At 43.0% G+C, this 72,089-nt stretch overlaps 1 pseudogene; it reads left to right on the top strand.

Annotated features, from left to right (window-relative positions):
* Positions 1-55,350: 55,350 nt before the first annotated feature.
* LOC130135646 (uncharacterized) lies at positions 55,351-56,546 on the top strand (annotated as a pseudogene).
* Positions 56,547-72,089: the final 15,543 nt, after the last annotated feature.

Raw genomic sequence — 72,089 nt, 5'->3', positions numbered from 1 at the left:
CTATAGTCACCCCGTTGAGCCTTAATTATTATCCAATCTTTTATTGGCACCCACGTACTTTTTAGCTTACCTTTTGCCAAATTATATCATTGTCCCACGCCCCATGAAAATGTTGATTTTTTTTTAAGATAAAAGTTTATTTGAGCATAATAGCAATTTCGGAGGAAGGGTGGAGCATGGAAATAATTTGATTGCTATGGCTGTTTGGGGTGTATCTTCTTCTTCAAAAAAAAAAATTGCTTTTATGGTTCCCTATCCAACTTTCAATTGAGTGAGCCTTTTGGATACTCAATGGGTTGGGAATGTTCAAGTTATATTAGGAGGGACTTAGGGAGGAACTCCACCATAAAGCAATGAAAAAAAAAAGAGAAAAAAAAAGAAAAGAAAGAGGAAGAATGATGATCCGTAGTGGCAGAAAGATTATTTTGAAGATGTGAAATTGGGGATAGTGGCATGTGCTCTAATTAGATCCTAGAAATCAATGTGTTCATGGGTGATTTGAGCTTAAATTTACCATTATCTCACCGTTAGCTCAGCCTTACATTACAACCTGAGGAAAGTCCTATTGATTTTTGATTGGATGATTAGCTTACATTAGTGGAGAGAGGAATGAAAAGCAAACCTATGAGATTTGATTATAATTATAAAGAGTTTTTGAGAGGTTGCATACCAATGTGAACTTATTTGGATTGCATATAATTCGAAAAGATGAGGACTCACACACACACTTGGATTACATAGTTATAATCGGTTTTAATTTATGAATCTATTTCAATTTTGGATGAAATTTGTGTTTTTCTTTGAATTGTGATTTCGAGCAATTATGGAAGGAAGTCATGGAGGGGGTTGTTAGCTTGAGTATGTCTTATATCTTGCTTTTGCTCGAGGACTAGCAAAATGTTAAGTTTGGGGGTATTTGATAATTCTATTTTATATAGAGTTTATTTATTATTTTAACTTAATATTTGCTTAGTTTTAATTGAATTTGATGCCTACTTTATTTATTTTAATTAATTTTTGTAGGTAATTAAAGTTAAAGGAAGCTCAGGGACTAATTTTGTAATTTGCCGGCTTTCCACGCGTTTTGTCCTCCTAAGCTGCGTGAATGTATCCATAACAATCCAATTGTTCCTAAATCGTGTAGAAGCTTCCCAAATTGGAGATCAAAGCTATGCAAATCTGAAATCAAGAAGAATCAAGCCTATTTTGGGAAGAAAATCAAAGTCCAAGCTAAAAAAGGAGTTTTATTATTGAGAGGAGTCCTAATTTGGAAGAACCTTCAATTGCAATCCTATTGTGATTAAGGTTTCTTGGAAAACAAGAGGAGGTATAAAAACGTGATTTCAGAAGAGAGAAGAAGAGGAAGAAGAAGGAAGAGGCGACAAAAAAATCAAGCATTTTGATTATTCTTGGTGAATCTGTTCTAGTTCTTCATCATGTTTAGTTTAGTTATTGTTTTTAGTTTAATGTTCATTATGTTCTAGACTACTTGTTGTTAGAGCTACGATGTAGCTTAACTATGATTGATTAATTTTCAAGAGTTGTTGATGCAATTCTAGATCTCGTATGTGTGAGTTATATATCATGTTCTTAATGCTTTGAAGTGCTTGATCACCACTTGAATGATTTTTATTGCATGATGAAACCGAAAGGAGATTCTATGCGAGTGCTTTATGATATATAGCCATGAATTTAACTTAGATAGAGATATACTAGGTTGTTTGTGTGGTTTCGGTAGTAAGTAAATCGAGGGTGGTTTATTGAATCCGGGAACATTCATAGATTTTAATGCACTTAGGTTTACTTAAATTCACATGGACCAAGTGTGGGTTGCTCAATCTAAGCAGGGTTGCTATACTGGACCAATGATAGTAATTTAAATTAGGAAGTTCTATCATCACACTATGATTTCAATTTGATTGCATGACGAGCTTGGTTAATTAATCTTGATTGGTTAAGTGAAATCGGATGCTCTAACGTTTTTAATTCTTGATCAAAGTCCTTTGCTTCTTGCTTCTTTATGTTCGAAATTTCTAGGTTTAGTTTGTGAATTTCTATTTTCGATTTTGGTTTGCTGCCTTGGTTAATTTAGTTTTCGGAAATTTCAATCGTAATAGGTTAATTTAGTTTTCTTTAGAATTTTGATTGTTTTATTAAATCTTTAATTGGTTAGATAAAGTTGAGAATTTTTCACCTTTAGTAAGTAATTTGATTGATTTGTCTACAATCTCTATGGGAACGATACTTTAATTCATCACTTTATTACTTGTTCAATACGTACACTTGCGTTGCTAATTTAGAGAACAAAGACAGAGAATGAGCCCTATTTGTTTCAAATTAGAGCTAATTGAAGAAACAAAGAGAGAAAGAGTTATGGACCATGTGTGATATTCTCAATCCGACCCCTGTTAGAGGCTCTTCCAAGTGAATGTGACCATAGAACTCGGTCCAGTTACGAGTATTGGTTTATGGATAATTAAGAGACAACCTTTTTGGACGATGCTTAATTACGCATCATTGGACCATTAATCTTCGAACAAGTGGACACAAGTTAAGCATAGGAAGCCCAACGAAGGCGTGCACCCAAGACAAGTACAATGGACTTGTTTGGCCTTGTTTAGTTACCAATCAAGAGGGTAAAGCCCATCTTGCCCACATTTGACCTTTGTTGATTTTTAGAAGATTGCACATTAATGTGCCATGTGCATGATTGGTGTCCTATGTATATTAACCTATAGTTTAGCATTTAATGCACCTTCTAGAAGTTTGATTTGGGAAGAGACCAAGAGCGGTCTTGTTTTGTGGAGGTTGGGTGCCACTTTTGAAGGAGAGGGGAAGAGACCGACTTGGTTAGTTTCTTGTTTGGTTCCTTTAGTTTGTCCCCAACTAAATGCATGTGCCTATTCTAGTAGCCATGCAAGCCTAAGTGTGAGACTTGTTGGGGAAGTTTTCAAGATGGTTTCTTGGCCATGAATTTGTTTGGATGGGAGCAAATTAAGGAGACTTAGGCTAGGGTAGATGGTAGGGTCATTAATGCATTTGTATTATTGGCCTTTTTGCAAGAACCCTTAGGGAAGAACCCTTCTCATTTCTCTCTTTCTCTCCCTCACCCTCTCTCTCTCTCACGCCCTCCCTTTCTTGCCGCTGTGCCGCCGTCCGCCCATCGTCGCCGCCGCATCGTCCTCATTGCCATCGCCGTACTGTCGTCCGCTGCCGAGCCGCCTCACCGCCGTCACGCCACTGTGATGCTATCGCCATTCGTCAGCCGTCACCGTTCGTCCGCCGTCGCCGTTCGTTCATCGTTATCCGTAGTTCAACCGGTTTAGTAAGTAGTTCTTATAATCCGTGGATAGGATGTTATTCTACACATTTCGAACCTAGGTTGAGTCTTAATCAAGCTTGTTCTACTGTGATATTGCTTGTGTCGTAGATAAATTATCTATACCTCGGATAGGGCTTGATTCTGCGTTGTTGGATTAAGTTTCAAGTTTAAGGTTCCGTAATTGTTAGGGTTGATTATTGCTTGTTCTAGGAAGAGGAAGCCCGTATAGCAAATTTTGTATGGTTTGCTCATGAAATACTTTCGCTATGCTTATTCTTGTTATTAATTGCTGCGTGAATTTGTATGTTTCCTTGGTGCACGTATATGTTATGGAAACCAAGGTGAGGTGCATGTACTCATGTGATGGTCTAGTGCAATAGAAGTCTCATGTTGTCATAATTATGGGTTTATGAGAAACCGACGTTATATGTCATCTTGCGTGTGTCCATCTTTAAAAGGAAGGTTTGTAAGTGAAGTATGTGAAATTTCGCATGACCAAGGATTGCGGTTGTTCACGTTTGATTATTTTCATGCATTTTTATGTGTGTGGGATTTTATATATTCTAACTGTGTAAGCATTAAACACTCTTGCATTGGCTTAAGTGAAAGACAATAATTGGCTTGAGTACTTGATATACTTGCGTGATCACATCAATGGTTCTGTACCGGTATGATTGTGAGGGACGATACCTAATGAATCTCGAATGCCGTTTGCGGATAGATTTCGGAACGATACTCTTAAGTGAATGCCGTCTTCGAGAGAGGTCGAGACGTTACCATACCCGATGGGGCGGAACGATGCCCGGTTACGCCAGAAGACCATCGACGCGAGTGTCAGTTGTGGCCGTGAGCGGTCGTAATAATCGGAATAAGTGTGGATGCATTGTGCATGAATATATGATATGAAGTGTTCTTGATTACTGTGTGTAATTGCCGCATGCCAATTAGAAGCGAGGCTTCACGTATGATTATTCATGTGAATTTCACATGTCGACGGGAGATAAGAATTCACGTGTGATTATTTGATTGTGTTTTTGGCATGCCAAGAGGATGAGGTTACCTTTCGTGTTTATAGTTAAGGCAAACCAAAGGCTTTGCTATTGATCTATCATCGACTTGTTAAGCCTATGTTGGCGTGTTTCCAAGGCGAGATATCCTCCTATACGAGGTTTAGAGGTCCTACTTATTGAGTTTTACTCGTGTGTTGTTGCTTAACCCTTTTCAAACCCCTAGAATGGACACTCGGATCGTACGTTTTGGTGTCCCAGTAGACCAAGATGTAGAGGTGGTCGAGTACATGGCACCGGGGACGGATATGGTGTATGAGGAGTACACAACGACCATTTAGGTCGACAAGGAGCTTAAAAACTTGATTCCTCATCGTTTTAAGGCATGGTATGTATAGTTCGGAGGGGAGCAATTCGGACCTCTCTAGGGCTTTGACGGACCACCAGGTGCGCCGGGCGCGATCCGTGGGACCCTATGGTATTAAACGTCCTCAACGGTGCCATTAGTGACCCGGAGTCGGAGTCGGATCCGTACTACGACCCTAAACCCGAGCCATAGCATGCCCGAACGTGGAGAAAGCCATGTTCTTTTTGAGGTAGCCCTCGTAGGTAGAGGAGCTAAGTTAACCCCGACCCCCTCTCCTTTTTGTGATGTAATCGGAAATGGCACGTGTAGCGGGCGTGTAATTATTCTTACTTCCAATGTGGGTCGTTAATGCATATATATATATATATATATATATATATATATATATATATATATATGAAGCATGCTTTTGTGTATGTGTTTTTCTATGCCATCCCTTTTGTGTTGTCGGTTAGGTGATTTAGAATTTGCTTCCGCTTGTGTAAATCAAAAGATAAAAACAATGGGTCGGCAACGCCTCCTAGGACGTCGCAATTCGTGATTGATGAAGGGAAGTCGTGTGCCTGAACCTTGGGGAATCAGGATCGGGATGTGACACCATGTCAACTAAGTTATTGCCATGTGTCATCTAACTTAACAATTTCACTAGTAAAATTTGACAGAAACTAATATAGGGTAATTATGTCATGCATATACCAGTTTGAGATTTTTTGTGATTCAAAAATTAGTTTTATACCAGTTTGAGATTTTTTGTGATTCAAAAATTAGTTTGGAATAAATTTATCACAAATGTACTAGCTTGGGGTTTTTCATGATATTAACTGTAATAGCCTGAATTTCGATGTAATTCCGGGATCAATAAATTGACCATATTTCGCATTTCATTTTAGTAAGTCTCGCCCAGAGCTAATCACTCTCGGGATACTAACCAATGGGGTATGGCTAACTAGGAAAATGGTACGTGGACCAGGGACCCGATCGTGAATTGGGCACCGATCTCGAGAAATGACGAGAGAATATTATGAATCAGTATGAACCGATCTTAGGAAAGGTAACAGATCTGGTTTGGCTAAGGCCAACGATGTACCATCGGATCGTAGGTGATTCTGCAAGACCGAAAGTACACGTGGCCAACCAGTCTTGAACTTGAACCGAGCGATCGTGACCTCTGGAACTAATGATAATTTCTCATTCTCTCAATGATCGAGACCATTACGATATGGATAGCCCTAGGTTGATACGCGTAACTCCTAAACAGCCGCCATTTAGTGAGAGACCCTGAAATTGAAAGTTTAGCGAGTTTTGTTCACGGAATTGAGCCCGGATTTCGAGGTCAATTTTTGAAGGCTTAAGAGACTATTTTTGGGAATCTGACGTCATATTACGCTGGCCACACACGTTTGGGGTTAGTACGAGTGAAAATTGAAATTTCGGTCCGGGGGTGAGAAATTACGGTTTTACCCCTGTGGGCACCGAGGCCGGATTCGGAGGCCGTTTGAGGTTATTTTTCGCTGCCAATGTCATTTTGGGGTGGCCACGCACATTTAGAGTGGTTTTGGCCAAAAAGTGGAATATCGACAAAAATTAGAAAAATAATATTATTTTATTCCCGAAACTTTGCAGTCAGTTTTCGAGGACGTAAAAAGTGAATTTCGCGATTCTGACGCCATATTATGTTGGCCACGCACATATGGAACGCGTGTGTGCGAAAATTGAAATTTTGACCCGGGACCGAAAAATTACCAAAATGCCCTTGGACCCATTTTTGGTAATTCCGAATTTTGGATTTAATTAGGGGACTAACCAAGGTGAGTTAGGGCTAAACCAGGTCTGGTTAGCTTGGATTAAGGATCAATGACCATTTTACCCCTAAATTATTGGATGAGAAGGAAGGATAGCCCTTGGATCAAGGGCAAAATTGTCCAATTGGCCTAGATCTTGACACTTGGACTCCACTAAGACCAAATTTGACCCATATTTGACCAGAAATCTCTCTCTCTCTCTTCCCTTCGCTGATCTGCGAGAGCTCCCTCCCATTTCCTCTCTTCATCGCCATTTCGTTACTTGCCGTGCACGATTCGCATGTCCCGAGTGCGTTCACGCAAGATACAGTGCCGGGCCGGGCTGGTCGCCACCACCCACCATCCCGCACCACCAACAACCATTTTCGCCTTAGCGGCCACCACGGTCCATTTCCAGCTCCGAACGGAAGAAATCAGCAGCAAATCGCCGTTCCCGTCGTCGCCGTGACCGCCGGCTTGCACCCGGAACGCCGCCGTCGATCCTTACCGCGCGTCGGTGATCGACCGCCCATTCCCATCGTCCCGAGTCGCTAATAGGCGAGTATAAACCCCTAAACCCTTAATTAGTCTAATTGTGTCCTTAGGGGGTAATTAGGGGTTAATTAAGCTCATTTAGGACCTAATGATGTTTATTTGGGTGTAGGATGATTATGATAGGTCATTAGGGCTTAATGAGGTTATTTAAGTGTGGATTAGTGTTCAAAACAGCCCCTGTTCTGGTACTGTTCACAAAGTACCGAAAATGTGCATATTTGTCTAAGTTTTGCACTAATTGAATTCAATGATTCAAGGCTTGAAATTAGACAATTCAAGTGTTAATTAAGCTCATTTGAGGCTTAATTATATGTATTTGGTGGTTGGGAAAATTTCGGCAAATCATTGAGGATTTATTGGGGAGAGAAATTGGATTAATTGATCAATTTAGGAGCCCATTAGAAAATTACCGGGTATGTCCGGGTTAATTGGTTGTACGTAATTTGTGTTTGATTGTGATTGAATTTTATTGGCGCTCATGGTGCATTGCATTGCATAACATGGACACGCATCGTGTATGCCGAGAGTGAGGCATGTGATGAACTTGTGCGAGAATGCGTGTCTGCCATAAGTTGTGTGATCACCTAAAATACCTCGAAGCGTCATACGCTGGGTCTAGATAATAATGAGTTGCGTGATCACCTAAGGACCTTCGGGTCGTGACCTTCGGGTCGATACCGTCCTCATGCACTTTGAAGTAGGACGATGCCCGGTACGTCCGGAAGGCGACCATCCTCATGCACTTTGAAGCAGGCTCTGGTTCGCAAGGAGAACAGTGTTGCGCCTCATGCACTTTGAAGCGAGGCTAGAGACACCTGGGCCGGATCGGTTCTTTGCGCCTCATGCACTTTGAAGCGAGGCTAGACGCACCGGGCCGTGAAAAATTGATGACTCGAGTCGTAATAACAATGAATTGGGCAAGTGTGCCAGTGTGGGTCAGTGGGCCAAAGAAATGCGCATGACATGTCAATAACATTTGCATGCATAAACATACATTGATTAGCATGCGAGTGGGTGAGACTCTGTACATGAGCATGTGTTTGGCGTATGTGTGACTGTGTATGCTACGTATGTGCCATGATTTTTGTACATCGAACTGTCTAACTTGCAGGGTCTAATAATGATTTGGTTATTGTTGATTTGTGATTTAAATATTTATTTTTCCGGTCAGGAGATTGCATGTTAGCCCAGCCTAGGTTTAGGGGGTCATACTCGCTGAGATTCGTCTCACGGTTGTGTAAACCGAAACATTTTTAGACCCCGAGCCGTAGGATGTCGAGGACACCACCACTTTTTGGGATGCTGCATTTCATCCAGCGGTCGTTGAGCGTGCATCCCTGTGAAGACGGAGCAGATCGGAGAAGTGGCTGTTTGGTTATTCCTAGGAGTTGGTGTTTTATTTGAGTTGTTGGGAGCACTGTAAAAAGAGTTTTAAAATAGTGATATAAGTATGTACATATTTTCTGCGTTGATCGTTGTTTATTGCTTGGCTATCCTTAGTCTCATGCGATTTATTGTATGGGTGTATATATTTATTTATATACGTTGCTTCCGTATGTGTTTGATTTCTGATTGGGCGTTGGGTCGGCAATGCTTCCTGGGAGCGTTGCACCATAATCGACCGTCGATGGGATGTTGCGTTCCGGTAGAGTACGGGGCGTGACATTAACCCTATTCTATATATAATATGCATGTGTCAAACATAAATACATCTCTTTTTGCTTAAGGATAATATGTCAACTATATGCAATTTCAACAGATATTTCTGTTTTAGAAATAATAATAAAATAATTTACTTAAGGTTAGGGCTAAATCTGTTCAAAACCAATTAGGATCCACGATTTACCCTGGAGCCAGCCTTATAGGTTCCCGAGTAGAGCCAATCAATTTAGGATATAAAATCAGGAACTGAACCGGTCAAGGCTAGTTTTAGTCTTTGGAACCAGAAACTGGAGCTATCCCCTTATGAGCCGGCCTTAGACCAACTAGGTAAGGTCGATTCTGTGTTGTTACCATGTGATATCCTGAAATTTGACCCTTTTCGAGATATATGAGATGATTATTTCATCGATGCACTATTAGTTAAATCTCGCTCTGAATTGATCACTCATGAGAGGACTAACCAATAGGGAAAGACTATTAAGGAATTAAGTACGCACGACCCGAGAACTCGGCCATGGATTGATAATTCAACCATAAGGATTGACGAGGGATAATTTTGAGCCATTATAGACTGATCAAGGAACGGTTATAGAATGGTTTGCCAAGAGTATATAATCGGATTGCGGGTGATTCCGCCTGATCATTGTATGGATTGTGAATGACCATAAATCAATTTCTAATGATCGTGTACTTTGGAACTAGTGATTGACCCCTCGCAATTACATGACAATCGAGATCACTCATGACTCGAGAAAGCTTAAACATGGTTTGATATCAAATCAACCACGGATTAAATACGCGTAACTCCTAAAAGCCGCCCGTTAGTTTGAGATATACTAAAGTTGTAATTGATTGATTTTGACCATGAATTAGAATCCAAATTTGGGTATCAAACTTTCAAGGATTTCAAGACTAACGTATTGGACGTCGCCTCATTAATCCTTTGGTTTATCGGTTTGCTCGAAATTCTCGAAAAAGGAAATTTTGGGCCGAGAATTGGAGCCCACAAGGAAGTGGGCCGAGCGAAGTCCCATTAGGCCTCACGCCCAAGGTGCTTTGGCCACTTGGGCCCAAACAAGTTCAAGTGGGCCCAATGAGGCCCACTAAGCCCACTTTCCCATTTTCTAGCCCAATAGCAAATTCAAGCCCAATTTAAGCCCATGAACTTTTCAAGCCCATTTCTATTCAATTAGGCCCATTCCAAGGCCCATCTCTTGACTTGGCCCAAGGGCAAAATGGGAAATTGGTGCCAAAAATGTGAAATGACCAAAATACCCTCCTTGCATTATTGAACAAAGAAACAAAGAGAGGAAAGGCTTTGATAAGTGAAGACTTTGGGGGAGTTGCCATGATGAGTGAAGACTTTGGGGAAGTTGAGAAATATCTCCCAATTCTGTCTCTTGTCTCTCATTTCCTTTTCTCTATATATATATCTCTCTCTCTCTCCCTCCTCTTTCCTCCTTCGTTCACCCAGCAACACCGTCCCCCCTGGTTGCTGTTGTCATGCCCCGGACCCCAACGGGCTCGCAACACCCCTTCAACGGTCGTATTGAACGCGACGTCCTAAGACGCGTCGCCGACCCAAACGAAACACCCAACGATAAAGGCAAGCGGAAGCGAATTTAAAATAACCCAGACAATAAAATATGACAAAGGGATAGCACAAAACAATAATTCCAAATACACAACATCAAAAGGGAATAGTGGTGGGGTATCCTACTTCGCTATACAAAAGAGGGGCACACAAAATATGGGGTAACTTGACCCGTCCTCCATCCCCGAGATACCCTTGTGGCGTCTCCAATCAATCACGGTCGCAGATCTGAAAATGGTTATATAATAACCGTGAGAACGAGTCTCAATAAGCAACCCCCTATACCCCACATAGGCTAATGCGTACCCGGACAAGTTGTAACATGCAATCTAACCGATAACTTATATATAATTCACATCAATGGACTTACCTCGCCATCCAATCACATGCCCACACTGTACATTAGTCAAATCACATTAGTGCATCCAGCAGAGCTCATATTCAGATCACACAAGGAAATTTCCCATGCATCATACAATAACACTCGCATGTGTCTCGATTATAAGGTAAAACCACTTGGGCACGTCCCATACCATGCCTAGCAGTATTCACCTCATAATCAAATACTATGCAACATGCGTGGTCCAGGCCAACTTTCTCCACGACCTCCCGAGTCCTTTCACACCTTGCCGCGCCCGCTGCGCCTCGGGCCCATTCTCACGACCCGCGGCTACACTGCGCCTCGGGTCGGCCACCGGATCAAGCGGGCTCTGTCCTCTCCTTGGACATTTCACACTTTCTCACGACCCGCTCTTTGCGCCTCGGGTCGACCCTCGAGATCAAGCCGGGCTCCGTCCCTCGTTTGGACATTTCACACTTTCCCACGACCCGCGCTACTGCGCCTCAGGTCAGCCCTCAGATCAAGCCGGGCTCTGTCCCTCATTTGGACATTTCACACTTTCTCACGACCCGCGCTCTTGCGCCTCGGTCAGCCCTCGAGATCAAGCCGGGCTCCGTCCCTCATTGGACATTTCACACTTTCCCACGACCCGCGCTACTCTGCGCTCGGGTCGGCCACCGAGATCAAGCCGGGCTCCGTCCACCATTTGGACATTTCACACTTTCCCACGACCCGCGCTCTTGCGCCTCGGGTCAGCCCTTAGATCAAGCCGGGCTCCGTCCCGCGTAACCACGCCTCAGGACATTTTTCCCTTTCCAATGACCCGCGTAACCTACGCCTCAGGTCTAACTCACCTTTCATAGCCCGCGTAAACACGCCTCAGGCTCAGCCCTCCGATCGATCCGGGCTTTTCTCATGCACATGCACCACAACACAAAATTCACCATGCTCTTAGTCATATAAATCAATTTCAATCACCACCCATTCACCAATGTCAATCTAGCACGCCACATCAGTCAACTCAATTCATGCTCCCGACATCGGCCCACCGACCCGACATTCAAGTCGGCACATTCAATTAATCCAATTCACCCACAGCGCCACGACAATTCGATCGAGGCATATTTATCTCGATCAATCACTAAATCAGCCGCACAATTATCGCCACAATAATTCACCAATTAAGCACAATCAGTCTAATTAGCCCACGCCTAATTAAAGTCCTAAGCCAGTACTAAATTTCACCCTAAACAAGTCTAAAAATACCCAAAATACTAGGTAGGGTTTAGGAAGTCACTTACTAGGTTTTGGCCAGGGAAAAGTCGGCTCGGGCCCAAAATGGCCTGGGTGAACAGTGCGGACTAGGCGCGGGCGCGGGCCACACGGGCGCGGTGGCCGACCAATGCGGCACAATGGCCGATCGGGCGTGCTGGCAGCGCTATGCGCGCGGTGGCGAATGGCGTGCCCGGCGCGCGGCCGGGCGGAATGGGCAACACGCCCAGGCGACAGGCCGGGCTGGACGAGCGACAAGCACAGGCGGCCCAGCACGGCGATAGGCCACGATTGGGCGAGCGGGCGCGCGGGCGGGTGCGCGTGGGCAACGGCTCGGCCACGGCCGGGGACGCTCGGCCGCGAGCTCGAGCACGGGCCCAGGCACGCTCGGCCGCCTGAGGCCCAGGCTGGCCGGAGTGGCTGGCCGGCAAGCTGGGCCCAGCGGGGCCGACGGTCGTACGGCGACGGAGGCGAGCTACGGCGCGGGCGGCGGTAGTGTCGGCGGCTCGGGCGAGCTCGGGCTTCTGGCCGGCAGCCGCTAGCTGGCTTGCAGTGACCGGCCAAGGCTGGCTGGGCTAGTGGCCGGCGAGGCGACCTCTGACGGCGGCAACGGGAGGCCGTAGGGGGAGAGGAAGAAAGCGAGGCGGTGGTGGCGAGGGGGCGGCCCGGGGCGAGGGCGGTCGAACCGCGGCGGTCGGGGCGGCGATGGGCGGCGGGGTGGACGATGCGCAGCGGCGGGCGCAAGCGGCCAGGCGTAGGCGGCGTCCCGCCCAGTTCGAGCGAAGGCGACGCCGCGTGCGGTTCGGGTGGCCGGAAATGGAGGTCGAGCGGCGACAGTGGTGGCGCGGCTCGACTAGGGCGGAGCCGGGGTGGCACGACAGCGGACGGACGGCCTTTGCGCGGCGGCGGATTAGGCTGGACAGTTGGAGTGAGGACCGAAGTCGAGCAAGAGCGGAACCGGTCGGGCGGAAAGAGAAGAAAGGAAGAAGAAGAGGAAGAGAAGGAAGAAAAGAAAAAAAAGAAAGGAAAGAGGAGAGAGAGTCTGACAGAAGGAGGGGAAGAAACGTGCATGAAGGGACGTCTGCATGGAGGGAAACGTGCGCGGCCAGGAGGGGAAAGAGAGAGAGAGAGAGAGAGAGAGAAAGGAGGGGCAGACGCAATGAGGAGAGAGAAGGAGAGGACGGACGCATTGGGGGAAAACGAAACGTGCGCGGCAGAGGAGAGAGAAGAGAGCTAAAAAGTCAATGCGCACTCGAGCGCGATCCAACGGACACGGTTCAAAATCGAAAAACGATCTAACGATCTGCAAAAATCCAAATTAATATTATAGAACAAATGGCCAAAATAAAATAACTCAAAACACACTACGAGGGAGGTCTACTAGTCCAAATTCGCACTCGGTCAAAAATCCACTTTCTCACTATTCCTGATAATCTCGACGTTGGCCACAACAATATCGACACCGTCCAATTTATTTCTTCCCGAAACTCCCGAAAATCGACTGCCAAGTTCGGGGTCTGAATAACGGCCAAATTCGATCGAGTGCGATTCTAGCAAAATCTCTATTTTAAAAACAAGAACCCGAGAGTGATCAGTTCCCGGGCGAGATTCTATTATAAGCGCACTGACGAATTACACGTTTTATAAATCCCAAAAATGGGCCGAAATTCGGGATGTCACAACTCTTCCCCCCTTACAAAAATTTTGTCCTCGAAATTTACAATCCAAACCCGACTACTCAAGCAGATGGGGGTGATGACGTCACATTACTTTCTCGCTTTCCCAGGTGGCGCCTTCCGTTCCATGATGTTCCCAGACAACTTTGACCAACGGAATCGTCTTGTTTCTCAAAACCTGCTCCTTTCTATCCTCGATTCGCACTGGCTTTTCCACGTACGACACCCTGTCGTCCACGTCTACCACCTTATGATTTAGCACGTGGGTCGGATCCGGTTCGTACTTCCTCAACATCGACACGTAGAAGCCGTTATGAACATGAGATAAATTTGGCGGTAGCGTGAGACGATAAGCCAAGGTGCCTATTCCCTCTAAGACCTCGAATGGGCCCACGTACCTCGGGCTCAATTTTCCTTTCTTATCAAACCGTGACATTCCTCTCATCGGCGACACCTTGAGGAATACGTGGTCCCCTACTCGAAACTCCAAAGGCTTACGTCTCCGGTCCGCATAATTCTTTTGACGGCTCTGAGCTGTCTTAAGCCTGTCCCGAATCACCTTAACTGTTTCGATTGACTGCTGAACCAACTCGGGACCCGTGATGCTCCTCTCACCCACTTCATCCCAACAAACCGGTGTTCAGCAAGCCTTACCATATAGTACTTCGAATGGCGACATTCTGATACTCTGCCGGTAGCTATTATTGTAGGCAAATTCCACCAAATGCAACTGTTCTTCCCACTTGCCCTGAAAGTCTAACACACACGCCCTCAGCATATCCTCTAATGTCTGAATAGTCCTCTCACACTGGCCATCCGTCTGCGGATGATAGGCCGTGCTGAATTGCAACTTAGTCCCCATGGCCGATTGCAGACTTTTCCAAAAAATTCGCAGTAAACCGGGGATCACGATCCGAAGGGATTGATACCGGTACTCCATGAAGACGAATACCCTGTCGCACATATAACTATGCCAGCCTTTCTAGCTCGAAGTTCTTTCGCACCGCCAGGAAGTGCACTGACTTGATCAATCTATCTACTATCACCCAAATAGAATCATGTCCCCTCTGGCTTCTCGGCAGTCCCGTTACAAAATCCATTGTGATATGTTCCCATTTCCATTCTGGGATTTCCAACGGTTGCAACATTCCACCAGGCTTACAATGTTGTGCCTTCACTTGTTGGCACGTCAAACACTTGGCCACATCTTTGGCTACGTTTACTTTCATTCCATTCCACCAATAGTGTTGACGAAGGTTCTGGTACATCTTAGTGCTGCCCGGGTGGATACTGTAATTGCTCCTATGAGCCTCCGACAAAATCTCTTCCTTAAGTCCCCAATCATCGGGCACGCATAACGTCCTTGAAACTTAAGAATTCCGTCCTCGGACACTTGGAAGTCCGGTTTCCTCTTAGTGCATCCATCTCCAAAATCTTCTGAATCTCAGGGTCCATAGACTGCAACGCCTTAATCTCGGCTTGCACTTCCGGTTCAATCCTTAATGTCGCCATCAGACTAGAGAGGTGTCCTACCTCGAACTTAAATTCTGAGTTCCGCGCTCCCTCCAATAAAATTCACTCTTTGACCAACAAATGCGCGATGCTCGATTTCCGACTCAAGGCATCCGCTACCCGGTTGGCTTTACCGGGATGATACAATATATCACAATCATAGTCCTTTAGCAATTCCATCCAACGCCTTTGGCTCATATTCAATTCCTGAAAACTCTCTTTGCGCTTTTCCGTCCATTCAAACTTAGTCTCCTTCTTAAGCAATCTTGTCAATGGAGTGGCTATTGCCGAGAATCTTTTCACAAATCGTCTATAGTAACCTGCCAGTCCTAAGAAGCTTCGAACCTCAGTAACTGTCGTCGGTCTCGGCCAATCCATCACTGCCTCAATCTTTGCCGGATCCACGGAGATTCCTTCCACGGAAATTATGTGCCCAAGAAACGCTACACGGTTCAGCCAAAACTCGCACTTGCTAAACTTAGCATACAGTGCATGCTCCCTTAACGTCCGTAGAACTCTTTCCAAATGTACCTCATGTTCCTCGGAACTCTTTGAATACACCAGAATATCATCTATGAACACGATCACAAACTGATCTAAAAATTCCTTGAATACCCGATTCATTAAATCCATGAAAGCAGCGGGGCCATTAGTTAGTCCAAATGGCATTACTGTAAACTCATAGTGCCCATATCTCGTCCTAAATGCCGTTTTCGGTATATCCTCCTTCTTAATCCTCAATTGGTGGTAATCCGTCCTCAAGTCGATCTTTGAAAATATCGATGCACCTTGCAACTGATCAAACAGGTCATCTATCAATATCCGTTGAGTTATCAACGAATTGGTGGTTTACCGTCACTTTAGCAATATCCCGTTGTCCACAAGAGCATATCTCGCTGGATTACTTCGAAAGAAAGTCCACCATCATCAGATTTTGGGAAGCTCTCAAAGGAATCCACTTGGGGACACTTGGAGATCAATGCAAACCGCACTTGACTAATTTCTTGCAGAAGACCTCCACTAATTCAGTTATTAGTTTTAGTTTAAGCTTTTATATTTGCAGGTTTACTTTGGCCAAATCCAGTAACCATCCCTGCCAGCCCAGCGGGTAACTCCAACAGAGCCGACAACCCTTGCTACATAGGACTTTTTTTTTTTTTTGGGTCTGTTGCTACACTGGACTTAGACGACGACATTTTTTCGTCTCCTCACTGATTCGTTGCTGGTTACCATGAGTCCTCCATCACCGAGAAACCAACTTATCCAAGTCGAGAGCTGAAGGCCGTGAGTCCTAGAGGTGGGTTTTGTCGTTTTATTCATCACATATTGCTAACCAAAGTCAATAACATTCAGTCAAAGGAAGCCATAGCCGTGACTCCAAGAGAGAATATTCCAAAAAGAAAAGACAACCAAAAGGAAAGTTGCGATTGAAGCCTTCGGCTGGAGCAAGCAATGTCAATATCCACAAATCCGTGAAGCCATACCAACGACACAGCAGGTTCCCTCGGCGATTGTTTCTTCGTTCTTTTTGCAGGTTCTTTTGGCCAAGCACTCCCCCATCGAGCCATAACCACCATGAGCCACCACTGCGGCTAGCCGTGCCGATCACCGTGAGCCACCACCGCGACTGTCGTTGAGCCAAGTATCCCCGCCGCCAAGCACCACCGCCAGTCCGCCACCCGATCGAATCCCGTGATCCGGTCCGATTCCAATAAGATTACACGTGTCCAAATTAGGTAACAATCTTATCTGATTTGATATAAATTATTTAATTGTTTAATCTGGATAGAGTTTGTTATCTAATTGATTTGATTGAGATATTCTGCATTATCTAATTAGGGCTATTGATTGAGTAAATATTGTTGAGAAAAATCCCTAATTAGTTTTGAAGAATAACAACAATTTTTTACTAATCAGAATTACACTTAAGTTATTTGGTGCAGGTAAATGCTGAGTCATTAGACTTAGTCGATGAAAGGACTTTGTCATCAGACTCAAAATTACTCGTCAGATTCAATAAGTGTTATTTTTAGTAAGTTTATGCAGGATAATCAAATTGATATCACAAGATATCCTGATTGGCAATCACAAGATCGTTCCTTAAACACGAATAACTACACTTATGAAAACCTTGATTTGATTGTATGGGCGATCAAATCACCTGGAGATAATGGTTTTTCTTCCAACGGCTATGCATTTTCTTTTGGGAAGTTTCTCTAAAGGGTTGATTTGGAGATAAAATCCTCTGAAGAATGTCCAACGGATAGTTTGGATTTAGAGGAGTATAAAAGGAGTGGAAACGTCGCACAAGAAAAAAAACCAGAATCAAGAATTCCAGAGTTTGAATAGAGCTTCGATCTTACGCACTTGTGATTACTGTATTCCACGTTGTGATTTTAGAAAGAAAATCATTTGAGTGAAGAATGTACGTGATAGTGCATTCTATCATCTGAGAAGCACTACTCTTGTAATCTTCTGGTATTCAATAGTGAAAAATTGTCACGCCTCGAACCCCGACGGGCTCGCGACACCCCTTCCATGGTCGTATTGATCGCGACGTCCCAGGACGCATTGCCGACCCCCAACGAAACACTCAAAGTCCTACGCAGGCGGAAGCGAAATTTAAATATCCCAGACAATAAATAATGACAACGGGGTAGAACAAGCACAAATCAATAAACACGTAACATTAGCTTAAGATCACTAATATTCGTACATTAGGCCTTTAGGGTTAATATCCACCTTCGTCATAAAAAAGGAACAGGTGGCCGGGTAGACTACTAACTGCACAAAAAAGGAACTCTACCAAAAAGGCTTCCAGGCCTAACACCTAAACATCCCTACGGCGCCCAATCTGAATCGGACCTTGAAGGATCTGACTCCTTGTCCGAATCGATCTCGATCGGCTCCTCCTCATGCTCATACACCATAGGCTCCTCGTCGGGCTCGGGCTCGGGCTCCGGTACGGGCTCGGGTTCAAGCTCTGGATCGGGCTCGGGTTCTGGACTAGGGTTCTCCGGTGGACTGTCGGGATCCGTCACCTCACCATCGAGAGTAAACTTATCCCAGGGCTCCTAATTCACCGCACCCTCATTAGCATGCTGCAACCCCTCAAAACCCCGGATTGGCCCAGTAGTCACCAACCCGATACGATGGGACCAAGCCAAATAGGTATGGCGTTGCAGGTCCTCTAATCCCACGTCTACCCAAACAGTGGTAAGATGCCTAATGTACGTCTCATCCGGGCCTCCCGGATATTCGGTCTCCTCATGCACCGTATGCATAGGAACCCCAAAACGCCGAGGTGGCAACATACTCAAGGTCGGGGATCTGAAAAGGTTTGCACTACAGCAATGAGAATAAATCTCAATAAGCAGACAACCTATACCCCACCTAGGCCAATGCGTACCCAGACGAGTCTAACATGCAATCCACCAGCCAACACAATCAATTCCACACAACATACTTACCTCGCCTTGAACGACGTGCCAACTCTGCACATTAGATAATCCACCATAAAGCAATAATAATTCAAGAACATAACATCACCACTCAAACGCCATAACCACGTATATTCAATCAATTCAATCACACTCAATTCGCATTCATGGTCGAGCAACTTTCCACGACCCGGGTTAACACCCCACAGGTTAGCCTTCCGATCAAGCAGGGCTCCGTCCCTCACTGGACCTTTCACACATTCACATGACCCGCGTAAACACGCCACAGGTCAGCCCTCCGATCAAGCCGGGCTCAGTCCTGCGTAACCACGCCTCAGGACATTTCTCTCGACCCACGTAACCACACCTCAGGACATTTCTCTCGACTCGCGTAACCACGCCTCAGGTCATTTCTTGCCTTTCTAGCCACATCCGCGTAACCACGCCTCAGGTTGGCAGCCCTCCGATCAATCCGGGCTCGGTCCCGCATAACCACGCCTCTGGACATTTCTCTCGACTCGCGTAACCACGCCTCAGGTCTTTTCTTGCCTTTTTAGCCACACCCGCGTAACCACGCCTCAAGTTGGCAGCCTTCCGGTCAATCCGAGCTCAGTCCAGCGTAACCACGCCTCAAGACAGTCCTCACACACATGCACCACAACACAATTTACCAAGCTTTCGCCAATGTCAATCTGACACACCATAACACCCAATTCAAGTCATGCTCCCTACATCGGCCCACCGACCCGACATTCAAGTCGGCACATTCAAATATTCCATTTCATCCACAAACGCCACGACAACTCGGCCATGTCACCCATCTCATTCAATCACTAAATTAGCCACACAATCACCCAAATTTAATCTAACAATTAATCACATTCAAATGTTGCCCATAATCCACGTTTAGCCTTTAAACCGGTACTAATCACACCCTAAACAAGTATAAAAAATACCCATTATACTAAGTAGGGTTTAGAGAGTCGCTTACCTAAGTTTGGCCAGAGAGAAATTGGTTATGGCCCAAAATGGCCCGGTCGGAACAGTGGCGGCTCGACACGGGCGAGGGCACAGCGGGCGCAATGGCTAGCCAGGCTTGGCGCGGCACTCGGCCATGGCCTGGGACACTCGGCCATGGTAAGGGCACGCTCAGGCACGGCTGGACGGCGAGCTAGGCGACGGGCAGCGGCCTGGGCTGAGCGAGCAACGGCTCGGCTACGGCCTGGGTGAATTGGCCGCGGGCTGGGCTAGCCGGCCGTTTGGCGAGGGCGCTGGTGGCCGAGCCAGGGTTGGGCCGGGCGCTAGACACAGCGAGGGTGGCGAGCAAGCGTGGCGACGACGCGCGGCGAGCTCGGCGACTATCTCGGCCAGAGCAGGGGGCAGCTGCGTAGTCGTCGAGCAGACGGGACGACGGCAGCGCGGCGGTGAGCTGGTCCCGGCGAGCTGACACAGCGACGCGGCGGTGAGCTGGCGGCGACGAATAGCGACGACGGCGACAGCGCGAAGAGGAGGGGAGGGGGAGAAGGCTGGGGTGGTGGTGGCGAGAGGAGGAGAGCCGGCGGTGGCGACAGGCTCGGCGACAGCGACGCGGCGGCGAGCTGGTTCGGTCAGAACAAGGGAGAGGCCGGGCAAGAAGAAAAACCGGGGGAGGGGATGGCCGCGCGGTGGTCGGAGGCGGCACGGCGAGCTCGAATAGCGACAGCGACGGACGGTGCGGTGGCGACAGCCACGGACGGCGCAGCAGTGGTCGGGCACGATGAGCTCGAGCGGCGAGCAATTAGCAGGAAGCAGCAGCAGTCCGGGCGGAAGGGAAGACCAGCGAAGAAGAAGAAGAAAAGAGGAAGAAGAAGAAGAAAATGGGAAGAAGAAACGGAAGAGAGAGAAGGGGGGAGGAGACGTTGCATGGGGCAGAGAGAGTGAGAGGGGACGGGCGCAGTGGGGAGGGGACGCGCACGACAAAGAGGAGAGAGAGAGAGAGAGAGAGAGAGAGAGAGAGAGAGAGAGAAGTCAATCTTTGTCCTCGAGTGCGATCCAACGGCCACGATCCCAAAAACGATCCAACGGCCCACGAAAATCCCAATTATAATTTACGAAAAAGAGCCAAAGAAAATAACCCAAAGCACACTACGAGGGAGGTCTACTAGTCCAAATCCACATCCGGTCGAAATTTCACTTTCCACATATCCCGGGCAATATCGAGGCTGGCCACAATAATATCGACACCGTCCAATTAAATTCATCCCGGAACTCCGAGAAATTCAATACCAAAGTTTGGGCTCTAAATAACGGCCAAATTCGATCGAGTGCGATTCTAGCGAAATCTCTAATAAAAAAATAATAACCCAAGAGTGATCAGTTCTGGACGAGATTTTATTATAAGCGCACTGATTAAATACACGTTTTATAAATCCCAAAAATGGGCCGAAATTCGAAATGTCACAAGTCTCTCCCTTTACAAAAATTTCGTCCTCGAAATTTACAATCCACCCAACTATTCGAACAAATGGCGGTATTGGTGTCGCATCAACTCTTCGCTTTCCCATGTCGCACCTTCGGTTCCATAGTACTCCCAAATCACCTTGACCATCGAAATTGTCTTGTTCCGCAACACTCGCTCCATTCTATGCTCGATCCGTACTGGGCTTTCCACGTATGACACTCTGTCGTCCATGTCTATTTCTTCGTAATTCAGCACGTGGGTCGAGTCCGGTTCATACTTTCTTAACATAGATACGTGGAATACGTTGTGCACTTGAGACAAATTAGGCGATAACGCGAGACGATAAGCCAAAGTGCCAATTCTTTCTAAGATCTCGAATGGACCCACGTACCTCGGGCTCAACTTTCCTTTCTTACCAAACTGTGACAATCCTCTCATAGGTGATACTTTGAGGAAAACGTGGTCCCCTACTTGAAATTCCAAAGGCCTACGTCTCCGGTCTGCATAATTCTTTTGGCGGCTCTGAGCGGTCTTAAGCCTATCCCGAATCACTTTGACCGTTTCGACTGACTGCTAAACCATCTCGGGACCCGTGATGCTCCTCTCACCAACTTCGTCCCAACAAACCGGTGTTCTGCAAGCTCTACCATATAATGCTTCAAATGGTGCCATTCTGATACTCTGCTGGTAGCTATTGTTGTAGGCAAATTCAACCAAATGCAACTGTTCCTCCCAACTACCTTTAAAATCCAATACACATGCCCGCAGCATATCTTCCAAAGTCTGAATTGTCACTTCAGACTGGCCATCCGTTTAGGGGTGATAGGCCATGCTAAATTGTAACTTCATTCCTAATGCCGTATGAAGACTTTTCCAAATGGTGGCAGTAAATTTAGGATCACGGTCTGAAGTGATTGTCACTGGCACTCCGTGCAGACGGACTATTTGTTGCACGTAAATCTCGGCATACCTTTCCAAGGCGAAGTCCTTTCGCACTGGCAGAAAATATGTTGACTTTGTCAATCGATCGATTACCACCCAAATCGAGTCATGACCCCTCTGACTCCTCGGCAATGCCATCACAAAGTCCATCGTGATGTGTTCCCATTTCCACTTGGGAATTTCCTGTAACATTCTGAATTTTCGATCCTCTTCCTAGGATTTATTAAATGAATATTTTGGCCAATGCACGTATAGTGAGATCTCACCCAGAACCGCGCATTTCTCGGGATGCTAACCTTAAGGGTAAGGCCGTTACGGGATTGAGTTCGCACGACCAAAGAACTCGACCATGGTCCGACCTTCGACCATAAGAATTGACGAGGGAATGTTTTGAGCCAACAGAGACCGATCTATTTGATTGATCGTGTCCGAAGGGAACTAGCGACAGACCCTCGCAATTACATGACAACCGGGGTCGTCCTGGTTAGAGTAAACTTAAACGCGACTCGACTTAGTGTCGGTCACGGGTCGAGAGCGCGTAATCCCAGTGAGCCACCTGTTAGCAAAAGATAAGCTGAAGTCGCGATTGTTCGATTCTAGTCATTTCTTAGAATTCGAGCCCGGGAATCGAGAATTTTGAAAGTGATAATTTTTAGCGGCCGATGGCATTTTTCGTGCGGCCAACCTTGGGGTCACCCATATCTGTAAAAAAAATGGACTTCGGTCCGGGATCGGAAAAATGACCGTTTTACCCCTCGGACCGCGAACGAATTTTGAGGACTGGATTAAGTTGGGGGACTGAGAATTATCCTGTATGGCCGAAAATAAGAGGACAAGAATGTTCCTCTCCTTCCCTGAGTAATTACTCTTTTGCCCCTTGCATTATTGGATAAGATCAATCGTGGGCCGTTGGATGTGGATGAGATCAAATCTTGGCCATTGGATCGGAGGGGTAGTTAGAGGGGTATAATGGTAATTTTCGGTGGGGTTTAGAGACTAATGATTAGGGGCACCAAATAAATATTCTTTTTCTCTTTCTCTCTCTCTCATAATCCTCTTTCTCTCTCTCTTCTCACCCCACCCTCACCGAAACTCTCTCTCCCTCCTCTCCCTTGCGCGTGAACCAGCTAGGCCTGCCACCAGCTCACCGCCGCCTGGTAGCCGCCCAGCCCAGCCGTCCGCGCCTTCGCCTCCTCCTTCAGCCCAGCTGGTCGCCTTCGCCCAGACCAGATCGCCACCCCCAGCTGCCCGTGCGCCGCCCGCCAGCCGCCCGTCCACGGTGGTGCCGCCGTTCGCCCGCTTGGTCGCCGGCGTTGCTGCTCGGCTGCTGCTTCTGATCCGGCTGTTCCGGCCACCATCCAGCCTTGTTGTAACTCCTTTCTAGGGTAAGTGACTCCCTCAAATGTTACCTAGGACCTCGGGTATTGCTAGACATGTTTAGGACTCAGTTTAGGTTGAATTAGGTAGCTATTTTGGGACCGAGATAGGGCTGGATGTTCAGTTGTTATGAACTGATTTGGTGATGGAAAATGTGTGGTTTGGTAGGCTCGGATAGGGCGGAGGTGATGTGAAATAATCTTGGCTGAATTGTGTGTTTGATTGGTAGTGATATGGCTTGAATGGGTTTGTTTGAATGATTGTGTGGCTTGTGATCATTGGTTGATTTGGAAATGTGTTTTGGGCTGAATATGTGTGGCTGTGTGCCAAGTGTGCGTAGTCGCGTGGTGTGCTTGTGCGACGGGGTTGTGCATTTGCGAAGTGAATGTGTGGCGTGAGATTGTGTGTGGCCGTGTGTATGTATGGCCGTGTGGTACGTGTGGTACGTGTGGAACGAAGGTACGGGAATGTAGGTTTGGTTGGAAAAGTGATACCCTGAGGCGTGTTCGTTTTTGCGGAATGATGCCGTCCCTGACGAGGTGACGATGCCCGGCCAACGGGGTAACGATGCCTGACGAGGTCAGAAGACCGTTGGCCTGATGCGTTTTACGCAGGCGCGGTAGCGGTGGAAAAGTTGGGAATGAGTTGGACTTGGCTTGACGTGTGAGGATTGTGAAAGTTGACGCATGGCGTGAGTGAGTGTGTGAGTGTGGCTTGTATCGCGTATTGTAGTGCTCGATTATGGGGTAAAAACTGCTAAGCATGGTATGGGAGGTGCCCAAGTGGGTTTTGCCTTATAATCGAAGCACGCGCGCGGCTGTAATGTATTACTGTGGCATGTTGGCTGTGTTATTATCTGACGTGCAGAGACGTGCATGATGGATTCCAGGTAGGATCGTATTTGTTTGTTAGTAGGGTGGATCGTTGTGTGTGTTATGCGTGTTTCGGCTGGCAGTATGTGAGAGCCTATATGGGGTTTGGGGTTGTGCACTTATTGAGATTTGTCTCATAGTTGTATAACCACAATTTCAGACCCCCAGCCTTAAAACCAGGAGGCCCGCCTCCCCGTTTTTGGAGTATGCGGAGCTGACTATGATGCCCCAGTGGAGCTGCAGGCGATTTCCTGTGTCGTGGTCCAAGTGATCTTCCGAGGGCTCGAGCCAGAAGACTTAGGAGCATAGGGAAGGAGGGTGACTATTAGGTTTCCCTAGGGTATTTTAGGGGTTGCGTAATATAGGTTTGACCAGTCACCTTTTGATAGTTAGGTCTGCCTATAGTGAAGCTAAGTTAACCAAACCACCTGATCCTTTTGTTATGTCGGTGGTTATGAATGCTTGTTTGTTAAGCTGTTTATAATATGACGTTTGTATGTTGAGTGTAATGGCATTGTATAAAAATGAATGTTGTTGTTCTTTGATTGTCTTGATGATTTACCCCGTCGTCATCTTTTTAGTCAGGGATTTTTATATTCGTTTCCGCATGTGACTCTGATGTTTGGGTTAGGTCGGCGATGTTCCTGGGACGTCGCAACTATTCGATCGGAGGGGGGATGTCGCGAACTCGATGGGGTTTGGGGCGTGACATCCAAGCTATTGATTTGGTATCAGAGCAAGGCTAGCTCGATATCGGTAAGGTCGAGACCTAGAGTGATAAGGAGCGACAACTTCGGGGTAGTCAGTTAGGGAGCCCTTCGTAGAATGCATTTTTATGTTGATTATGCATGTCCTGTGAGTACGCGCCTGTGGTTGCTGAGTGATTTATTGTGATTGTGATGTTGATTGAGACGAAGGTGCGGCAGGACTTGAGGTGAGTACGAGAACCCTGTTGGTTGCTTGGTGATGTTGGCTTGATGTTATGTGATTGGTTTAATGGTTGGTTGTCGGTTGATGAGTGTTGGTTGTCGAGTTTTGTGCCTAGGGCTTGGACTAGTATAGTTGGCCTAGGTCCCTAATTCCCGTATGGAATTATAGCAGGTAGGAAGATAGCGTGAGCTCGTGAGAATGAGTAGGAGAGGTGCAGGAGCGGGAGGCTCGTCGAGTTCTCAGATCCCGATCGCGGAAGATCCGCGTATGGAAGGAGTACTCAAAGTGTTAGAAGGGAATGGGAATTTGTTGGATAGGCAAGCTCAAGAGCGAGCTAATGCGACCGCCCAAGCTGCTGAGGCTGCAGCTGCTGTAGTTAATGAGAATGCGGGTAACGGAAATGGAAATCGACAGATGCATCAGATAGTAGAACAATTTTTTAAATTGAAACCATCCAAGTTTGAAGGAGTAGGGGATCCGGAGGCTGCTTCTAAATAGGTTGAGGAGTTGGAAAAAGCTTTTGCTTTATTGGGGTGTACTGAAGTAGAGAAAGTGATGCTGGTAGTGTACCAGCTGCAGGGTAATGCGAACGACTGGTGAAAAGCCACACAAGGCCGAGTGTTCCCAGCAGGTGTGGATAAGAATTGGACGGCCTTCGTTCAGGCTTTTAATGAGAAGTATTTCTCGGTAAGTGCTCGAGAAAGAAAGATGACAGCTTTCCTTAGGTTGCAGCAGAACCAAATAACCGTGGATCAATATGAGGCAGAATTTGCCAGGTTGTCTAAATTTGCGCCGAGAATGGTAGAACATCCTGAGGATAAGGCGCAAAGGTTTCGGGATAGACTGAGAGCCGATATTCACAGCCAAATGATACTGGTGAATTTGAGGACCTATGAAGAATTATATGAGAGGGCTCAGGCTATTGAGCAGGATATGACGGATAGAGCCGCTGCGTCTGGATCAAGGTATATCTCAGACAGGGACGATTGTCAGCAAGAGAAAAGGTCGGTGATGGGAAACCGACGTTTTGTTCCTCCAGCAAGAAGGAATATTGGGAAATCGGCACATCAATCTAATTCAGCTTGTAGACGTTGTGGGAGACATTATGGGAGTGGTCCTTGCCCAAGTGTGACTGGGGCATGCTTTGGGTGTGGTAGAATGGGACATCACATAAGGAATTGCCCGAATCAGCAGGTTCGACCACCCCTATCATTGCAGACACCTCGGATTGGGAATCCGACTAGTGCAGCCTCACCGGCTAATTCGAATAGGCTGCCGACACAAGGACGTGTATATGCCTTGGTGCGAAAAGAAGTTGAGAATGCGCTAGGCGTAATCCCAGGTATGGTTTCTCTGTATAATTATGTGGCATATGTTTTATTGATCCGAGGGCGTTGCACTCGTTTGTGTCTGCTCGATTTGTTAAATTGGCTGGATTGAAACCGTTTTTAGAAGTGCAAGTGTGTGTGACTATACCATTGAGGAATAAGATACGCGTGTCGTTAGGGTGCTTAGATTATAAAATTATGATTGGTGGTGTAGGAAGCAAGATAGATTTGGCTGTTTTGACTATGTATGATTTTGATACGATTGTGGACATGGATTGGTTAGTCAAATAGAATACTGTAATGGATTGTAGCATCAGGGTGATTCAGTTTAGTCCGGCTGAACACCCTAGATTTGAGTTGTAGGGAGTCGAGGAGGAACCTCGATCCCTTGGGTTTCATCAGTAGAAGTAACCAAATTGTTAGATGAAGAGTGTCATGGTTACTTACCAAGTGTGGTCGATTTGACGACAGAAGAAATGCGGCTAGAGGATATAGCTTTGGTGTGCAACTTTCCCGATGTTTTTCCTCAGGAAGTACGAGATTGCCACCAGAAAGAGAAATGGAATTTGTTATCGAGTTGGCCCCTGGGGCTAAGCCAATCTCGAAGCCGCCTTATAGGATGTCATTGTCGGAGTTGAAAGAATTAAAGGTTCAGATACAAGAACTGTTGGGTAAGGGTTTCATTCAACCGAGTGCGTCTCCATGGGGAGCGTCAGTTTTATTGATAAGGAATAAGGATGAGACATTGAGGTTGTGTAACGATTACCGTCAGTTGAATCAGGAGATGATTAAGGATAAGTAACCACTGCCGAGGATTGATGACCTGTTTGACCTATTGTAAGGAACCTCAGTGTCCTCTAAGATTGATCTACGGACCTTAAGAGAACACGCACTCTACGCCAAGCTCAGTAAGTGCAAGTTTTGGTGTAACAGAGTAGCGTTCCTTGGACACAGGATTTTGGGAAATGGAATGTCTGTGGACCTGGCGAATAGTGAGGCAGTCACTAAGTGACTGAGACCGACATCAGTGAAGGAGATTCGAGGTTTCTTAGGACTGGCTGGCCATTATCAATGTTTTGTAGAAGGATTCTCATTGATAGCCACGCCTTTGACGCGACTGCTTAAGAAGGAAACTGAGTTAGAATGGGATGAAAAGTGTGAAAGGAGTTTCTAGGAGTTGAAGCACAGGCTGACAACCGCCCTGGTATTGGCTATTCCGTTTGGATCAGAAGGAATTAAATATGAGGCAACGCCGATGGATGGAGCTTCTTAAGAATTATGACAGTGACCTTGTGTGCTATCTCGGAAAGGCCAACCGGGTAGCTGATGTATTGAGTCTGAAGTTAAGTGTCGCACATTTGATGGTTAAGGATTGGGCATTGTTAGAAAAAGGTACGAGACTCAAGGTTTCAATTCGAGGTAGGACACCTCTTCAGGCTGATGACGATGTTAAGGATTGAACCAGAAGTGCGGATCAAAATTTAGGCGTTACAGTCTACGGACCTGAGATTCAAAGGAGTCTGAAGATGGATAGCATTAAGAGGAAACCGGACTTCTAAGTGTCTGAGGATGGAATTCTGAAAATTCGAGGACGATTGTGCGTGCCCGATGATTTGGAGCTTAAGAATAGATTTTATTGGAAGCTTATAGGAGCAGTCATAGTATTCACTTGAGCAGCATGAAAATGTACCAGAAATTGCGGTAGCGTTATTGATGGGATGAAGTGAGAGAAAGGAATAATGAGACGTCATCACCCTCATTTGTTGGATAGCTGAGTATACTTGTAAATTTTGAGGACGAAATTTTTATTAGGGAGGAAGAATTGTAACATTCTCAATTTTCGATCCTCTTCCCGGGATTTATGAAATGAATATTTTGGCCAATGCACTTATAGTGAGATCTCACCCGGAACCGCGCATTCTCGGGATGCTAACCTTAGGGGTAAGGCCATTACGGGATTGAGTTCGCACGACCAAAGAACTCGACCTTGGTCCGACCTTTGACCATAAGGACTGACGAGGGAATGTTTTGAGCCAATAGAGACCGATCTATTTGATTGATCGTGTCCGAAGAGAACTAGCGACAGACCCTTGCAATTACATGACAACCAGGGTCGTCCTGGTTAGAGTAAACTCAAACGTGACTCGACTTAGTATCGGTCACGGGTTGAGAGCGCGTAATCCCAGTGAGCCACCTGTTAGCAAGAGATAAGCTAAAGTCGCGATTATTCGATTCTGGTCATTTCTTAGAATTCGGGCCCGGGAATCGAGAATTTTGAAAGTGATAATTTTTTGCGGTCGATGGCGTTTTCGTGTGGCCAACCTTGGGGCCACCCATTTCTGTAAAAAAATGGACTTCGGTCCGGGACCGGAAAAATGACCGTTTTGTCCCTGGGACCGCGAACGAATTTTGAGGACTGGATTAAGTTGGGGGACTGAGAATTACCCTGTATGACCGAAAATAAGAGGACGAGAATGTCCATCTCCTTCCATGAGTAATTACTCTTTTGCCCCTTGTATTATTGGATAAGATCAATCATGGGCCGTTGGATGTGGATGAGATCAAATCTTGGCCATTGGATCGGAGGGGTAGCTAGAGGGGTATAATGGTAATTTCCGGTGGGGTTTAGAGACTAATGATTAGGGGCACCAAATAAATATTCTTTTTCTCTTTCTCTCTTTCTCATAATCCTCTTTCTCTCTCTCTCCTCACCCCACCCCCATCGAAACTCTCTCTCCCTCCTCTCCCTTGCGCGTGAACCAGCTAGGCCGGCCACCAGCTCACCGCCACCTGGTCTCCGCCCAGCCCAGCCGTCCGCTCCGTCGCTTCCTCCTTCCCGGCCGCGCCTCACCGCCCGCCGTTCGCTCTCTCTCTGTCTCGCCTGTTCCGCTCGATCCAGCTACCACCGAGCCACCCCTGGCCGACCTCCCCTGGTCCATACGACCAGATCGCCACCCCCAGCTGCCCGTGCGCCGCTCGCCAGCCGCCCGTCCACGGTGGTGTCGCCGTTCTCCCGCCTAGTCGCCAGCGCTGCTGCTCGGCTGCTACTTCTGATCCGGTTGTTTCGGCCACCATCCAGCCTTGTTGTCACTCCTTTCTAGGGTAAGTGACTCCCCCAAATGTTACCTAGGACCTCGGGTATTGCTAGACATGTTCAGGACTCGGTTTAGGTTGAATTAGGTAGCTGTTTTGGGACCGAGATAGGGCTGGATGTTAAGTTGTTGTGAACTGATTTGGTGATGGAAAATATGTGGTTTGGTAGGCTCGGATAGGGCGGAGGTGATGTGAAATAATCTTGGCTGAATTGTGTGATTGATTGGTAGTTATAGGGCTTGAATGGGTTTGTTTGAATGATTGTGTGGCTTGTGATTATTGGTTGATTTGGAAATGTGTTTTGGGCTGAATATGTGTGGCCATGTGCCAAGTGTGCATAGTCGCGTGGTGTGCTTGTGCGACGAGGTTGTGCATTTGCGAAGTGAATGTGTGGCGTGAGATTGTGTGTGGCCGTGTGGTACGTGTGGAACGAAGGTACGAGAATGTAGGATTGGTTGGAAAAGTGATACCCTGAGGCGTGTTCGTTTACGCGGGATAAGTTCCATCCTGAGGCGTGTTCGTTTACGCGGGACGATGCCGTCCCTGACGAGGTGACGATGCCCGGCTCGACGGGGTAACGATGCCTGACGAGGTCAGAAGACCGTTGGCCTGATGCGTTTTACGCGGGCACGGTAGTGGTGGAAAAGTTGGGAATGAGTTGGACTTGGCTTGACGTGTGAGGATTGTGAAAGTTGACGCATGGCATGAGTTCATGTGCGAGTGTGGCTTGTATCGCGTATTGTAGTGCTCGATTATGGGGTAAAAACTGCTAGGCATGGTACGAGAGGTGCCCAAGGGGGTTTTGCCTTATAATCGAGGCACGCGCGCAGCTGTAATGTATTACTATGGCATGTTGGATGTGTTATTATTTGACGTGCAGGGACGTGCATGATGGATTCCAGGTAGGTTCGTATGTGTTTGTTAGTAGGGTGGATCGTTTTGTGTGTTATGCGTGTTTCGTCTGGTGGTACGTGAAAGCCTATGTGGGGTTTGGGGTTATGCACTTATTGAGATTCGTCTCATAGTTGTATAACCACAATTTCAGACCCCTAGCCTTAAAACCAGGAAGCCCGCCTCCCCGTTTTTGGAGTATGCGGACCTGACTATGATGCCCCAGTGGAGCTGCAGGCGATTTCCTGTGTCGTGGTCCAAGTGATCTTCCGAGGGCTCGAGCCAGAAGACTTAGGAGCAGAAGGCAGGAGGGTGACTATTAGGTTTCTCTAGGGTATTTTAGGGGTTGCGTAATATAGGTTTGACCAGTCACCTTTTGATAGTTAGGTCTGCCTGTAGTGAAGCTAAGTTAACCAAACCACCTGATCCTTTTGTTATGTCGGTGGTTATGAATGCTTGTTTGTTAAGTTGTTTGTAATATGACGTTTGTATGTTCAGTGCAATGGCATTGTATAAAAATCAATGTTGTTGTTCTTTGATTGTCTTGATGATTTACCCCGTCGTCATCTTTTTAGTCAGGGGTTTTTATATTCGTTTCCGCATGTGACTCTAATGTTTGGGTTAGGTCGGCGATGTTCCTGGGACGTCACAAATATTCGACCGGAGGGGGGATGTCGCGAGCTCGATGGGGTTCGGGGTGTGACATTTCCAATGGCTACAACATTCCAACCGGCTTGCAATGTTGTGCCTTCACTTGCTGACATGTTAAACACTTGGCTACGTGCTTGGCTACATCCATTTTCATGCCGTTTCACCAATAATGTTGTCGCAAGTTCTGATACATCTTCGTACTACCCGAGTGAATACTATAATTACTCTGGTGTGCTTCAGACAAAATTTCTTCCTTCAGTTCTGCATCACCGGGTACACATAACCGCTCACGGAACTTCAGAATCCCATCCTCGGATACCTGAAAGTCCGATTTCCTTTTTGCGACATCCATACCCAAAATCTTATGAATCTCGAGGTTCGTCGATTGTAAAGCCTTAATCTTAGTCTAGATTTCCGGTTCAATCCTTAATGCTGCAAGCAGACTCGAGACATGACTCACTTTAAACTTAAATTCCAAATCCCGAACTCCCTCCAACAGAGTCCACTCCTTGACCATCATATGCACGATGCTCGATTTCCGGTTCAGTGCATCCGCTACTTTATTAGCTTTTCTAGGGTGATACATAATATCACAGTCATAGTCCTTAAGGAGTTCCATCCAACGACGCTGTCTCATGTTCAGTTCCTTCTGGAGAACAAGTACCTTAAACTTTGATGATCCGTATAAATCTAAAATTTCTCCCCATACAGGTAGTGTCTCCAAATCTTAAGAGCGAAAATAATCGCGGCCAACTCCAAGTCATGCGTCGAATAATTCTGCTCATGTGGCCTCAATTGTCGCGATGCGTATGCCACTACTCTTCCGTGTTGCATTAGCACGCATCCCAATCCTCTTAACGACGCGTCACTGTAAATCTCATATCCTCCCGGACCTGACGGGATCGTCAACACTGGCGCGGTCATCAACCTCTGTTTTAATTCTTGGAAGCTCCTTTCGCACTTATCCGTCCATTCAAACCTCGTCTCCTTCTTTAATAACCGCGCCAACGGCGTCGCTAATGCCGAAAACCTTTCCACGAAGCGTCTATAATAACCTGCTAGACCCAAGAAGCTCCGAATCTCGATTACTGTTGTCGGTCTTGGTCAATTCGTGACAGCTTCAATCTTTGTCGGGTCCACCGCAATTCCTTCTCCGGATATCACATGTCCTAAGAACGCCACTCGATGAAGCCAGAATTCGCACTTACTGAACTTAACGTAGAGTGCATGTTCCCTCAAGGTCCGTAGAACCTTTTCCAATTGTACCTCATGCTCGGCGGAACTCTTCGAATACACCAGAATATCGTCTATGAACACGATCACAAACTGATCCAAAAATTCCTTGAATACCCGATTCATTAAATCCATAAAGGCTGCAGGGGCGTTCGTCAGTCCAAATGGCATCACCGTGAACTCGTAGTGTCCATACCTCGTCCTAAATGCCGACTTCGGCACGTCCTCCTTCTTGATCCTCAATTAGTGATAGCCAGTCCTCAAATCGATCTTAGAAAACACTGACACCCCTTGTAGCTGATCAAATAGGTCATCAATCCTTGGCAATGGGTACTTATTCTTGATGGTCACCTAGTTCAGTTGTTTGTAGTCAATGCACAACCTCAATGATCTATCCTTTTTCTTCACGAATAGCACTGGCGCTCCCCATGGAGACGCACTCGGGCGAATGAAGCCTTTATCTAATAACTCTTGCATTTGGACTTTCAATTCCTTTAATTCCGACAGTGACATCCTATAAGATGCTTTCGAGATCGGTTCCGTCCCTAGGGCTAACTCAATCACGAACTCCACTTCTCTATCAGGTGGCAGTTCCGGCAATTCCTGGGGAAAGACATCGGGAAGATTACACACCTCGGCTATGTCCTTTAGCTTTGGTTCCTCAACCAACTAGTCGGCCACAAAATAATTATCTTTCTATACCTCAAAGACCAAGCTCAATTCATCCAATTTCAATCCAACAGTTTCCCAAACACAAATCACATCGATTCTTTACAAAATCTTAAATTTCCAAGTAACACTCATCCTTCCAAACTCGTCCAAGAATATCATCAGTAATCCATAAATCTTTAAACCGATTGCACCTATTCACCATAAAATTGATTATAAGTCTTTCATGACCACTCAAGCGATAACTTCAAAATCATCTCCTATTGCACCCAATATCATCTCATAACGCATTTAGACTTTCAAGACACATCCTTCGCTTCCTTCTCAGCCACAACATACACTTTTCCTTACGTCCTTAGCCGATTCCAATTAATCTTCGGGGCAGCTCTCGCTTAATGTCCTACTTGCGGTCGCTGCGATTGCATCATTGGTCTAACCTGTTGGCTCAGCAATTTCTCACTTGGCGACCTTGCTATCCACATCCACAACATGCTCCACTTCTACCTTGGCAAAGGCCATTCCTATGCCTCTTCCCACAAGACCGACATGCGGCGTTGGAGTAGTAGTTCGGCTTTCCAAAGTTCTTCCTTATCGGAGGGACAAGTCTCATATTCTCTGTCATAGACTTCTTCCCAAGTTCCTATTGTCCCTGACTGGCGCGTACCATGATCCAGAAGTAGCAGCCCTTTCACTTATATCCATTTCAACCATCGAGCCCTTCATACAGCTCATTGTAATCTCTTAAGACTCAAGAGTACTAACTGACTGCGGAGTTTCGATTTCAATCCATCCCGGAACCTCCTTGTCCTATCCACATGGTCCTTGACCATCCTTGGTGCGTACTTAGACAACCTTACAAACTTGACCTCGTACTGATCGACTGACATCCGATTTTAGCAAAGCCGAAGAAACTCTGTCTTTTTCTGTTCTCGCGCACTCTTCGAAAAGTACTTCCCATTGAAAGCCTTGACCAAAGTATCTCAATACTTCAAAGCCTTTTTCCAACTCTTATATCCAAAGTGATGTAGCCTCGGAGTCACTTCTCCCATCAAACTTCGGGGGTTTCTATTTCAAAAATTACTTAACCAGTTATTGCATCTGTCTGACTGCATTAACTTATCCTTAACCTTGATTTCCATCATTCTCATTAAAATTTCAACTTCCTCAAGTGCCCTCGGAATTCCATCCACTCTGGGATCCTCTGCAACTCCAACTTGCAGACCTACATGACCTCGACCTCGACCTCAACCTCTTCCTCGGCTACTCATACTCACAGAGTTCACACCACTCACCTACCTGCTATAATTCCCCTAGGGAATTAAAGACCTAGGCCAACTATACCAGTCTAAAGACTTAGGCAGTGAATCACACAACAATTCACTAAGCAGACAACCAATCACAACGTCACTCAATCACAATCAACGGGGTTCGTGCACTTACCTCAAGTCCTGACGCACATGCACCTCACACGTTATTGCATAACATCACTCAGCAATCACAATCAAACAGTCTGGGGTAAGCATGGCACATGAGTCTCCCTAACTGACTACCCCAAAATCATTGCTCCTTATCACTCCAAGCTTCAACCAACTTGGATCGAGCTGACCTTGCTCTGATACCAAATCAACGGGGATGTCACGCCCCAAACCCCGACGGGTTCGCGACACTCCTTTCACGGTCATATTGATCGCGACGTCCCAGGACGCATCGCCGACCCCAAACGAAACACTCAAAGTCGTACGCAGGCGGAAGCGAAATTTAAATATCCCAGACAATAAATAATGACAACGGGGTAGAACAAGCACAAATCAATAAACACGTAACATTAGCTTAAGATCACTAATATTCGTACATTAGGCCTCTAGGGTTAATATCCACCTTCGTCATCAAAAAGGAACAGGTGGCCGGGTAGACTACTAACTGCAGAAAAAAGGGACTCTACCAAAAAGGCTTCTAGGCCTAACACCTAAACATCCCAACGGCGCCCAATCCGAATCGGACCCTAAAGGCTCTGACTCCGTGTCTGAGTCGATCTCGATCGGCTCCTTTTCATGCTCGGACACCATAGGCTCCTCCTCGGGCTTGGGCTCAGGCTCCGGTACGGGCTCGGGTTCAGGCTCTGGAATGAGCTTGGGTTCTGGACAAGGGTTCTCCGGTGGATTGTCGAGATCCGTCACCTCACCATCGGGAGTAAACTTATCCTAGGCCTCCCAATTCACCGCACCCTCGTTAGCATGCTGCAACCCCTCAAAACCCCGGATTGGCCCAGTAGTCACCAACCCGACATGATGGGACCAAGCCAAATAGGTATGGCATTGCAAGTCCTCTAATCCCACGTCTACCCAAACAGTGGTAAGATGCCTAATGTACGTCTCATCCGGGTCTCCCGGATATTCGGTCTCCTCATGCACCTATGCATAGGAACCCCAAAAATGCCGAGGTGGCGACATACTCAAGGTCGGGGATCTGAAAAGGTTTGCACTACAGCAATGAGAATAAATCTCAATAAGCAGACAATCTATATCCCATCTAAGCCAATGCGTACCCAGACGAGTCTAACATTCAATCCACCAGCCAACACAATCAATTCCACACATCATACTTACCTCGCCTCGAACTACGTGCCAACTCTGCACATTAGATAATCCACCATAAAGCATTAATAATTCAAGAACATAACATCACCACTCAAACGCCATAACAATGTATATTCAATCACACTCAATTCGCATTCGTGATCGAGCAACTTTCCACGACCCGGGTTAACACCCCATAGGTCAGCCCTCCGATCAAGCCGGGCTTTGTCCCTCACTGGACCTTTCGCACTTTCACACGACTCGCGTAAACACGCCTCAGGTCAGCCCTCCGATCAAGCCGGGCTCAGTCTCGCGTAACCATGCCTCAGGACATTTCTCTCGACCCGCGTAACCACGCCTCAGGTCATTTCTTACCTTTCTAGCCACACCCGCGTAACCACACCTCAGGTTGGCAGCCCTCCGATCAATCCGGGCTTGGTCTCGCGTAACCACGGCTCAGGACATTTCTCTCGACTCGCGTAACCACGCCTCAGGTCATTTCTTGCCTTTCTAGCCACACCCGCGTAACCACGCCTCAGGTTGGCAGCCCTCCGATCAATCCGGGCTCGATCCCGCGTAACCACACCTCAGGACATTCCTCACAGACATGCACCACAACACAATTTACCAAGCTTTCGCCAATGTCAATCTGATACACCATAACACCCAATTCAAGTCATGCTCCCCACATCGGCCCACCGACCCGACATTCAAGTCGGCATATTCAAATATTCCATTTCATCCACAAATGCCACGACAACTCGGCCATGTCACCCATCTCATTCAATCACTAAATTAGTCACACAATCACCCCAATTTAATCTAACAATTAATCACATTCAAATATTGCCCATAATTCACGTTTAGCCCCTAAACCGGTACTAATCACACCTTAAACAAGTTTAAAAAATACCCATTATACTAAGTAGGGTTTAGGGAGTCGCTTACCTAAGTTTGGCCCGGGAGAAATCGGTTATGGCTCGATCGGAACAGCGGCGACACGGCGCGGGCAAGGGCACAGCGGGCGCAATGGCCGGCCAGGCTTGGCGTGGCACTCGGCCACGGCAAGGGCACGCTCGGGCACGGCTAGGCAGTGGGCTAGGCAACGGGCAGTGGGCTAGGCAACGGGCAGCGGCCTGGGCTAAGCGGGCAATGACTAGGCCACGGCAGAGCGACTTGGTAGCGGGTGGGTGGCCGGTGGCCGTAGCCGGGTTGGCCTACCGGCCAGACTGCTAGACGGTAGGGCAACGGCGAGCAACTGCGACGGCGACACGGTAGCGAGCTCGGCGACTATCTTGGCTAGAGCAGGGGGGCAGCTGCATCGTCATCGGGCAGCAGAGACGATGGCGGCGGCGGCGAGGTGGCACGGCAACGCTGCGGCAAGCTGGCGGCGACGAACAGCGGCGACGGCGACGGCGCGAAAGGGAGGGGAATGGGAGAAGGCTGGTGCGGTGGTGGCAAGAGGGGGAGAGTCGACGGCGACGACGACGACGTGGTGGTGAACTGGTTCGGTCAGAACAAGGGAGAGGCCAGGGAAGAAGAAAAACCGGGGGAGGGGATGGTCGCGCGGCGGTCGGAGGCGGCACAGCGAGCTCAAACAACGAGCTGGGCTCGTGGTAGCGACAGCGACGGATGGCGCGATGGCGGTCGGGCGCGGCGATCTCGAGCGGTGAGCAATCAACAGGAAGCAGCAGCAGTCGGGGCGGAAGGGAAGACCAACGAAGAAGAAGAAGGGAGGAAGAAGAAGAAGAAGAGAGGAAGAAGAAGAAGAAAAGGAAGAGAGAGAAGGGGGGAGGGGACGTTGCATGGGGCAGAGAGAGAAAGAGGGGACGGGTGCAGTGGGGAGGGGACGCGCGCGGCAGAGAGGAGAGAGAGAGAGAGAGAGAGAGAGAGAGAGAGAGACAAAAGTCAATGTTTATCATCGAGTGCGATCCAACGGCCACGAATCAAACCCAAAAATGATTCAACGGCCCACGAAAATCCCAATTATAACCTAAAACACACTACGATGGAGGTCTACTAGTCTAAATCCGCACCCGATCGAAATTTCACTTTCCACATATCCCGGGCAATATCGAGGCTGGCCACAATAATATCGACACCTTCCAATTAAATTCGTCCCGGAACTCCGAGAAATTCGACACCAAAGTTTGGGCTCTAAATAACGGCCAATTCGATCGAGTGCGATTCTAGCGAAATCTCTAATAAAAAAATAATAACCCAGGAGTGATCAGTTCCGGGCGAGATTTTATTAATAGCGCACTGATTAAATACACGTTTTATAAATCCCAAAAATGGACCGAAATTCGGAATGTCACAAAAATAGCCAACAGGCTGCCAGCGTGGAGAGTGGACGTAGACTTAATAAAGCTAAACCACTATAAAGATCTCTGTGCAGTATTCTCTATCCCTAAACTTTATTTTATTATTGCTAACATTATACTATATACATATCTGTCAAACAAGTTCGTCAGAACATCATCTTAGTCATCAGACGCAATCATCTGACGACAACTTACATACAAGTTTGTAATTCGCATCCATATGATATTATACATATGAGTTGTTGACCTCGACTATATTCATTCCGTACGTTTAAATCATATAATTTTATAAAATCACCTATTCACCCCCTTCTAGGTGATAACACTAGCCGTAACAATTGGTATCAGAGCCTAGTGCTCATTTTTCCTTGATGGCTAGTAATGTTGAGTCAGGTCACAACAACATACCGCCTTACTTCAATGGAACTGAATATAGTGTCTGGGAAAACAAGATGAAGACATTCATCTTGGGAATAGATCAAGATATATGGGACATTGTTGAACATAGAATCATTCCACACGTTTCAACTGAAACAAAATCTCCAGAAACTTCAAAAGGGCAAAATGAGACACCTTCTACCGAAGGATTTAGAGAGCAAATCAAACCTCAAGTTCTGCCACTCTCAGCTAAAGAAATTTCCAAAAGAATCCATCTGGATGCAAAGATCAGAACGACCATATACAATGGTCTTGCAAGTGTTGAATATAAACGAATTGCAAATCTCAAAACTGCAAAAGAAATTTGGGATCGTCTAAAGCTTGTTCATGAAGGAAAGTCAAGGAGACAAATCTCAACATTCTTCTTGGGCAGTACGAGACCTTCACTCAGAAACCAAATGAAATAATTTCTGAGATGCAGAGCAGATTCATTGAGATCGTAAATGGACTTGAATTCCAAAATAATCCCATCTCAGAACCTATGAAGGTGAACAAGTTGCTGAGAGCTCTTTCAAAAGAATAGGACAACATCAAAGTTCTATTCGAGAAACTCAGGGAATTAGACCACTCACAGTGGACAAACTTATCGAAACTTTTCAATCCTATGAAACTGAAAAGTTCTTAGAAACTGAAGAACCCAAAGGCAAAAAAATCCATAGCTTTAAAAACTAACATTGATTCTGATGGCACAGATGAAGATGAAGATGAGGATGAAGATGAAGAGTTGGCTCAAATGGTCAAGAAACTGAGAAAGATGGCAAAGAAGGTGTAGATGAATAAGTCAAAGAAGTAATTCAAGAATTCTGAGCCATCAAAAGCCAAGAAGCTAAACTTTCAGAAGAAATCGAGTGCCGAAGATGAAGAAAACAAGGACGTGATATGTTTCCACTGCAAAAAGAATGGACACATAAAGCCAAAATGTCTTCTTCTCAAAAAGAACAAAGGAAAGTATGAACGATATAAGAAGGCTTTCAAAGTTGAAACGTGGAGTGATTCAGATGATGATGAGAGCGAACAAGAGTTTGCCAATATTTATTTGATGGCAAAATCAGACTCAGAATCAAGTTCTAATGAAGAAGATGAGCTAAGTAATTCAAATATTCCTGAAGCAGTTGCAAATTATATTAATGAGTTAGTCTCTGTTAATAAAACTGCCTTCAAAAAGATTTCTGTATTGAAGAAGGAGATTGTGTCTCTAAGAAGTGCAATTCAAAACAAGGAAATTGATGAGTCAATTGAATATTTAAAAAAGGAAAATTTTTTTTAAAACAACAAGATATTTCGCAAAAGGATAAGATTGATTTCTTGCAAAAAGAGTTTAATCTTATCGAGGAGAATAAAGATTTTCTTGAAAAGGAAAATGACTTACTGAAAAATGAAATTTATGATCTGAAAAATATTTCTAAAGATACTTTTGATCGCATCTCTAATGAAAAAGAATTTCTGAAAAAAGAAATTTCTAATATAACCAAGAAATTCTCATTGGGTTCGAAAAATCTTCAAACATATTTTGTCAATTCAAGTTCCCTATTATAATAAATCAAGTTTGGGTTTTGAGAAAAATACTGAATTGAAAAATGTTTTTCCCAATATCAAAGAAAGACTAAAGAAAAGATTCTCCAGATTTGTGTATCAAAATCACTTTCAAAAATAGTTTGTCAAATTCAATGGTCAAACTTCTTTTAAGTGCTCAAATTATGGTGATACAAATCACTTTAAGAATTACTATCCTAAGGTTTGGAAACCTGTTCAGAGAGACATTTTGAGAATGATTAATCCTAACCAAAATGGACCCAAGAAAATATGGGTACCAAAGAAAAGATGAGATTACTTTTCTTGTAGGGAATAAAGGAAAGAGAATTTGGTAAGTAAAGGTATATTTTTCAAATTCTAAATTTGTATTGGGAACATACTTTACATATCTACAAATTCCCATTATATTCGATATTTTTTGGCATGTTCTATAATTGCGTTGGAAATGTCTTTTTGAAATAAAAGTCAATTTTATTTTAAAGGATCTTGAGATGAAATTTTATAAAAGAGATTGATTAATATCTTATTTCGTTTTGGGAAAGAAATAATTTGGATTTATGGACTCATTATTTGTTCTTCGATCTTGTCATGCCTTACAAAGAAAGAATTTTTTTTCAAGATATTGTTTTATTATGCATGATATATTTCCCTTAAATATTCTACTAAGATTGTTGGGAAAGTATTTTTGGGCTTCTACGAAAATTTCCTATTTTACGCCTAACAAAAGGAAAGGATCCAAATCTATGCATACCAAAAAGGAAATGAGTTTATTGCAGGCAATTATACAAAGGAAGCTTGATTGCAAACCTACACAAATCATGATGCAATAAAAGAAGGATCTCAAGTGATGAATTCTTTCTAAAGAGGAAAGGAATATTCTGAACATGCATGTTGAGATACAAATTGGTAATATTTGTTGCCATGTGTGTAAGATATTGGATATATTTAATGCTTGAAATATCTACATTCCTTTAGCGAAATTCGTTAATGTTATATTATCTTTTGAGATTTATTCTTCAAGAAAATCCCTTTAATCTTTAAAGATATTATTGCATATTTTGGATACACTTGCTATATTCTTGGAAGTACTATTATAATTGACAAGTTTGATCTGCAAATTGGAGGAAGGTATGTACGTGACATTCTCTATATTTTGTACAGATTACTATTTCTCTTACAAGTATTTGCAGGTTGTAAAGGAATCTTTCCTTGTGAAGTTTGGAAAGCTTGATCCCAAAATCGTGGAGATTTTGCAATATTTTTGAAGGATCGAAAATTTCTCCTTTACGCACTATTCTCACAAATTATTGAAGGCTTATCAAAATATTTTGAGCAAACACTTCATGCATCATAAAGGATTGTTGACACCTGATTTTTAACTCATTATTTTTATATTTTCAAAAATCTCAAAATTAGGACTAGGAATCTTGGCCAAGACTAGAAACCTATTTCTAAACCAAAAATAAATTTTTTAGCATTTTTCTGCATTTTTCCTTAATTCTTTTAGTCAAAATAAGTGAGAAAATCAAGAAAAATAGCAAATGGAATCAGAAAATTCCATAAAAATAGTCATTAGTCTTCTTTTAAATTCCATTTCATTAATACATCATCAATTTTGAAAAATTTCAATCGGGTATGTGTTTTTCCCAAAATTAGGCAAAATCAAACTCGAATTGAACAAAAAATGTAATTAAATTTTTTCTAGTCATTTTGAAGTCATAGTGTCTTCACAACAAATGATTCTAGGATCCTGAATTACATAATGGTCAGTCCAATTGCACAATTTGTCAAAGAAATCATAAAACTCCAAAATTCAATTGAAAATTAAGAATTTTAAACCCAAATTGGGAATCGTGCCCAATATGGAATTGTCGAACCATGAGACCATCATTTCTAGGGTTAATTAGATGTGGGTAATTCAATTTTGGCATCAATTTTTCCTAATCAGGTCATTAGGACATCAAATTGAATAAAACCTTATTATAACCCGAATACAAAAATGTGAAAATCTTGGACCCAATTATAACAAAAATTGGGGAAAATCATATATTTGGGTTCGGAATATGATGGGGAATTCAATTTCGGGGTTTAATTTTGAAAATTGGGTCAAAATTGAGTTTAATTTGCGAATTTAGATCAACCTGGGTCTACCGGGTCGACCGGGTCAACCCGACCCGACTCGGGTTGTTCATCTCTCTTACCTGACTCACCCGAGTCACAATAAAACCCAGAAAAAAATAGAATCAAGCCCGCGACTTTGCTGATCCTTTTCAGCCAAGTTGGCACGTGAAAATCGACTGGGCTAGCTGGAGAATCTCCGGCTGACACCAGGGAACCGATTTAACCGATCGGAAATCGGTTCTAACCGAATTTGGGCGGGATTTTTGGTCAACAAAAATGAAGAAAAACTGAACATTGAGAAGGGGAAGTGTTCGGTAAAATGCCGGAGAGAGAGAGAGGAGAGAGAAACAGGTGAAATCAAAGAGAAGGATCTAGAGAGAGAAGGTTGAGAGTCCCTTCACGAGTGTTCGGTGCCACCATGAACGACGGAGCACCGACGAATCGTGGATTGGCCGTGACTCTCCCCTGGTTGTTTCAGTCAGACAAACTGATCGCGAAGCCCTGAAGACGAGCTTCGTCCGGCGTGCCGAGAGATATTCCGGCGAATCAGAAGTTACCAGGGTGAAGATTAAGTGTCAAAGAACAACTCTAGAGTCTCGGATCAGTTCATCAATTCCTCCTGATCATCGAACGAAGAAGGTAAAGTGGGCTCATAGTCATTTTTCTAAAATTTTCCAGAATTCAGTTTCAATCCCAATATGAATGTTTGTGTGATTTCGTCGATGAATCTTGGTATTTTGATGTTCAGAACTAGTTTCTAATCATTTTTGGTGTCGTTTGATTGCATTTTGGACATTAAAAAATGCATAAACCGAGTCGGCCATTTTCTGGAAAATCTTGCCGGAGCAACCACGACCTCGCCGAAGCACATCCCATGCCCTTAGGCCATTCAAGTCAGTCTTTTCTTGATCCTTGTTTGGTATTTTGTTAGTGATTAGGATCGAATTAGATGGCTAGGGCGTTATATGTTGTGATTCTAAGGTTCGGTTAGTTAGTTTAGAATAGTTGCAAGTTAGGCTTTTTCGACCGACTTTTCGCCGATCGGCAATGATCCGACGGCTATTCAGTTAGTCCATTTTGGTAGAGGATGATATGAACTTGATATAGAACCAAAAACCAATCTAAAAGGTCGTCGGAAGCTCGTTGGAGCTTGATTTAAAGTCGCAACCTTGAAAATGTTCAACACAGAATTATGCCCATGAAGTGTTTGATGAAATGCCTAAAAAACAAAGGGCAAAATGGCGCCGTTTTTGGCGCTGTGTCCGCCGGAGAAGACAATCGGCGCCGGCGCCGGTGACGCCCGGTTCGGTCAGGCCGAACTAGGTTGAACCGGGCCAGTCCAATTCGTCTCCCGGCGAGAAATTTAAAAAATAATAAATAAATAAATAAAAATCTAAAAAATATATAATAAAAAATTGAAAAAATGAAAAGATTTCAGAAAAATAAAAAAATTCAGAAAAATTTTGAAAAATTAGAAAAAATCTAAATTTTTTTTTTGGGAAATCAAAAATTTTTAGAAAAATAGGAAATTCACAAAAATTTTAAAAAAATAAAAATAGAAAATTCATAAAAATTCAAAAAATTTCATAAAATTCATAAAAATTCAGAAAATACAAATAAAAATGTGAAAAATTTAGAAAATCAAAAAAATTGAAAATTTGGAAAATTCATAAAAATTTTCAGAAAATCATAAAAATCAATTCTTGGTTAATGAAATTTCCGAAAAAAAAATCAAAAATTTTCAAAAATTTAAAAAATTCACAGAATGGTCCAAAAACACTGTGGCCAACCTTAGAAAGTGAAACTTGAATTTTTGGAAGTGCCCAAGTGGCATTTTTAGAAAATTTCAAATTCAGGGGTTATAACCCCTAAAAAACCCTAAAACCCTAAAAAAATGTAAATCACGAAATGAATAAGCTTCTAGAGTTTTATTAGGGTTTGGATGTTTTGATTGATTTTCATTTTTAGAGACCATTTAGGATTGATTGATTTGATTGATATTGATTGTACATTTAATACTTGTTTGGTTTTTCTTACGATTAAAATGGATAGAATTAGTAGGGCAAAAGGACACTATAAGTGCCATAACTTGTGTACGGCGCTCACTTTGGTGCCATAACTTTTTTTCGGATCACTTTGGTGCCAAGTCGGAGGAAAAACGATCATTTAAGTGTCATAACTTTTTTTTGGATCACTTCAGTGCTAAAATTTTTGAAAAACGATCACTTAAGTGCTAAAATTTTTGAAAAACGATCATTTAAGTGTTAAAATTTTTTAAAAACGATCACTTAAGTGCCAATCTCCGGCGAGACTCCGGCGAGCCACGTCAGCTTCAGAAATTAATAAAAAAAAATGCCATGTCAGATTTCCGGCGAAAAATTGTGTACGGCACCGGAGTTGGCACTTAAGTGATCGTTTTTCAAAAATTTTAGCACTTAAGTGATCGTTTTTCAAAAATTTTAGCACTAAAGTGATCCAAAAAAAAGTTATGGCACTAAAGTGAGCGCCGTACACAAGTTATGGCACTTGTAGTGTTCTTTTGCCGAATTAGTAGGTAAGTCTCGAAAATTTGCATGACACGTTAGATATCATATCGTTCTTAGGTACCGAAAGGGCGTTAGGGATCTCAATCTGGAATCAATAACATAACCAAGTCCTCGTGCTCAGAATCTCTGGTTCGTAGAATAGTGGTATTTCTCCCATATCCCGATTAGGTTTCTAGTCTACCTACCAATAATGACTAGTGGCGACTCCAAAATCACAAACTTAGACTAAATAGGAAATGACCATCCGTTGTCACGTGAGGTATGGTCTGGGAGAGACCCTTACACGGAAATACCTCCTTAGCGCGCAAATCCCGAAAGCCCAAAAAAAAAAAGCGTGGCGCGACAAGGATGAGTTGCTTCAGAATGAAATATTTGATACTCTTATATATGCTATTCAATTTATTTATTCAAAAGAAAGGGCATTATATATTAGGTGAGATATTATATCTTTAACAGCGAAATTGTGCAAAAAGTTTGTTAATTTTATGCAGATTGAATTCGAGAAGAGCTTGAATGAAGAAAATAAATTTCTTTCTCGAAATTCAAAAAGCAAACAAATGTTGCGGATGTTGCTGCTACAAACAAATAGAGGAACAACATTATGTTCAACGTGCACAAGCCACAAGGAAAGTTGTTTGCAAAAGCTGTCTTGACGACGGGGGGGAAAATAAAAAAGGTGAAAAGCAAAAAGTGGAAAAATACAAAAGAAAGAGGGAGAATCATTATCATCTCAAAATGGCATCAAATTAAGGGGGAGCATAGATCAAGTATGGGACAATCCAAATAAAGTTTTTTTAATTTCTACCCGTTCTTGATTACTATGAAGAAAAGGTAATGTATGTTAGAACTTGCTAAGTTCTACATAATCCAGATATGATATGTTTTGATATGCATACTATTGGATGCAAAGGAAAAGAGACAGACTGTGATTCAGATTTTTATGGTTCAGATTTTGCACTTCGCTTAAATGCAAATCATATTCTATGCCTTATCTTATTCATGAACAGGTTTAAAACTCTCATATCTGCTCATATAGAATATCTTGAATATCTGCTACATTTTATTTTTGATCATATTTCTCAAAATTATCTCAAAATCTATATATATGCATGAAAAGTTTTGTTGTCATTAAAAAGGGGGAGATAATCTCTCTGAGATAATATGAGAAAAGTTTCCGCGTTTGATATTTATTTTTTGATATGTTGTGACTTGGTGTGCACTTTGACATTTGGATGTTGAACTATGATTCGAAACTGGTTGTTGAACTCCTATATTGAACTCTTATTGATTATGCTATTATCTGATACTAATCCTTTCTGCTGATGTCAAAAAGGGGGAGAAGTATTATACAGATTATGAATGCAAATGTTGGCGTGAGCAACAGGATGAACTGTTATGTTGATATCAGACATTAACACTGCTTTATATGCTTTGAATGTCATATCCTCTGAATAGACTATTTTGTTCACATAAATATTTTTTAAAGCTTATGGATAGTTTTGTCATCATCAAAAATGGGGAGAATGTTGAGAAAAATCCCTAATTAGTTTTGAAGAATGATAAAATAATCTTTTACTGACCAGAATTACACTTAAGTTATTTGATGCATATAAGTGCTGAGTCATCAGACTTAGTCGATGAAAGAACTTTGTCATCAGATTCAAAATTGCTCGTCAGATTCAATAAGTGTTATTTTTGGTAAGTTTATGCAGGATAATCAAATTGATATCTCAAGATATTCTGATTGGCAATCACAAGATCGTTCTTTAAATACGAAGAACTACACTTATGGAAACCTTGATTTCATTATATGGGCGATCAAATCACCTGGAGATAATGGTCTTTCTTCTAATGGCTATGCATTTTCTTTTGGGAAGTTTCTCTAACGGTTTGATTTGGAGATAAAATCCTCTGAAGAATGTCCAACAGATAGTTTGGATTTAGAGAAGTATAAAAGGATTGCAAACGTCACACAAGAAAAAAACCAAAATCAAGAATTCCAAAGTTTGAATAGAGAGTCGATCTTACACACTTGTGATTATTGTATTCCACGTTGTGATTTTAGAAAGAAAATTACTTGATTGAAGAGTGTACGTGATAGTGCAATCTATCATCTGAGAAGCACTGCTCTTGTAATCTTCTGGTGATTCAATAGTGAAAAACAGCCAACAGGCTGCCAGCGTGGAGAGTGGACGTAGGCTTGATAAAGCCGAACCACTATAAAGATCTGTATACAGTATTCTCTATCCCTAAACTTTCTTTTATTATTACTAACATTATAGTGCATACATATCTGTCAAACAAGTTCGTTAGAACATCATCTTAGTCATCAAACGCAATCATCTGACGACAACTTACATACAAGTTTGTAATTCGCATCCATCTAACATTATACATTCAAGTTGTTGACCTCGACTATATTCATTCCACACGTTTAAATCATACAATTTTATAAAATCACCTATTCACCCCCCTCTAGGTGATAACACTAGCCGTAACAAATATATTTACTAATGTGATCCATAAAAATTTCAGATCATTTTTTTAATTAATTCGACTTAATATTTGGGTAATTGTTGTGCCAAAAGATTGTGGTAATCTCTAATTTAATCCTTGAGATTGTGAGTTATTTTTTAGATTATCATAATCTTTAATATGAAATCTTTGTGGATTGTGCGTAAGGATTAGGTAAGTTTTTTTATCTTTAATTTAGATTAGTGTCATGTTTTGAAAATACCAAAAATATCATGTAGGTTAGTTTTTCTTTTAAGATAAAAGAAAACCCCAAAAATAATTGTTTGTTTAGTAATGTTTGATTTTCAATTTCTTTCTTGCTATTTATTGCTTTGCTTTTCCTTGAGTGTTACATTAATGGTTGCACATCCGCATGATCACCCCACATGTTAGTGGATAGGTTTAAAATCAATCCAAGCCGTCTACTAAATATTTTTTTGAATAAAAGAGAAAAAGTATCAAAAGGGCGTTAGAGTAATCTAGCATAATCAAGTCCCCGAACTCTTAATCTTTGATTCGTAGGAGTAAAGTAAATCTCCCAATACTTTACTTAGATTTCTAATCTACCTACCAAAAATAAATTAGTGATGACTCCTAAATGAAAATGATTTGCATATTAAGAACTTGAACCAAGTGGCGATTTGGTATGGGCTTGGGAGAGCCCGAGCTAGGTTTGGGCTTAGTAATCCATTAGCCAATTGTCGAGACCTCCCCACACCGATCTCACCACCTAGGAGGTTTGGCTAATGGATTACTAAGTTAAACCTGGCTCGGGCTCTCCCAAGCCCATACTAATTCGCGACTTAGGTTTGAGTTATTAACATGCAAATCAACTTCATTTAGGAGTCGCCACTAATTAGTTTTCGGTGGATCAATTAGACACCCAAGTAAAACATGGGAGAATTGCTTCACTTCTACGAACCAGAGATTTAATGGATTCGGGGACTTGATTACACTAATTAACCAACTAGTGCCGTTTTGGTACCTAAGCTTGTTCAATCATCACCTAACGTGTTCATGCAGTAGTTTTACCAATTGTGAGTCTTAAAGTTCTAGCCTAAGGGAAGCAACAATCAATATATGAAAAGTGCGCAAGCAATAACCTAACATCTCTACTCAACCACATGCAAGGTTAAATTAAACACGCAATTCAAAATGTGTGAATCAAACGACATACAATCAAACATGGAATTAATCACACAAAAAGGGCAAGAAAAGGTAATTCCAAAGCCCAATTTCCAATTTTTAATTTTCAAATTTTTTTAATTTTTTAACATTTTTAATAAAAAATAGTTTTTTAATATTAAAATAATAATATAATATCATAATAATACAAAACTAACCCGGGTAGGATCTCCACATCCGAACTGGGTCAAAGTCAACCCAAGCGCGCTGGCCCAGGTCCACCGCTAGGTGGGCTCCGCGATTAGGCCCAATTCGGAATAAACCCAACATTCAAATAAAACAATTAAAAAGCACCTAAGCCCAGCCCACTAGGAATAAAAACCTAAATAACATTTCAGCCAAATTTATCCAATTCGACCCACCCATGAATGGCCCAAAACCTAAAAAATTTCTTGTCCTAAACCAAGAAAAGCCCAAAGCCAATAAAACTTATTAAACTTAAGATCGGCCCAAGCACAAAACCCTACCCGGTTACGACCAGTGCGCCCGACCCGGCCACCAACCGCCGACCCGACTTGCGTCCCTCTCTGCTCGGCGCTTCGCCTCCTGTGGCTGCGTGCTCACCCGAGCAGAGTGCCGAACCATAAGTTTCCTTCGCCCGTGTCGCCGTCAACCACGAACCGGCTAAGCCCGTACGAGGGACTGGCCGGTCATTTCACCAACTGTAGTCGGCCCGCCGAGCTACCGCGTTTGGTGGGCACCGCCTGTCAAGGATGTCCCTCAGCCAATTTACACCCAAGTAGAGATAGTGGTGGGTGGAACGAGGGGAAATGCCCAAACGGTGATCACCTAGGAACGTTAACCCGACGCTTCGCCTCCCATGGCCGCATGCTCGCCCGAGCAGAGTGCCGAACCGCAAGTTTCCTTTGCCCATGTCGCCTCAACCACGAACCGGCTAAGCCCTACGAGGGACTGGCCGGTCACTTCACCAACTGCAGTCGGCTCGCTGAGCTACCGCGTCTGGCGGGCACCACCGGCCAAGGATGTCCCTCAGCCAATTTACACCCAAGTAGAGATGGTGGTGGGTGGAACGAGGGGAAACGCCCAAACGGTGATCACTTGGGAACATTAACAACACATAAACATCACACAAAACGCGCGATGTGCACCAACGGTTCGATCCCGGCCATGAAAGAGGCAGAAAAAAGCAAATCTCTTTGGGGCATTTTAATAGACAGTTGGAGTGCATTTAAGGAACGGGAGATTTTTGGATCAACCGAGACTCAAAACGAACCAAGATTCTTGCCAAGAGACACACGAAGAAGTAGGGGCAAGCATGAGGACATCACGGACCGGAACTCACGCGAGCCAAATGGCCTCAAACTCCAGCCAGTGGGCCCGAAAACAAAGACGAGGAGCCGAAACAAGGGAAAGAGAGGCGGCCGCTTGTGGCACTCCCTATTAGGCTCGGCAGCGGTGAATGAGGGCAAACGTGATAGATCGCACTACATCCGGTTGCCTCACACGCCTCTGAGCCAAAATCCTCGAGAGATTGACCCCGAATCGAACAAACCGAAACCGACGAACACACGGAAACAGAACTTACCATGGCTTGGTGCGAAGAAAGGGAGGATGTGCGCGGACTCTCGGCCACGACACTGATACGGCGAACGTCGGGGATCCAGTCGCTCTCAAGACTCGCTATTGCTCCCTAAACTCTCTTAGCCTCTCTTTTCGTTGCCCTCTCGCTGTTTCTCTCTCCCGCCACCCCCCACCGGGAACCCCCTAGTTTACGCGACCTCACGAGCCTTTTGTGGCTGGTCGGTCATGCTCGACCGCCAGCCTGTCAAGGTCGGCCGTTGCCTTGTCCTGCCCCTCTGCGTTGCTTTTGTTTCCCTACTCCGTTTTGTCCTTCCTTTGCGCTGTAGAGTGAGGAAGATGATCAACACATGGACCGAGCCAAAGAGGAAAGGGGATGGGCTGGCCTGCGTGGAGGGGAAAAGAGGAAAAGGAGGCTGGGTTAGACCTAATTGAGCTAGGTCAAAGCGGCCCGATTCTCTTCTCTTTTTAAAAAAAAAGTTAATTAACTAATTTTTTTAAAATAATAATACAAAAGAAAAATATTTTCTAATAGGCCATATTAACGTAAATGCACCTAATACATATATGCCATATAATTTAATGAAAATATTTTTGTTTAGGGGTTAAAAATTAATCCCTAATTTTCTATGTAATTAAATTCTAAATGACTAAGCAAAATTTATGTATCAACAGCTGCCCCTCTTTTAATGGGAGTTGACAGAGGTTCCTTTCAAAGATAAGAAACACCTAAATTTTGTTAGTGCAGGGTATGGGATGGCACAATAGCTAAGGTGTGAGGAGTGATTGGATTTTTTTAGTTTGATTTTTTTTATTTTTTTGATGTTTTTTTATTATTTTTTTTTTATTTTTCTATTTTTTGCGAATACTCACCTAATAGGAGAATCCTTTAATTCGATAAGGTCTTAACATGTAAAAATGGTCTTGATAGAGAAGGATGTCTCATCATGTAACAATGGGTTTTGACAAAAAAAGGTCTCGCCATGCAACAATGGGTCTCGATCAAAGGCGAGATCTCACCGTGTAACAAAGGGTTTTGACCTTTTAAAATTAGGGTTTAAGGGAAGACCCGAAACCTTTTAAATCAAGGTTTATGGAAAGACCCATAACTTTTGAAATCAAGGTATGTGGGAAGACCCAGAACCTTTTTAAAATCAGGATTTATGAAAAGACCTGGAACCTTTGAAATTAGGGTTTATGGAAAGACTCGGAACATTTTGAAATCAAGATTTATGGGAAGACCTAGAACCTTTTGAAATCAGGGTTTATGGAAAGACCCGGAACCTTTTGAAATTAGGATTTGTGAGAAGAGAAATCAGAGTTTGTGAGAAGACCCGGAACCTTTTGAATTCAAGGTTTATGGAAAGACCTGGAACCTTTTTGAAATCAGGGTTTGTGGGAAGACCCGGAACATTTCAAATCAGGGTTTATAGAAAGACCCGGAACCATTTGAAATCAGGGTTTATGGAAAGACTCGGAACCTTTTTGAAATTAGGGTTTATGGGAAGACCCGAAACCTTTTTGAAATCAAAGTTTGTGGGAAGACCCAGAACCTTTTGAAATCAGTGTTTATGAGAAGACCCGAAACCTTTTTGAAAATAGGGTTTGTGGGAAAAACCTAAAACCTTTGGAAATTAGGATTTATGGTAAAACCCGAAACCTTTTGAAATTAGGGTTTATGGGAAGACCCAAAACCTCTTTGAAATTAGGGTTTGTGAGAAGACTCGGAACCTTTGAAATTAGGCTTTGTAGGAAGACTCGGAACCATTTGAAATCAGGGTTTATGGGAAGACCTGGAACCTTTTTTAAATCAGTATTTTTGGGAAGACCCCGAACCTTTTAGAAATCAGGGTTTTTGGGAAGACCCAGAACCTTTTAGAAGTGTGGTTTAAGGTTAAACTACGAACCTTTTGAAAGTATGGTTTAAGGTTGGACCACAAATCTTTTCAAAGTATGGTTTAAGGTTACACCAACTAACCTTTTGAAGGTGTGATTTAAGAATAGACCCACTAACCCTTTGAAAGTGTGTTTCCACTTGGGAGGATCTGTGACGTAAAAGGTTAATCAAAAGATTGTCGTACCTGTCAATCAAGAGATTCCAAAATAGATACTGCATATTTAACGGAATATGTTATAACAAGCGCTCTGGTAGCGAAAGCATACTAGGCAAGATTAATGTCGTTTGAACACATGTCATGAGAGACAATATAAAAAGGGTATCACCAATGAGAAAGCGTTGATTGCATAAGCAATTCAAGTTAATTTCAATTATTTGGAAAATATTCAACATCATTCAATATCACAAAATTGCCATCAAGCTAGGGGATATCATCAATCATCAGATTCCCTTGGGAGACAAATCTTTACCACAAAGACCTTTGACTCATGAAAAGGGTTCATTAAGTATGCCAAACAAGAGCACCTTAGTTTGAAAGTGCTTCTCACATACTCTCAAGAAGGCTGTTTGATCCGAACCATTAATGTGGGAAATAGTATGATCCTTCAATATACCTCACATTATCAATGTCGAAGGTTTTGAGGATCATTTGCAATAAGTACACATTGACCAATCTGAGAGGTCTTTTAAAGGATCGTAAGGTAGGTTTGGTCATGATTTCAACAATGGATGAACATCAATGGCTAAGAAATGAAATAATTATCGATGTCGTCTTCACCGGGTTTACAAGTCAAGAAACCTCAAGATGAGATAAAATAACTTTGCCCCCACTTATTCAAGTGGTAGCTTCTTTGGAAGTCCATATTTTGGCCTAAACCATCCCAATCAAAAGAGACTTTGAAAAGGGTTGTAACATTGATTTGGTGAAAGACTTAAAAAGCTCAGGTTTTTCAAAAGAGATTTAAGAGTTGTTGATTAGCATGGCATCATTACCATATCTTCCAATCTTTTCAAAAGCACTTGACTTTTGAAATCTAACTCGCCTCGAAATTCTATTGACTAATCATTTCAATATAAGAGCTTCGCTCCTTTTCAAATGCCTTTGCATTTGCAATGATCTTTTTTTTTCTCATGCAAGCATTTCACTCTTCACATTTTTTTTTTCACATGACAACTTTTCTCTTGATGTGACTTTTCTTCCCTTTTCATGAGCATTGGCCTTACTTTTACTAAGAACGTTTCTTTTTCATGTCCCCTAGTTTTCATTTGAATTTTGTTCTTCTGAACTTTTTTTCTTTGAGCTCTTTGGACTTTCAAGACATTCTATACATTGTCACATAAGCACTATTTTCTTGGGTAAATCATGTGCCTTGCCCTAGTGTGGGGAGATAATCGCCACTCGGGCTTTTGAAATGAATGTTCAAGCTCAACTTGGCTAAGTAAAGGATATGAATATTTGGGTAGAGAAAGAAAAGCTCTTCTTCATTTCGGGATGTTTCAAACTTCCGTAAAGACTCACCTGAAGTTACCACAAAAAGATTGACACAAGTGAAAGCAAAGCAATTTTTCTCATCTTGTCACCATATAATATCAACCGAAACCTCCAAATTTGCCCCATCGTGGGGTGGTTCTTGACAGGGGTATTTTGCAAACTCTTCACATTTAACGGCTCAAATGGGCTAATTATGGTCACCTGTACTGTATAGAATAGAAGAAGGAAATGCCTCTTTTCATTTCGATCCATGTACCACTTGCAAATGAATCTCTTGTCCTTAAACAACATGAGTTTCTCTTTTTTCACTCCACTCTCAAAGTGTATATAGGACGTGTTGAAGAATGATTTGCCTTTCCTCATCCTAAGTATTTCTCACTTGACATGATTAACATCTCCCTTTCATTTCATTAAGATCATAAGAGTTGATTAATCTCCACAGGAAATATTGATAAAAATGATTGATCCATCAAGCATAGAGACAATCTAGATAAAAGATGATATTGAAAACTTTTGTGAAAAGCTGGTTTCGTCAATTTCCATTTTTGTGCTTTTTTCTTATTTTTCACTTTTGTGCTTGTTTTCATAAAAACATCAAAAACTCTTTCTTTGTAATGAAAATTCTCTATTTGATTTCCATTTGAATTTTGGAAGAAGGGTACTTACTTGCGGCACGGTGACTTGGTATCCCTGTAAAGAATAAGAAAGAATGTGTTAGTACATGAATCTTTATAGATTGAAAAATTAGAAACGGTACGTCATTACTCTTCACTTGCATTTGTCCTTCGGGTCTTTGATGCTTTCTATCAAAGGAAAAGCGAATCATGTCAAAAATGGTATTAAAATAGACAATTGGAAACGATACAATTTATCCTCATTTGAATTCGCCTTTTCGGGTATTTGACAACTCCCTTCATTCGCTTTCGTCCGCCTTTGACTTTTCGCCATCTATTTCGATATTTGAAGTCATTGTTCCTTGGGTGTTTTTCCCCATCTATTGCCTGCGAAGAAAATGGATTGGACACAGCATTTCCATACTTGATTAGGAAATTATATTAGAACGATATACATCCTTTACAGCAAAATGGACGATTCGTCCTCCTCATGCTTTCTTGGAAGAAGTTGTTGTCGCACATGGTCAAACACATTCTTTTATCTGCAAAATGAGAGATGGCACAAGTCATTTCCATTTTCAGTTGGACTAATTTGGGAACGATATACACCCTTTTCTTTTTGCGATGGCGCAGTCCTGGACTAAGTTGTCCTCCTCATGCAATCATGTCGATTCCCGAGAATTTGCCTTATAGTAACTCTTTTTGTCCTCACAAATTCTGCACAAGGGGAGAAACAAGTCATTCTTTAAATAAATCAAATTTAACTCGGAACGATTACAACCTTTTACTCGAGGGCACCATTTGATGACTAATTCTTGCTCGTGTACATCCACACCTTGAAGGATCATTTCACGGACCACCAATAATCATCTCCACGCAGGATTAGATGCCAAGAAGCTATTTGAAGGCGCAAAAATTGCAGCTACTAATGCTCAACAATTCCAAATGTATCATAGCTCATTCCTCTTCTTGTCCTTTGACATTATCGTTTTGAATAGTCTACATCCATATATGTGGACCCATCAAAGAGCTTCCGATGAGTTATAGATGTCACCAACCAAGGAAGTAGCCTTGATGCCAAGGAATCTTCGCACATTTCTTCCTTTGAGAAGACTGTCAAATTGATATGAGATTCTCCAAGATGAGAAATTTCTGTGGACTCTACTTTGAGAACAATAGAGACTACCCGAAGCACAAAATTTAAGAGCATTTCTTCATCCACGTTGACGATTGAAGAAAGAAATGGATTCACGAATGTAACCCTAAGGTCAAATTTCGAATTTAGGAATGCTCAGATGCCATCCCTTCTCGGATTGATTTTCCGAAAATGGTGAAGCATAAAGGCTCAATGGATTCTTGAAATGGAGCTCCTTATGAACACTCGGGCATCATCGTCTATGCCAAGACCCGTAAGTCCTTCCATCTTCCTTCAGTGGGAGACTAGCCTTTTCGGTATTGCTTTAAGACAAGCGTGAGAGATCAGGATGATCTCTTATCATTAACCAAATCTGCGATCTCTCTTTTTTTTTTTTTTACACTTGTGCAAACATTGTGCAAATAATCACCTGCCAGTGCTCGAGCAAGTGATTCTGTTGAATCTATTCCTTGAGGTGGTACATGAAAAACCAAGCCTTTGGAAGACAGCTGTCTATAGTTCCATGCAAACGGAATGCTGCTAAAGGAAGTGATTTTGCCCAAGATTCTGTTTTAATGTTTGAAAAGGATGAGCTCAACCAAAATGAGCTAGACGAGAATGATGCTGACAAAAATTCATCTTATTGAAAAGAACTGACTTTTTCGCATTTTGCGCTTAGAGAATCTAAAGTTTCGAATCATCAACTTGATAAAGCTCCTAATCCTAAACTTCATAAAAACCGATCGAGGTAAGAAAAAGTTTGAATCCCCAATCTCATGTCTTTGTTCCTCAAAGTATCGACCTTGAGTTATGTCACAAGGAGATTGAATGTGCACAAAATGATTCATTGCCTCCCTAAAAGGGTGCATCTTCCGCTTCTGTCCCATTGTCTGAAGTACATGCATTGCAATACAACAATGTGGCAAAACTCTTCAATTGGGAAGGACCAATGTCAGTTGGTCCTCGGAGCATAGACGGTACGCATAAACCTGCTTTGGCACCTCCTCAGAAATATTGGAATAGGAACAAATCTTGAAGCCCCAGGAGATATTATCCATGATATCACACTTCACAGTGTACTAGTGTTTTTTCTCTGCGATGGTGCATGTCCCCAAATCAAAGTCACTTGAACAGTGGCCTTCTTTAGGAGTTGACGAGCCTACTGACACTAAGGCTCGTTTGATGTATCTGAATCAGTGTCCACATCTCCATGGACAAAAGTGGATGTACTTGTCGATGCGATGCATCCTCTTTCAGAGTGGCTTATAGATAAGTATGTGAAAAGATACATGTTTTTTTTTTTTTTGGTAAGGGTGAACAGATACATGTTGAGCGATGTTTCGCATGACAAAATTCAGGTTGTAATCATCAATCCCTCGAATTGCATAAAAAAAAAAAAGAAGGGAAAGGCAAAGGACATCTTTGGATGGATCAAATATTCTCAAGATCTTGAATTTTTCGAACAAGTCTGCTCATGCATGCGTGAATACTGATTTGGTGCTGTCAACAAGGGTTGCAGGATGCTCGTTCTTTGGTAAGCAATATAAGCAACGGAATTCCCAAGTTCATTAAGAAGAGCATGGAACTGTTCACGTTGAGGACCAAATAGGTCCCCCAAACTATATTATATTCAAATCTGTGGCTTGAAGCTCCAGAGGCATTACATGCAATTAAGTGAAGGCATCATCACATACGATGAAATAGCCCATCATCTTGTTAATCTGACCCTTGTGACTGAGTTGCTACCACATTTTCCATCTCCCGTTTACGATGTAGGATTCTCCATTCCCCCATCATTTATGTGTTATCTCTTTCATTACCTTGAGTTCTTGAATTTTCCAAGATTCCTTCTGTTGAGGTTGATGTCTTGTATTCTATTATCCAAGAGATTATGAGGTATTTTATGTTTAGTCATAGAAGGATTTATATGGGAAAGTTAAATATTTTAGGCTATGTGGGCAACTTTGTAATTTATGCCATGTAGGGTTTCGCTATATATATTTAGAGCGAAACGGGTCTCTAAATAGAGAGCAGGGTATGAGAAAGAGTGGCTGTACACTTTTATATGTTATTAGTAAAACGGATCTCATCTCCCCGTGGACGTAGGTAGGCGAAACATTTCCCCTGCTGAACCACGTAAATTCTTGTGTTGTATGAATTTCCATTACTTTCTTACATCATTGATAGGATCGAATTTAGTTATTCGACACCTTCATCGTTATCCCATCGCGAAAGATTCAGTTGCCAATCGCAACTCGGTGCATTTGCCTTGAGTCACACTTTTGTCTTTTGGAGGAGGTGATTGTCAATCTTAAACAAACCTTTAATTTTTCCTGTTTGGCAACAATGGATGAAAAAATTAGTTGTTGCACAAGAAGTTCCTACTGGTACGATTACAACCTTACCGTCTCAAAGTATCATCTTGTGGACTCAACTGAGAATGTGACCAAGCAAAGATATATGAAACCTTAAGCAAGTCTTTCTTAAACTTATTTTCGAAACATTTTGAAAGTTAGGCGTAAAAGCCTAACTCGGGGTTGTTTGAAATATTTCAAGTACTTTTAAAGAAAGATGATTTTTATGAAATTGAACTTCATTACTCAAAGATGTGAGTTGCACGATTTGCAAAAACATTAGATTGGGTCAGCAATCAAAACCTAAACCAAAAAACATGATTCCCAATGAGAATAAAGACGAGGATAAAGTTCGAGAAACTCTTGGATAGAGGAATGCAAGCAAACAATTCTCGTTCTAACTCTAAAGTCCAATTTCTTGCATGAATAAGCAAGAGAATTCCAAGAAATGACCATCATGCATAGCCTGCAAAAGGAAGACAATGTCGGTATGTGAATGAAAATGTGATCTTTTAGTGATGCCGGCTCTTATAGTGAAAACGAGGCAATGATACATGCCCCATGGTCCCTATTTGTGGGCATTTGGTATTTCGCCAAGATTTCGTCGTAAGAGAAGACATCATTAAAAGATCAAATCGCGGCTATCAATCGAATGTCCATTCCATTCCAAAAGTTTCACACGTAAAATGTGGCATCGATTTTGTAAGACTGATTTATGATTTTACTTTTAAAAAAACAAGGTGATTCTTGCTTTAAGAAATCAATACACACACTGTGACTTGAATTTCGGTTCCGAAAGGTGAACAAGCAAGAATTTTATTGAAAATGTGATTTCAATCTTATGCCCCAAAATATAATTTTGACTTGGAATGGTTTCTACACAATGTTAGAATTATGATAATAAGGGTAGAATTATAATATTGTGTTTAGAGGGGTTTACGTTATGTTAAGTATATATATATTGTAATCCCTCATTAAAACATAATAAGAAACATATTTATCCTCTCAAACATGGTATCAGAGCTGGTTGAGAAACCCTAATTTACCACCATTGGCGGAACCCTAACTCTCCGGCGAAACCAGACCGGTGAACCTAGACTCTCCGGCAAACCCAGACCGGCGACTCAGTCCGGCGAATCCATACCGGTAACTCAGTCCGGCGAACCCAGATCGGCGACTCAGTCCGATGAACTCAGATCTAGTGGCTCACACTCAGTCTGGCGAACCCAGATCGACGACTCCCATCAAGTCCCGTCGCTTCAGCACTTGGTGACTTCCCGCATCTACTGCTTGACGACTTCCCGGATCGCGGGAACCTAGGTCAGCGATCTTGCTTGCATAGAGACCCAGCGGTCTCGCTCTCTTACGCCGATCTCCGTCGGCCCCATTGAAGGTTCAGCTAAGCACCTACTCTTCGAGCCCAGTTGAAGCCGCCACTATTCGTCGTTTGTTCGCATGACGAAGGTGAACAGTAACTTTTTCCAAGAAAAAACAAAAAAAATTTTTTGCTACTCAGTGCAGCGACAATCACTGGCCAGTGGATGCAGTAGTTTCAAGTGGTAATTCTTCGATTTTGACTTGATGGATATATGAATTTTCCATAGGTCATTGTGACTAGTTTTTGATCCGGTTGAACCCTCAAAGTGGTGATTATATTTGGCTAGCTGTGTTGTTGGAGACTCTGGTGATTATATTTGGCTTGCTATGTTGTTGGAGACTCTGTTGTTCGGGTTGACTACTTGTTTTCTTACGACATTATTTGTGGGTTCAATTGTATCTTCCAGTTACTGATGGCTGCTGTTGCTAGAACTTCTACTAGTTTGCCACATTTACAATTGACTTCTGTAAAGTTTGATGGTACTAATTGTGCATCATGGTCTAAAGCTATTGAAGTTTATCTTACTGCTACCAAACAACGCGATTATCTTACGTCTACGGCCCCATCAGATCAAAGTAAGGTAGCTGATTGGATTGCTGGTGATGCATTGATTCGTACATTGTTATGGAATAGTATGGATTCCAAAATTAGTCCCCATTTTATTCAGTGTAATACTGCTAAGGAGGTTTGGGATAAATGTGCTTTACTATATTCTGGCCAAAATAACATGACACGGGTTTGTGATACATGGGAGGCAATATTTGACCTTAAGCGTGGAGATCAGTCATTGACTGAATATTATGCTCGTTTCACGATACTATGTCGACAGCTGGATACTTATCTTCCCGCTTCAGATGATGCAGCCACTCTCGTCAAGAGACAAGAGGATCTTCGGGTTATTATGTTTCTAAAGGCGTTGGGACCTGAATATTCTTCACTACATCAACAAATTACTTCTCAGAGCTCTCTTCCTTCAGTGGATGAGGTTTTCTCTCAAGCTCTTCGTTCGACACCTACTGAGAAGATCTCCGCCACAACTTTGGAGACAAGTGCTATGGTTTCTCATAGCACTAGCGAACGTGGAACCCGGGGTCGTGGACGAGGTTTTGTTCCGATTGGTGGTTGTGGTGGTCGTGATGGTGGTATTGGTGGTCGTGGCTCTCGCTATTGCAACCATTGTCAGAAAAATGGACATACCGAGGCTTATTGCTATACTCTTCATCCTGAGCTTCGACCTACTATTGCTGCCTATGTTGATTCTCCGGCGTTGACTTCATCAGAACCTCCCATTGCGCATGGTACAGGTGATACTGTTACACTGTCACGAACTGAGTATGATAAGTGGCTTCGTTCTCAACAGGTGACAGGCTCTTCAGCTCCTACTGCAACTCTGGCACAGACCACCAAAGGTAGTTCATCTTGTTTACTGTCTACACTATCTGACTCCTAGGTTATAGACTCTGGAGCCACTCATCATATATTTGGTAACCATAAGCTACTGTCTTACTTTCAGTCCACATCTTTTGAAGTGTCTAATTCTGTTACATTAGCTTATGGTTCACAATCTCATGTTTCTGGTACTGGAGTTGCTCGTTTAAGTCCTTCTCTCTCACTGTCTTCTGTCTTACACCTCAAATCTCCCTATAATTTGACTTCTATTAGTTCATTGACTACGGAACTGAACTGTTCAGTCACCTTTTCTTCGTCTCGTTGTGTTTTTCAGGATCTGAGGACTGGACAGATGTTTGGTGGGGGACATGAATAAAATGGTCTGTACTATCTTGACAAGGAAATAATGGCTGCTGCAGCTGTGAAACGCACATTCTCTGATGTGTATCGAATGCATTGTCGTGCTGGTCATCCACCACCGAACATTCTTCGACGTTTATTTCCTAAGTTTGAGTCTGTGAGTACTTTTCGATGTGAAGCTTGTCGGTTTGGTAAACATCATAGGACTTCTTTTCCTTCTCGTTTTCAGAGTCGTGTGTCTAGTCCATTTGAGTTAGTTCACTCAGATGTTTGGGGTCTGTGTCGTGTTTCTGCTACTTTTGGTTTTAGATACTTTGTTACATTCGTGGATGATTTTTCTCGAATGACATGGTTGTTCTTAATAAAAGATCGTACTGAGACTTTTCATTGCTTTCGCCTATTTTACTTTGAAGTATTGAATCAGTATAATGCATCTATTAAAACTTTGCGATCAGATAATGCTAAAGAATATCTTGCCTCCTCTACTGGTTTTCGATCCTTTCTTGAATCTCATGGTATTCTTCATCAAACATCGTGTTCGTACACTCCACAGCAAAATGGTGAGCCAAACGTAAAAATCGTCATCTTCTTGATGTTGCTCGTTGTCTTATGTTTCATATGCATCTTCCTAAACATTTTTGGGGCCATGCTGTACTTACAGCATGTTACTTGATTAATCGGCTTCCAACCTCTGTTCTTCAGGGGGAGACACCATTTTATGTTTTACATCCAAACCTTCCTCCCTTTGCATTACCTTTACGTGTCTTCGGTTGCATTTGCTTTGTTCATCGTCTTTCTCTAGGTCTTGATAAATTAGATTCTCATGCCGAGAAATTTGTCTTTGTAGGGTATTCTCGAACTCAAAAGGGCTATAAATGCTATAGTCCTACTCGTCGTCGTCTGTTTGTGTCAGTTGATGTGACTTTCTTTGAGGATCAAGCCTATTATGATACTCAATCAGATCCTACGGTGACTACTGAGGGTGGCGAGTGTGTCCTCCCAGCACTTCCTCCACTCTCTGTACCTCCAGTACCATCAACAGGATTTCAATTTGCCGAGCACACATATCATAGACGTGCTGCAGCTCCTCCCACGATAGTACCGGTCCCACAAACATCTGATTCATCTGTCCCTTCATCAGTTGCAACACCATCCTCTGATCCTGATCCACCCATTGCTCTTCGAAAAGGTACACGTTCTTGTGTTGGTCGTCCTGTAGATCGCTATGCTCACTTTTCTGACCTTTCTTCTTGTCTTCATACTCATCATCCCATATCCAATTTCTTATCATATGCTCGTTTGTCTCCTACCTTTTCTACCTTTGTCTCGTCCTTGTCCACTATTTCTATGCCCAGTAATGTTGCTGAAGCTCTTGCTCATCCTGGATGGCGACAAGCCATGGAAGATGAAATGAAGGCTCTTCTTGAGAATCGTTCTTGGCAGCTCACATCATTACCTATAGGCAAACAACCTGTTGGTTGTCGTTGGGTTTTCACTGTTAAGGTTCATCCCGATGGTTCTCTCGATCGATTGAAAGCTCGGTTAGTTGCCAAAGGATATACTCAGACATATGGTATTGATTATGATGATACTTTCTCACCTGTCGCCAAAATTCCATCTGCTCGTGTTCTTATTTCCCTAGCCGCACACTTTGGTTGGCATCTTCATTAATTGGATGTCAAAAATACCTTCTTACATGGTGATTTGGCTGAAGAAGTTTATATGGACTCAAACAGTCTCCTCGTGCTTGGTTTGGTAAATTCACTGATGCAGTTATCAAGTTTGGGTTAAAACAATGTCAAGTAGACAATTCAGTGTTTAGTTCTGTTTCCTCAACTAGTTGTGTTCTTCTGGTGGTATATGTGGATGATATTATTATCACTGGTAGTGATTCGGTTGGTATTCAACAACTTAAGCAGTTTTTGCATACAGAATTTAATACTAAAGATCTGGGACGTCTACGATATTTTCTTGGAATTGAAGTTGCCTACTCACAGGCAGGCATCGATTTATCACAACGAAAATATGTGATTGATCTTCTTAATGAGGTCGGATTTCTTGGAGCAAAACCAATTGATACACCTATGGAACCTAATGTGAAACTTGATGCAGAAAATGGAGAACTGTTATATAATCCAGTGAAATATCGAAGATTCGTGGGTAAGTTGAATTACCTTACTGTTACAAGGCCTGATATATCCTTTGCTGTAAGTGTAGTGAGTCAGTTTATGAGTTCCCCTTGTACTACTCACTGGAATGCTGTACTGCGAATTATTAAGTACTTGAAAGGAACACCAGGAAAAGGACTACTTTTCAAGAATTATGGTCATCTGAAAACTACGGGATTCTCTGATGCAGACTGGGCTGGATGTCTTACTGATAAGAGATCTACATCAGGGTATTGCGTATTTCTTGGAGGTAATTTAGTTTCCTGGAAAAGTAAGAAACAACATGTGGTTTCCCGGTCGAGTGCTGAAGCAGAATATAGAGCTATGGCACATGTGACAGGTGAATTGATCTGGTTGAGGATGTTATTGTCAGAAATTGGTGTGTCAACATCAGATCCATCAACATTATATTGTGATAATCAATCAGCCATCCATATTGCGAACAATCCTATCTTCCATGAGTGAACCAAAGATATTGAGGTTGATTGTCACTTTATATGAGAGAAGGTCCAGAAGGGGGAGATCATTTTTCAACATGCAAGGACAGAGGATCAACTGGCAGATATTTTTACAAAATCCTTACGAGGGAATAGAGTGGATTTTTTATGTAACAAGTTGGGACTACTTGATATCTATGTCCCAACTTGAGGGGGAGTGTTAGAATTATGATAATAAGGGTAGAATTGTAATATTGTGTTTAGAGGGGTTTACGTTATGTTAAGTATATATATATTGTAATCCCTCATTAAAACATAATAAGAAACATCTTTATCCTCTAAAACACACAAAATGTGATTTCAAACCTATAAATGAAAATTTAGACAAAACCATCTGTTTTGTAGGGCCAAATCAGAGGTGTTTGAGATTTATACTCGATTCACTATCAAGGGTGATTGCCCAAAATTTTCAATGATAAGCTTAAATCGCCTAGGGCATTCGATTGATTTCCGCGAATTTCAAAAATGAAAATTTCAATTCAAAGTGAACTAATAATGAGAGAAATCATACTTACAGCGGGTGACGATCGTTCTTTTTAATTACAAAGACACATAAATGCACTTGTGAGGTTCACTAAAAGGTAGAATTCTAAAGATGTACAGTCCCTGTAACGCCCTTACCTTACCTCGGTCACGTCCCGGCCAAGACCGTAACCTGAGGCTTACTTTGTGACGTCCCGTTCATTGTTATCTTTCTTTAAACAAACGAAAGCATAATTTCAGGACAATCACATTAAGAACAACAGCGGAATTAAGACAAACAGCATCATGAGCAAACTTTATATAACAGCTTGAAATCAAGGAAAGCACAACAGGCATAACATGCTATTTCCATTTTACTTAAACAGATTTTACAAACCCTTTTTCCACTAGCTGTTCCTCGTACAAATCATATTACAAGCGGAGGCCGAGGTTAATCCTAGCTCCTCTATGTCATCCTTCATCTTATGGACCTGAAAAAGGGAAACAACGGGGGATGAGTCGGGGAGACTCCATGAGTAAATTCACTAATACTCGTGCAGGATGATGCCTTGTCGTTGTACTAACGCATACAAATACTTTCCCCACCTTAAGTCGATGGCAAATCAATATCAAAGACTTTGACCTTGCCCTTGCTATGTTTACATGGAAACTCACCTGTAAATGCACATTCCGGCACACATATAGAATTCATTTATCACATACCGGCACATATATAATAATCATTTACCGTCATCCTGGCTCAACCAGGGCATCCCGGCTCAACCGAGGCATCCTAGCTCAACTAGAGCATCCCGGCACTAGTTTACCGAGGCATCCAGGCTCAACCCAGGCATCCTAGCTCAACTAGGGCATCCCGGCGCTAGTTTACCGAGGCATCGCCGCCAACGCGACGGTTTTCTTCTTTCCTTTAGTGATCACACATCATGAGTCACACAAGCTGGTTTATTATCTTGATTTCATTAGTCCATGCAATCGAGCCCAAAGGCATGCCGTGCTTGTGTAATCATGATCTCTATGACATTCGCCTAACATGCGAGTCGCGGTCGAGGGTACGTGACTCGGTCCGCCATGCCGAGCGCCGGCTCGGAGCCGAATTTGGCCCGGATCTACACACCTCAATGTAAACCCGTACCAAGCCAAACTCGTCCCGTGATGCCACAACATGAGTACGAGACCATACGACACCCCGTTTCGTGACTCGTACATGCCTTGACTTACGATTATGAAGCAAAACAAGAAGCATTCATGCAAACATCGAGCATCACAGACACGGTCACTACTCAAGCGAAATTTGTAACACCAGGTCCTATCCTCTTATAAATCGACAAGCATGGATGAGAACATCAAGCATGGTAACAAGCGATGCGTGCAACATCGAGACAAACAACAACACACAAGTCTCAACAAAAGCTCGGGTGAGAACTCAACAATGCATCATGACTTCCTATCCTGAGATTAGGGAATCCACTTACATGTCGCGTTCCAACCACGTAACACACCGCCCTATCCAAGTGTTAGGGAATCCACTCACCTATAAGCACAAGTAAACGTCTATGGCGGTCGGCGGCGGCAAATGGCGAGAGAGAGAAAAGTGCTCGGCGTGAGGGTGAACACGGGAGTCTCGGGTGATTCTCGTTCGTTGATTCTCAAAAGGGCTGAACCAAAAAGGAAGGAAAGCTTCGGCGGGGTCTCTTTCTTGGGCATGAAAGTGGAAGAAAAGATGGTGATGGCCGGTTGGTGGGGACGTGAGAATGAGAAAGAGGAGAAGAAGTGGCGTGAGAATGGAGAGGAGGGACTTCACGTGAGGCTTCTTCAACCATTTGGACTCCTTCAATTTATAGCAAGTCAAGGCAAAAAGAAAGACAAAGTGTCATTTTCAAGGGGGTCCCTAAAGTCCAAGTTTATTTAATGTATGCCATCATGACAAGTCTCCAAAAGTCTAAGGCTATTAAATGTTTGTCATCATAATAGGGCTTCAAAGTCAAGAGTCATGATGGATAGCATTAAAGTTCATTAATGGACTATAGCCAAAGGAGCATGATGAAGAGATCAAAATGAATCCAAGCCATTAATGGTTTCTCTCTTCCTTTCCCTCTCTCGGCTCACTCTCATTTTCCCCCTGGGATGACCTCCAATCAAAGCATAAAATATCTCATTTGAAAGCTCAGAACATATGCTTTAAATCATCAGAAGACATCAAATCGAAATTCCAACATTCTCATATAGAAAATGCTGAATCTTTGAAATCTAACAAAACCGGGCAGTTTTGCACTGTTCACGAAATCGGACTTGAAAACATAGTAAATGGATTCAGAAAATTCTCAAATTCGAATATGTCATGAATGAGGCCTTAAAATACATTTTCTATGAAGAACATGAAACCTAAATCTTTCTGTAAACATAACTTTTAGTTGATCAAAGACAGACTAAAACAGTTCGCTGGAACGGAATCTTTGCTTCTCAAAGTAAGCTCTTTCCAGAATATAAATGATCTCCAAAAATTCCCAAATTTATATATGTTATAGAAAAAGAAGTTATCAACAACTTTTGTGAAGGAAGTTTATTCAAACTCGGCCCAGAAAAGCTTGTAGAAAATCGAGAAAGTGTAAACATCACAGAAATACCCATTCTGGGTAGTCTTATACGGTCCGAAAACGAGGTGATCGTCCAACCCAAATCAAGTTCAAAAAATTCTGAAATTAAAGTATGTAAAACTTCAAGATGTTTGGAACAACTTTCAAGAAGGAAATGTTTGGAAATTCAGATCATAAAAGTCTCCACAAAAATAACAAAATGGAGAGGTACAGAGGATCCGAGGATGTTACAGTCCCCATCCCAAATAGATCAAAAGAGTTTTTCCCGCTCCGCACTTGCGTCGGACAGTTCTCTTTATCACTATTCGAAAATGAGTGGGACCAAAACAGGATAGCTATGGCTCGTTCCCCGCACAATTTCCACACTTTTAGCACCTCCTATGGGTTTCCTAAGGTGATCGGGGTTTTAGATCGCAGATTGTGTATGCAAGGTGTAGTGCTAAAGCGAGTAAAAACATGCATAACAGTTGATATCAAAACACCGCTTCTATTTCATTTACATAAACATACAATCCTCACTTCAACCTACAAAACAAACGTGTCAACAATCACTCCACCCCTTATAACTTCCAACATTAGCAGACTTACCTCAATCTTCACAATGCGCTGCCATAAAACCACGTTAGTTAACTAACGATCAAGTTATACTAGGCCTAAGTCCTCAAAGTCTCCAGTGGAATGGCCAAGCTATTGCGACGTCCCAAAACCAATCTCGCCGCCTTAGGGGTTTGGCTAACGGATTACTAAGTTAAATCTAGCTCGAGCTCTCCCAAGCCCATACCAATTCGCGACTTAGGTTTGAGTTATTAACATGCAAATTAACTTCATTTAGGAGTCACCGCTAATCAGTTTTTGGTAGGTCGATTAGACACCCAAGTAAAGCATGGGAGAATTGCTTCACTTCTACGAACCAAAAATTCAATGGGTTTGAGGACTTGATTACACTAGTTAACCAACTAGTGCCCTTTTGGTACCTAACCTTGTTCAATCATCACCTAACGTGTTCATGTAGTAGTTTTACCAATTGTGAGTCTTAAAGTTCTAAGCTAAGGGAAGCAACAATCGATATATAAAAAGTGCACAAGTAATGATCTAATATGTCTACTCAACCACATGCAAGGTTAAATTAAACACGCAATTCAAAACATGTGAATCAAACGACGTGCAATCAAACATGGCACTAATCACACAAAAAGAGCGAGAAAAGACAATTCCAAAGCTCATTTTCCAAAATTTAATTTTCAATTTTTTTTAATTTTTTTAATTAAAAAATAGTTTTTTTAATATTATAATAATACAAAATTAACCTGGGTCGGATCTTCACATCCGAACCGAGTTGGAGCCAACCCAGGCGCGTCGGTCCAAGTCCACCGCTAGGTAGGCTCCGCGATTAGGCCCAATTCGGAATGAACCCAACACTCAAATAAAACAATTAAAAAACATCTAAGCCCTGCCCACTAGAAATAAAAACCTAAATAACACTTCAACCCAATTTATCTAATTCGGCCCACCCATGAATGGTCCAAAAACTAAAAAATATCTAGTCCTAAACCAAGAAAAGCCCAAACCCAATAAAACTTATTAAACTTAAGATCAGCCCAAGCACAAAACCCTACCCGGTTATGACCCGCACGCCTGACCCGACCACTAGCCGCCGACTCGACTCGCGTCCCTCTCTACCCAACGCTTCGCCTCCCATGGCTACGTGCTTGCCCAAGCAGAGTGCCGAACCACGAGTTTCCGTTGCCCGTGTCGCCGTCAACCACGAACCGACTAAGCCCGACGAGGGACTGGTCGGTCACTTCACCAACTACGGTCGGCCCGTCGGGTTGCCACATTCGGAGGGCACCGCCGGCCAAGGATGTCCCTCGGCCGATTTACGCCCAAGCAGAGATGGTGGTGAGCGGAATAAGGGGAAATGCCTAAACGGCGATCATCCGGGAACGTCAACAACATATAAACATCACACGAAACGCATGATGCGCGCCAACGGTTTGATCCCGGCCACGAACGATGCGGAAAAAAAGTAGATCTCTTTAGGGCATTTTAACAAACAGTTGGAGAGCATTTAAGGAACGGGAGATTTTTGGATTGACTAAGGCTCAAAACGGACCGAGATTCTCAACAAGAGATACACGAAGAAGTAGGGGCAAGCATGAGGACGTCACAGAATAGAACTTGTGCGAGTCGGACGGCTGCGAGCTCCGGCCAGTGGACCCGAAAGCAGAGCATAAGGAGCTGAAACAGGGGAAGGAGAGGCGGCTGCTTGCGGCACTCCCTATTCGGCTCGGCAACGGCAAATGAGGGTGAACGTGATAGATTAAACTACGTCCAGTCGCCTCGCATGCCTCCGAGTCAAAATCCTCGGGAGATCGACACCGAACCGAACAAATCGGAACTAGCGAACACTCAAAACCAGAACTTACTGTGGCTTTGTGCAAAGAAAGGGAGAATGTGCGCAGACTCTTAGCCACGACACCGACACAATGGATGCCGGGGATCCGGTCACTCTCAAGACTCACTCTCACTCCCCAAACTCTCTCGACCTCTCTCCGTTGCCCTCTAGTTGTTGCTCCCCCCCCCCAGGGAACCCCTTGTTTACGCGACCTCATGGCCCTTTTATGGCCAGTCGATCACGTCTGACCGCCAACCTATTGTGGTCGACAGCTACCTCGTCCTGCCCTTTGTCCCTCTGCGTCGCTTCTGCTTCCCTACTCCGTTTTGTCCTTCCTATGCGCTGCAAAGTGAGGAAGATGATCAACGCGTGGCCCAGGCCGAAGAGGAAAGAAGATGGGCTAACCCGCACGAAGGGGGAAAGGGGAAAAAGAGGCTAGGTTGGACCTAATTGGGCCGGGTCAAAGCGGCCCGATTCTCTTCTCTCTTCTTTTAATAAAAAAAAGTTAATTAACTAATTTTTTTAATTAATAATAAAAAAAAGAAAAATATGTTCTAATAGGTCCTATTAACGCAAATGCACCTAATACGTATATGCCATGTAATTTAATGAAAATATTTTTGTTTAGAGATTAAAAATTAATCCCTAATTTTCTATGCAATTAAATTCTAAATGACTAAGCAAAATTTAGGCGTCAACACCAACTACTAGGTGGTGCACCGTTCACGGGTAGGTTGCGACAATAAAGTTAGGGAAACCTTAAAGGGTCCAAATTATAAGACTCTTGTGGAAAATTTCCTGAAAGAGTATATAAGGGCTGGGACAAGGAGAACATCAACTCTTGCACTGAATAGGTCTCAGTGCAAACCGTGGCCTGAACCTAGGGGTTTTCCTGAAGCCTCAATTTTGGTGCCAAAGAAAATGAAATTCTTTAAGGAATTTCATGAGTCTTTTTTTGTCTATGAGCTGCATATGTACACTTGATGTTGTTCCTTTAAGATTTGGAGTCACTTGTGTATATATTTCAAGTTGATATTTCATGTTCTTGAATATTTGTGAAAGTGTTACAAAATATATGGTTATGGAAATTTGTGGCCTTTTATTTGATATTGACTTATTATATGTTATGTTATGTGTGGGAAGTTCTTACAAGTTTATATAACTTTTAAAGAACTAAATTCTTTTTACATAAATGATTATGCTCATGAAGCATTAAGATAGGCATTAATAATTCATGCATATATGTCCGAAATGTTCAAATATAATGGCTTCAGCAACTAAGAACATAGTGGCTAAACTTAATAAAGGAGAGAAATTGAATAGCGACAATTATGAGATTTGGAGTCTTAAAATTCAGTACAAGAAGCATTCGAAACTCTTAACCAGATTATGAAAGAACCTGAGGATGGGACTATTGCTCAGCACAAAAGGGATAAAGATGCCTTTGCTACGTGGAAAAGAAAGAAATCTCTTGCTCATATTACATTACTAAGCAGCATGGACAATGATATCATGTGAGAGTTTTGACGTTTTAAAAACGCCAAAGACATGTGGGCTACACTGGCAGCAAAATTTGGTCGAACTTCTATGACCAAACTGAGTCAACTCACTATTCGTTTTGACTCGTACAAGATACCTCATGGAAAGACCATGAAACAGCATTTGAGGCAGATGTCGAATATGATAAGTAAGATAAATGATGTTGGTCACATACTCACTGATGAACAGTAAACGCAGGCAGTAATATGTTCCTTGCCTTAAAGCCGGGAGCACATGAAGGTCCACTTAACCCACAATGAGAGTATCAAGACCTTTGAGGATGCTATGCTGCATCTTGAGTTGGAAGAGGACTGCCTTCTGGTGGCTAAGCCAGAAACCGACATTTACTTTACTGGTTCTGGCTTGCATGGAGTTTCGAGCTCCAAGCAAAAGCATCCTGCTGGGTTAAAGAAGTGGAAAGGCAAAGGAGCAAGTCCTTCGGGCAAGAAATCGAGGTTCAACTAACGGGTGAAAGGAAAGCGTCTTTTCAAGAACAACATTTCAAGGGTGAAATGTTACAACTACGGCAAGAAGAGTCACTTTGCTCGCGAATGAGGTGAGCCAATAAAGGTAAAAACCCTTAGCATTATTAAGAGTGCTACTTAATTGTCTAGTTCAGTCTTTCTAACTGAATCTCATCTTTTGTGGACTGTAAACTCGAGAGCCACAGATCATGTAAAGAAGGATAGAGAAGCCTTAGTGGGGTTCCGACGAGTTCCACAATGAACAAAGTGGATATATGTAGGGAACAATTCCAGAGTGGAGGTCAAAGGCATTGGCACCTGTCAATTGCTTATGCACAGTGGACGCACATTGTTCCTACATTATGTGTTTTTTGCTTCAGAAATTGGTCGGAACTTAGTTTAAGTGTTAGCTTTAGTAAGACTTGATTTTAATGTAAACTTCCATGACAATGGTATAGACTTATCTTTAGGAATAAGTTATTATGGTTCTAAATATTTTTTTGAATGGTTTCATTGTATTGGACATTAACTATTGTGAAGTTAATGTTAGTTATTCCTTATTTACATCCTCTGATTCTTATGAGAATGATGTGAATGTGTGGCATGCTAGTCTTGGTCATCTTGGCCAACAAAGAATGAATAGACTGGCCAAATATGGCTTATTGGGCAATATTAAAAAGGTTGATTTACCCATAAACGAGTATTGCCTAGAAGAAAAAATAATGTGGAAACCATTTGGAAAAGGATTAGAAGCTCAATTTCCTTTGCAATTAATCCATACAGGCATTTGCGGTCCAATGAATGTAAGAACAAGGCATGAGACTGTTTATTTCATCACTTTTATTAATGATTATACTTGATTCAGACATCTCGATTGGATTTCTCATAAGTCGAGGCATTAAGTTGCTTTAAAAGATTATGAGCTTAGTGGAAAATCAATTAAACAAAAAAAAATAAAGGCATTAAGATCCGATCGAGGTCGAGAATATTTGTATGATTAGTTAAGAAATTTATGTTATGAAAGGGAATAGAAATGCAACTGTCTATTCCACATACTTCTCAACAAAATGATGTTGCAGAGATGAGAAACAGAACCTTAATGGAAATGGTTTAGTCAATGATAGCACAAGCTAACTTACCTATCATTTTTTGGGTTATGCTTTGTTAACTGCTGCCTATATACTTAACCGCATGCCTTCTAAATCAGTTACTTCTACTCCACATGAGTTATGGACAGGCAGAAAGCATTATTTAAGCTTTCTAAAACCTTGAGGTTGTGCTGCCTACACTCGTGAGTCCTCTCACAAGTATGGAAAATTGGGCCCAAAAGGTAGAAAGAGTATTTTCATAAAATATTCGGAGCACTCAAAAGGGTATGGTTCATAGGTGAGCAAGAAAGCGGAAATATAACTGAATTAGAATCACGGGATATCACATTCTTAGAGAATGAATTTCCTAAAAAGGGTAAAATAGGTGGAGACTACTCACTATACAAATCTATGGATCATGATAGTGAAGTTAGTAGGAGTATTGTGACAAGTGGAGAGCTGAATACAAACCAGTTTCGATTGCAACCACTTGATGAGACGACACCACCATT

The sequence above is a fragment of the Syzygium oleosum genome, unplaced genomic scaffold (assembly GCF_021117445.2).
Source record: "Syzygium oleosum isolate NSW1041296 unplaced genomic scaffold, Sole_v2.1 Sole_v2.36, whole genome shotgun sequence".
Lineage (NCBI taxonomy): Eukaryota > Viridiplantae > Streptophyta > Magnoliopsida > Myrtales > Myrtaceae > Syzygium > Syzygium oleosum.
The sequence above is the reverse complement of the archived record's forward strand: the minus strand, read 5'-3'. Positions and strand labels throughout refer to the sequence as shown.